This window comes from Antechinus flavipes, chromosome 1 (assembly GCF_016432865.1).
Source record: "Antechinus flavipes isolate AdamAnt ecotype Samford, QLD, Australia chromosome 1, AdamAnt_v2, whole genome shotgun sequence".
NCBI classification, from domain to species: domain Eukaryota; kingdom Metazoa; phylum Chordata; class Mammalia; order Dasyuromorphia; family Dasyuridae; genus Antechinus; species Antechinus flavipes.
This window is the reverse complement of record NC_067398.1, coordinates 261,923,078-261,978,283: the sequence shown is the minus strand read 5'-3', so window position 1 is coordinate 261,978,283 and position 55,206 is coordinate 261,923,078. Positions and strand designations below refer to the sequence as shown.

The 55,206-nt window shown below is 34.9% G+C and overlaps 1 protein-coding gene across 1 annotated transcript; it reads right to left on the bottom strand.

Moving 5' to 3' along the window:
- Positions 1-4,252: 4,252 nt before the first annotated feature.
- Positions 4,253-48,059, bottom strand: RAC1 (Rac family small GTPase 1). Its single transcript, XM_052001085.1, has 6 exons — positions 47,738-48,059; positions 27,912-27,983; positions 23,161-23,278; positions 6,524-6,586; positions 5,550-5,709; positions 4,253-5,363 (listed from the first exon to the last, which is right to left on the bottom strand). Exons 1-6 carry the CDS (start codon positions 47,770-47,772, stop codon positions 5,233-5,235), a joined length of 579 nt encoding a protein of 192 aa, XP_051857045.1. The 5' UTR covers positions 47,773-48,059; the 3' UTR covers positions 4,253-5,232.
- Positions 48,060-55,206: the final 7,147 nt, after the last annotated feature.

Genomic DNA, 55,206 nt, shown 5'->3' with positions numbered 1-55,206 from the left:
TAATTTAGAATGTTTAAAAACATTCTATTTTGGGATAAATCAAATTGTTAAAAAGTTTTTCCTACTATAAATCAACAAGTTCTTATTAAGCACCTATTATGTCCTAGACGTTGCTATGCATAGGAAATGCAAAGACAGAAATGAAAGAATTCATTCCCTCAAAGGAATTTACATTCTAATAGGCCTACTTACCTCTAGATTAATTTGAGTTTGACACTAGGGGTCCAGACAATTTCAAGAAGGGGAATTGAGATCAGGTTATTTATAATCTTTATAAGGCTTTATAAACCAGAGTTTATATTTTATCCATTTAGAGGCCACTTGAATTTTAATGGATAGCTATGTAGAGAATGGGTTACAACTGGAAGAGATTTGAAAAAACCAGTCAGGCTGTTGGAATAATCTAGGAAAGGTGAGCCTGAGCTAGGGTGGTGGCAGCTCTGTGAATAGAAAATGATTACATTTGTGGGATTAATGACATTGAGCAAGAGTTGATATCTTGGGAAGAAGAAATGGTGGAATGGGTACAGATGTGAAGGAATTACCCAAAAAAACAAAAAAAAAACTAATAATGCTAAGGTTTGCTTTACTTTATTGGTGAGACAGTACCATGGGAGTGGGAGAGTATTATTGGGAAGCAAATGATAAAACATAATCTAACTCTCCCCTTTCCCCAAAAAAATAGGAGTTTAGATTCTACACTTGGTTTTACTAGTGTTTTGGTACTAGTATGAACTAGTATCTTGGAAATCTCTTGGCTGAGCCAAAAAAAGAAATAGTTTTTGAGTTTCCTTATCCTTAAACTTCCTTAAAATGTGGCAAACAATACTTCAGATATGGTTTAAACAGTAGTGTTCCTTGCTCTGGATACTGTACTTAAAACATATTTCCAAAATGTCTGAGGCCAGATTTGAAACTCAGATCCTTCACAGACTTCAGGACTGGTGCTCTATCCACAGGAACACCCCGATTTACTGTACTCATTGTATCATAGTGAATAGGTATCAGGCCTGAGTCAGGATGACTCAATGGTGACCAAATCACAACTCTTAATTCCCCTGCAGCACTTTAAAACTTATGGTCTAGAGAATCCTGGGGATCTCTAAAATCCTTTTGGAGGGTCTACAAATTCAAAAATAGTTTTTATTTCCAATATGGTAAATGTCTATAAATATAACCCAGATAAACAAAAACGTTTTGGATCCTCAATAATTTTTTAATAGGATAAAGATACTGAAAACAAAAGTTTGAGAACCACTGATCTATATGTTTACAGAAGTAACAAATGTGTATTGGTGATAGAAGTTTCCCTGCCAGTAGTGACAAACATCTGCTATCTGAGCTGAACAAGTGCTCTACCTGGAAGTTATATTGAATGCTAAGGTTATGAATCCAGGTTGAACTAAGATATTTCCCAATATAAATTGGGTAGTAATGCTATAAACATAGATAACAAATTAAAGTTAAGACGAGATCAGTCCCTTCATTTTGCAAATGAAAAAATTGAGGCCCACATATCTTAAAGTGATTTGTCCTGTCACATGACTAGGATTTGAACTCAACTCTTCCTGACTCCCCGTCCCCAACTCATTACTGCCTTAGTAGATGATAGGGAGATGGAAAGGATGGAATTCTTAAGTTGTATAAGTAAAACCAGTTTGTGGAATTGGGGGCAGCCAGATGATGCAATGGATGGAGAACTGGCCCTAAAGTCAGGACCTGAGTCCAAATGCAACCTCAATCACTACACTTCCTAGAGAGATCTAAGGGCCCATGAAGTACGAGCCCTAAATTTTATAGATGAGGAAATAAGCAGAGGATTGGTGCAGAATTTGAAATCGGAGCTTCTCAGCTTCAAGTCCACTGTCCCAATCATTCATCATTCTGCCTTGGGAGAGACTCAGGTACTTAAGTGGTAGATGCTTAGCTGAGGCTGGTGAAGGGCTGCCAGATAGTATCCTGGAGCAGAGGAGTATCCAGGAATTGGAAGTGAGTGGTGGTGTGAACTCTTCATTAGTTGAAAAGAAAAAAATCAAGGATGGACAGCTAAAAACACCAGCTCTAGTAGCTGGAATTACTGGTCACCTGAGAGAACAATTACAACAGCGGGGAGTTAAAAGGAATCTTCAAGGACAGGGGAAACCCAAGCAGGTTTATAGGAAGGATTTTTTATAGGACTAGAAGATGGAAAAGAGATTTGTCATAGAGAAAATGGACAACAGGCCCAGAGAAAACAGATGGCAAATGATAAGAGTAGCTGTGAGATGGGCAAGAATTGGTTCATCTATATTAAATAAAGACAAAAGCCCACAATACTAAGAATTGGCAGAAATAGAGATTCCATTTAAGCAAAAATATTTAAAATAGTGCTTTATTGTAAAGAGCTAGAAGGAAAGGTAGGTGCTCACTGGGCAATAGTTGCAAATGATGCTATTTGAATGTAATGGAAATTGATGTATGAATGAAACGGAATGTAATGAATTCTAAGAAATTTAAGACTGGACTGATGCAAAATGAAGTACATAGAACCAAGAAAGCAAGTCATGCTCAAGACTTCACAATGCTAATGCAATGCTAATCATGATGAGAACACTGACAAAGAAATCTGCCTCTTATGATACAACAGAGGTGGTATACTACTACAGGATCAACTATGTATTTTCATACATTGTCAGTAGATTCATTTCTCTGACCGTACTTTGCAAAATGTTCTATTGGGGAGAAGAGTGGCAGATCACTGGGATATGAAAATGATACAGTAAAGAGCAGCAGAGCACTGAAATACAACTTTTTGTAGTGGGCCACATTAACACTGTTTCTTGAATTGTGAATTTTTCCAGCAATGTCCAGCTCGGGAGTTAGTCGATGATTGATGAGAACAATCCACAAGTCTGACAGGGTATGAATACGACAGTTACAAATGACTATATTAACAATTGCACATAAGCAACACTTACTGACCCTAACTTAGGCTTCTGTTTCCTTATCTGTAAAATGAGCGTTTAGAAGTCCTTTGTTGCTTCAAATCCAAGTAAATAAGTATTTTCTGTGGCAAGGATTCTAAGACTAGTTGTATGTACATGTAATGTGCACATTACTTTTCCCCATAACCCAACTTGTCAAACCTCTTTTCCTTACTGCTATTAATTACTCAGCCTAAAGTTTAAAAAATTACACCAGGCCAGGAAGAAATAAGACTAAAAAGTCTGGCTCTTTGCAAGTTATTTTTAAGAAAAATATGAATTAGATTCGATAGCTCATGTACAGGCACATTTCTGAGAAAACAGTAAAACCGGAGAAGTGTTTCTTAAAAAATCATTTTAGCTTTAGTCTATAAGACTCTCTATCTACTAAGGAGTGGCTTCTTTGCTGAATAGTTAATAGTAAGAAATGCATTGGATCTTCAATATTAAGATCAGGGCTTGCACTAGTCAAGTGACTTTGTCTCAAATTATCCCATCTATAAAGCAAAGAGAATACATTTATTAGCTACTTCATGAATGGTTAAGTGAAATGATGCATGATAAAAACATTAACTATTTCACATTGATAATACTTAAGCAACAGAAAACTTTACAGTTTATCAAAAAGAATGGCAAATAAGAACATTTATTAGAGACCATTCACAAAATTCTCAAAAATGCAAACATTACCAGTAACGTGATTCAAGGATTTATTAAGTCATACATGCAAACATACTGCTAACTGCATTAGCAAAAGATCAATGTAAAAACACTCCACAATTTTGCAACTTTTGCATCTTCAAAATTTTGTTCTAGTGGTTGAAAGGTTGTAGTTCAATATTGTATATTCTTGCCAGTGTTTAAGATGTACAGAACATTGTTAGCATTAGCACTAAGCTGACAGAACCTCACAGCCCCGGAGGTCATGTTACTAGGAAAAGCAATAGAAAGCATGTGTACATGTAAGTGAGGTCAAGAACAGGATCAACATTAATAGTGTTACAGTGTTGGGTAACCTGGCAATACAGTGATGTTTAAGAAGGTTCATCATATTTTAATAGCTAAAGTATATTTAAAAAAAAAAAAAGATTTTTAAATGCTGCATCACATGATTTTTACACCTAGTTATTAGGAGACTAAAGAAAGCACATAATTTGAACAAAGGTAACATGAAAAGAATGCGCTTTTTCTAAACTACAAAAATGCAAAGTTCTAATACATAATCAGAAAGATTTTAAAATACAAGTAGAGTTATATTGCTCAATAAGAAAGGGTGTGACAAAAAAAGCTTTTTTTTTTTTTTTTTTTTTTACTAAGTTCACAACTGTGGGAATGACCAGTTCAGAGTTAATGAATGCCCTACTTAGGAAGAGGGAAAAAGAAAAAGGAAAAGCTTAGAAATAATACACTTACCTAGAACAACAACCTTTCTTATCTACTGCATTTGACAGATGTTAACTGTTCTGCTTTTTAAAACTTCTTTTTACCCGGGACAAATTTATTCAGTTTTCCACTCTTCAGTATACAATGTAGTGTAAATTAATCCTAGGCTTCAGAATGTCAAAATACTGTCTTTATTCCTTGATGAAACCAAATTATTCTAAATAATCCAACCCAAAACATTGCTCTTAAAGAGAACACTCCAATAACAAAAACGCACACGGGAGTTCTGTTTGAAATCACAGCAAGAGCTTTGATTCTTTAAGAATCTTTACTGTGAAAGCAAAAGATCAATTCAAAGATTATAATTTTGTTATACACATCCCATTCTGATATACAGTACAATGTTATATAATGAACATGGGTTGATAAATTATTCAATGCATTAAACATTTTTACTAAGTATACTGTACTGTTTTACATATCTGAAAAATTAATTAGAAAGTGTTTTTGCATTTCCTACTATCAGAAATTAAACAGTCTTCTTAAAGACAAAGGTCTTTAAAAAACAGTTTAGTGCTTAGTGTTCATAGCACAACAATGCAACTTAGTTCAGTGGATATTTTGGCAACACTTAATCTGAGCAAGAACAGGGCTTTTGAAAAATAAGGCTTTAAGTAGGTTTTTTTTTTTTTTTTAAGAATTTAGTTGTAATAGAATGTGAAAAAAAAAATCATTCTCTAAACCTTTTAAACAAAACCATGAAATTATTGATTGGTTTTTATGGAAAGAAACTAATTTATAACAAAAACTTGGCATTGAGTGAATGCTCCACTGGTTAAGCAAAGCTTACAAAGGTTCAAAGGGGAATAGGGCAGGGCTGTGACATTTACAACAGCAGACATTTTCTCTTCCTCTTCTTGACAGGGGGTGGGCAAAGAACCGCTCTAATAGCTTCATCAAACACTGTCTTGAGGCCTCGCTGTGTAAGAGCTGAACATTCCAGATACTTTACAGCACCTGTAAAGAAACACAAGAAGCTAACGTGAAAAGGAGGACATTATGATGGCATTTGATTTCTACTTCGCAGGTCCCACCATGATTTGGCTACTACATTCAAATTCATATAAATTCTCTAACTTCCATTTACATAATACGACAATATCACAAAGTAGCCAGAAAATGTAAATGGTTTAGATTTCATACCAATCTCCTTTGCCATGGCTAGGCCCTGTGGGTAGGTAATTGGAGTCAGCTTCTTCTCCTTTAGTTTCTCAATCGTGTCTTTATCATCTCTAAGGTCAAGTTTGGTGCCCACTAAAATTATGGGAGTGTTAGGACAGTGGTGTCGTACTTCAGGATACCACTAAATGAAAGAAAGAAATGAAAATTACATAATGCAAAGTTTAATTTCTGTTGTCTTGATATTAACCCAGCATGGCAGCCTAGTGAAACTAGGTTTCCAAAGGCTAACTGTACCACACCCCTCCAATACTCTGCCTCAACTACCCAATGACACTGTTTACATAACAAGGAATAGATGTTCTTTTCCTTTTAAATCACATATTTTTCTTAAGGTACTTTAGAAAAAGTACTCCCCTCTTCCCCAATTTTTCCTAAATCAGGATCACTAAATTTTATTGAATTTAGTTTTTCCTAAAACTTCCAAAATTTAGTGAAATAAAGGATTCTATGGGATTATTAAGCTGGCAGTGGACCTATGACTCTAGCAGTAAAATCATAGAGATGAATTAGGGTGATGAAAATTTATCACTGAACCTAATCTGAGCAGGTAAGCTTCAACTGGAATATTCTAAGAAAGACTGGTTCCTGAGTAATTTTACAGTTAATGTCTTTATAGACACAGTAACAAAGGTATTCCAAGCTCTAAAGAAGGAACCTACATTTCTGCAATGTGAAGTACACTTCTCATCCCACTAATTCCTCTCAATGGGAATTTAATTAAAGCAGGTCATAGTCATCGTTTGATAGTACTTTTAAAATATGTAGGATGTAGTCACAGAGTTTCAAGGTAAAACACAACATTCCCCTTAATGTAATGCAAAGGACAACAAAAAACTTTTTGATAAATTATAAAATTATTCAAAACTTTCTAGTTATTAATAAACAATCCCTAAAGCTACTTAAACACTAAAATAAAAAATTGAATTTTCCCTTACCTTTGCACGAACATTTTCAAATGATGCAGGACTCACAAGGGAAAAGCAAATTAAGAATACATCCTATTAAAGAAACACAAAAAAAACTAAGTTTAGGGGGCGGGGGCAAAGGCTTTTATGGAAAGAATCCTTAGGCAGTTTTCTACCAAACTACCAATCAATAGAGGTGGTATTTGCAGCGTGCATCATTAATTTGTATTATGATAAGAATTTTGTAAACTAGAATGCTGTACATCTTATGAAACTGCTCTTTAACCTAAAAGGGGGAAAGAAAGGATGGAACAAAACTTTAGTAGAAGCCAAGTTGATCAAACACAAATCCCAAAGAAAGGACCTTTTCCTTAGTGTACTTTTTCTGTGTCATATTCATATCCTGGAAGACATGACTAGACATTTAATTCTGTTACACCAAGGTCCTTTCAAGTTAAAGTTATCCATCATTTTTGAAGTCAAACAGCTAAGAATATGAAGGACAAGAGAAAGAAGAATACCATAGGAAGTATTACTGTTCTACTTTTTACAACTTAACAATGTAACAAACTTACAAAGTATAAGAAAATGTGTCTATCCTGATCCAACTTTAAAGGTGTCATATAGTTATCAACTAATAAATAGTATATTAAGCTCCAATGTACACTTGCTAGTAGGTAAATTTAGTTTCTACATTTTGCCCCCAATTAAAAGTTGTTCTGTGCCATCACAGTGTAATGTCAAGAATCTTATACAGAGGTAGCAAAGGGGGAAAGTAGAAGAAATTATAAATCTAAAAAATCATTTTTTTCCCTTTATTGTGTCACAAAATTTTAATTCAAAGCCCATTGATTAGAAAAATTTTAGTTACTTATATAAAATAGGTAGTGACCTGTTAAATGATACCATTTCTAACATCAAATATGAAAAGGTGGGGAGGTGACTGTACTACTTTGTTCATTATATCATGCCATTAAAGTTTAATTGACTAAAGCCAGTTCTCAAAACCATCCAAGTGAAATCTTGCACCTGAAAAAAAGAGGAAAATCCATATTGTTTTTTTTTCCCAAGTCATAAAAAAAAAAAAAAAAAAAATTCCAGGACATGCACAAGCTCTCAAAGAAAGAATCCAAGCAGTATTTCAGCATTCAGGTGGATTGTGCATCATTTCAAAGCAGTTAGGTTAGTTTACCACACCTGCCCGGCTTAAGCAGTCATCACCCATTGTCATTCATAAACAGACCAATATATCACCATAACCAGGACACCAAAAGAGAAGAGGGAGTAAAGCAAGAATGTTAATGAACTATGCTCCAAGCTTTTCACTCTCAAAATCTCCGGTAATCTTGAAGTTTCACAGCTTGTTTAAATTACTTGCCATTCTCTGTACTTCTCCCACATATCCTCAATGGATGGAAGATACAGATTATTCAATAGTTCTTTAAATTTCTTTCATTATGAAGGAATTAAAGCAGTAAGTGCTTTAATTATGATTATTTGGGAAATCATTACCCTTCAAGTGTTTGTTTTTCATTTCAAAAAGCAATAATAACCCTTGAATGAATTAAATATAAAACACTCAAGGGGCTTGAAGCTCAGGAAGCTATCCTACTAAGTGAAGTAAGGGAACAGATAAAGCTTGAAACTAAAAATTTAAAGTTTTACATACAGCGATTGGTTCGTCTTTCACCCTGGAGGTTATATCCTTACTATACGTGCCTCCAACCTAGTAATAGCATGAGAACTTGGTTTAAGTTTAGTAATAAACTAAAGGAAATTTCTTACCTGTTGTTACTTCTCAAAACTTTTTTTTCCTGACCTCAACTCTCCCATACAAGAGCACTGGGTCTTGTGCGAGGAAAACTAGAGCCTGGACTGGCTGACACTAGTAGTTGTGTGACCCTGGGCTAATCACTTCAATATTTTTGGACCTCAAAGAAATGAGGTCAATTTCTTTCATCTGTAAAATGAAGTGGTCAATGATCTGTAAGCTCCTTTTTCAAGTGCTAACATTTTATGGTTCTAAAATTTTAAAGTAGATATTTATCTAAAGCAAACAGAACGCAATATCAATTTGAGGAACTTTATCTAAATCTCCCCAATTTAAGTGGGAGAGGGGGGTTTGAAACCTAAAATTGTGATTCCACGTTAGATTCCACATGTAATAATCCCACCACATGAGTTAGTAACTGTTCTGTGATTCAGTTTGAAAGAAATATCGAAGGTAATGATAATTCAAGAGAATTGTCCAGAATTTACACAGACCATTTATATCAGAAGGAGGGGTCAAAGTTAGGCATATTAGTAATACCACATTGTCTGTCAGTGATATAAGGAGATATAGCATCAATGTGCTGACCACCAAGCTAAATCCTTGCTAGTACCTGCAAGATAAGTACTATTATTATCCCCATTTTAAAGTTGAGGAAACTGAGACAAACAAATTACTTTCCCAGGGTCACACAGCTAGGAAGTGTCTCAAGGCCACATTTGAACTCAGGTTTTCTTGGCACCCAATCCATTACACTACTAGCTGCCTATATGTAATGAGAGGCTTTTTTAAAAAGTAGGTTGTCACAAAAGATTAACAAACAAGGGAAGGACAATATTATGAAGGAGGGAAAAGACTAAGATTACTTCAATGATGTTTTAATTAAGATATGTATCTCTGTCCCAGTCAGGATCTGAGCACAGCCAAAGAGCGATATACATAAAGAAGTAACCAGGCTGCTGCTTGGTAGACTAGACAGGTCAGGTGTACCTCTCTTGGGTGATCGATGGCCACTACTTTATTTGGCCTTACTTTCTTCAAGACTTTATAAAGTCAAGAAAGATTTATGTCAAAACTCTGTGCCAAAATACTCTTGACATAAAGCATAGAGGTAAAGTCTTTTCAGACATTCATTTTCTTAATATGGGTTTTATTTACCTTTTTCAACCATACTCCTTGACTGAATAAAGTTAATATGCTTTAAATTTAATGGGGGAAGGAGGAGAGGAAATGCAATAATGAGAATAAATCATTTTCACAGTATGAACTCAACTTTATTTGCCATATTATTTCTTAGCTATAAATAATCAGATGGTCACCTCCAAGGAGAAGGGGAAAATAAAGAGAATGAACAGTCAGTCCATCCAACTAGTAGATGAGAGGTTAAGGAATATTACCAAATCTTATATTTAAAAGTATTTTCTGTTGCATCATGAAGCTTTCTTTGTACTCCTAAGTATAATGCTAAGCTGTTAAAAACTCAACATTTAACGAACAACTCTCATGTACTAGAACCAAAAAAAAAAAAAAAAAAAAAAGGAAAAAAGGAAAAAAGAAAAAAAAAAAAGTGACTTTATCACAGACTGACACATGCCTGCTCTACATCCTTTATTTTAGCAGAAATATAAGCAGGGAAGTCCCTATCAGTTTGAGCTCTCTTCCTTAAATTGAAACAGACCATTATCCTAAGACATATTCCCAATGACTCTCACAACCAATCCAAATTATTTCCCTAGGACCAAATTATCTTGTTCCAGCAAAAATAGTACCGAGTTTGAAGAGTATTGCTGACCTCTGAAATTCTGGCTAAACTGCTCTCTTTCCTTCCTTCTATTCAAGAATTCTTACAGAACTCTGACTCATTTGTGGAATCCCTTAAAAAGGGAGACAGATAAAAGAAAACAATTCTTTTTGCTTATTATACTCACCCTTCTGTGATACAAATATTCTTTTTAAAAGCCAACTGTACATTTCCCTTCATCTTAGCATTTTAATTTTATTTTGCATTTATTTTTAATATTTGGGGGCTAAGTTAAGTCTTAGAATTCCTGTCCTGGATTAGCCACATTAAATTTATTTTATTTTATACATGAATGTGGTTTGTGTCTTTATAAGGTTTTAAAACAAAACTATTATGTGCTCATCAATAAACTAGTAAGGTAATAAAGGAACAAGCATTTAAGCATATGTATCACATACTGTGCTAAGTAAGCAATTTTCACAAATATTTTCATATGCAGGTAAGGGGCTATTCCTGTCCCCATGTTGTAATTGACGAAATGGAGGTAAACATAGTTTAAGTAACTTGTCCAAGTTCACAGCTTCTAAGTGTCCAAGGCCACATGTAAACTTAGGTTTTCCTGAATGCACTATCCTCTGAGTTACCTCGATCCCTTTGGCAACTGGGACTATTTTGAAAGGTCATAAATCATGCTTTATAACTTTAATTGAGCTTTTCTAAAAAATAGGAAGTACACCAAGACTAACAACAATTCTTCTGAATAGAAGATCACTTACAAAAAAGTATTCTCTTGAGGTGATTATAAAACTTATAAAACCAGAACCTTATATCGTAATCTTAAAATAATAATTCTTTCAGAAAGAGGACCACTATACAAATGCTATACAAATAGGATAAGGAAAAAAAAGTTTTTAAGGAAGATTCCTTGCGTTGTTAAAATTTAAAGTAAATTAACCTTTACATTTCTCACAGTGCTCTATTCAGCAGATTTAATATGAATATACACACAAGACCCTGAAAAGGAAACAACCTAGTTAAACTGAGAACTAGCGAAAAACCAAGCAGAAGACTCAACAAAGAAAATAATAGTGGAAGTTATATGAAGTCATCTAGCTGAGTGCACATCTATCTAGCCCATGACACATTTTTCTGTCACAGACTCCTTTGGTAATCTGGTAAGGCCTAAGGACTACTCAAAATAATATTCTGAATGCATAAATTAACTCTGAAATAATTATTAATATAAAAAACCAGGTTGTAGATTCCAGATCAAGAACTTAATCTGACCTAATCAAACATAGCCTCTGCAATGCCACTATTCCTTTACAACATTCAAGATCACAGTATTTAGAATTAGGAAAAAACTTAGGAGCCATCTAGACCAACCGCCCCATTTTATAGAAGAAAAATGAAGGCTAGACAGGTTAAGTGACTCACCCAAAAGGGGGGAAGAGGGTGTCCATAGGCTCTTTGCTTGGGGTTGGCCACCTAGGGAATCACCTCATGCTGATTGAAGAACACACCTTGTTCCTTCAGCCATCTGAGGTACACACAGGATTCCTGTTCCTATTCTCTTACTGATCCTCACCTCCAAAATCTTTTCAGGCCCACCCTAGCCCCACTTCCCCTGTGCCTCCGATCTACTTTGCCTTCCTTAGCCCTTGTAGAAGCTATGGCCTTTCCCTCTAGACAAAAGCTGATCTCTCTCCCAGTCAAGAGCATCAGCAATTACAAATGTCCTTCCCATCACAGTTCTTATGCTCTGAGGCTTTTTTCACACTGTGGCAACTCATCCCAAAAGAAAGAACTTCAGATCATTCTCTCTTCTAAAATCTAAATGCAGTGTTCTTTACATTATGCCATACATATCTCTATCATGAACAGAACACTGCACTGGAAATAATAAAGTTTAGGTAAAAGATAGTCTTCTTATGTTCTCATTAACTGGCAGCTTATTAAGGTGAGATGAGAGCATCCAATTTATCTTTGTTAGTAGAGCTACCCTCATGCACTGATGATTGAATGATGATTACCATTTTCTCAGTGACTAATAAGCTTTCACTCCCAATCAATTGATGCCCCCCCCATCCCATGTGATAATTTCCAAGTGATAGAGACTTCCCATTTTTACAACTCTCAACTGCCCTCTTTTATATCCATCTGCTTTAATAATGACTATTCCTCCTCCACTTCATTTCCTATCGTCGCACACATACCTTCCACTCAGTCTTACAGAATTTCCTGTTCATAAGTGGCAGACTTTCTTCCTTCCATCCATTTGTCTGTTCTCTCCCTAGCTTCTGGCATTCATTTGAATTTTTATTTTCACCTCTGGATGGCCCTGGCTATTCTTTCCAGTACTGGGTATTCCCTCTTTACAACCCCCAGACTTCAGATTTGTCTTGGAATAGAAATACTCTTTGCTTCCTTTACTCCCTCTACTGCCTGTTATTTTCTTAGTTTAAATCTAAATTGTTTTCTGTAACTGGTAATTCCATTTCATGGCTCCATCATGTCTTATCTTTCCATAGCACCTCCAATACTATTGCCATATTTCCTGGGTATGCATAAAACTTCCTAAACCTGTTTTGACTGGGAACACTATTTTAAAAAATATTGTGATGAGACAGATAACATAAAGCATCCTGAAAAGTTAAGAGCACCATGAAAATGATAGGTATTTATACAAGTAGCAAAGCAAAACAAATGAACAAAACAGGTAACAAAGGAGAGATCTTTACTTGAAGTCAGAGAACCTAGGTTCAGATCTTGATTCTCCAAATTACTACCTATGTGACATTAGGCAAGTCATTATTCCTCATCAGAAATGACGGGCTTGGTCAGATTAACCATTTTTTAATATACTGACAACTATTTCTAGGTAATTGGTTGGTTTCTTTTGTTATCATAGGCACATTATGTTATGCATTAAAAACAGTATTCTAAAACTGGGATATTTCACCAGACTGGGAAAAGGGAACTTCAAAGTCCTTTCCAGCTTTAAATCTATGATTCATTAAACATGGTCTAGTTAAACACATAATGAACTCAGAAGACCTGGGCTTCTCTGTTTGAGGTGTCACCCATGACAAGCCACTTAATTGCTTTTCCCAGTAGTCAACTGGGAATATTATTATTTATTAATGAAATAAAATAAGAGAACTGAAAGAGCTTAAAATTGGAGCAACAAGATGAAGGACTGGATATTTTCTCCAATCCCCATGTCTTTTCACACTTCCCCAATGTAAGAATTATGCACCATTAAATTAAAGCAACTTCAGCTATTTTCAGGGTCTATGATACTTAAAATCCAAAGAACCACACAACCACAAACCCAGAAACTGATGCTCAATGATCCTGAGTTCCCTTAACACTCCTCCTACACTAAAGACAAGCCTCACTAAACACTAGAAGATTCAAAGAAATAAGACATCAAAACTTGAATCCCTAGTCCCTGTCTCCTCCCTCTTTTTCAATGCTATAGAAACACTGGCTATGGAAGTCTATTCAAGTCTGAAGACGAGAAGTTATATATGACTTAATAAGCCAGATAAGCAAAGGTATTTATATTTAACCCTGAGCCACAGCTCTTCAGGATCAAGGTGTGTCAGGAGTTGCAGTCCAGAAGCACTAAAGGCTGTAAAGCTCTGAACAATCTGGTAGATCTGAACTGCTAGTCCCAGGGAAAGCCAGCTATGAACTATCAGTGCTGAGCCTGTGGAACAAGTCATCAGGATGTGACACTGCATGTGGGGAGTGTACAGCACTGCCCCAATCCTGAGGAAAAAGCAGCATTCAGCTGGGGTCACTGGAGCAGAGAAGAAATTGAGAACTAACCTTTAAGGAACCTACAGTCAAGGAAGGAGTCACAAGTAAGCAATAAGGAAAATGGAGGGTGTATTTAAAGAGAGTTAAACAACCGAAACCATTAACCATTTCTTAAAGAAGCAATCTCTAATATCTTGAACATAGATAACTCACGTTAAAAAAAATAAAAAATAAAAATAAAAAAAGAAGGAAATATGGCCTCCAGAACTAGAGTAAATTAATTCAGGCAACTAATAACAGTGCAAAATGAATGACAATAATCCAACACTAAATGACAAGAGACAAAATGTGGCATCTGAGAACATGAAACCACAACATGCTGTTCTTGAGTGGTTTAAAAGGGAAATGAGAATTTGCATCCTGCACAGCAAAAATCATGAGCAAAAAAGAAAATTCTAAACCTGCAATGGTAAACTTCATCAAAGAAACAAATACACAAAAGTAAAAGACAACCTAGAAGAAAAAAGCAAATAAACAAGAACATTAGAAGAAAATATACAAATATTTACAAGCAAAACACAGATCTCAAAGACAAGATGAGGAGAGACAACCTATGGATCATGGGCTCCCCAGAAGAATATGACAGAACAAAAAGCCTTAACACAAATAATGAAGAAAATAAAAGGAAATTATAGAAGTCTGGGGGAAAAATCCAAAGCTGCAAATTCCAATTCACACAGTCATTAAATTAAAAAATTCAATTTCGAAACAAGTTCCTGATGTTTTGAAAAAGCACCCACACTTACACATATACAATACCAAAAAGAGGCCATTTTAATAATGGGAGACTATTCTGCATCCCCTAAAAAAATGGACAGAATTGAATTATGTCATCCTACAAGTTTAGAATGCAACCGAAGTTGACGACTTCAACAAATGTGAGCTTAAGCATACCAGACAAAATATGGATATTCAATAATAAAAAGTGAAACATTTTTAGGAAGAATACAAAAACCAAAATTATTTTCCTCTTCAACATCCCAAACAACAGAAATTCAGGAAACGGGAATAAGTGTAGCAGTAAATAAGTTCAATAAGAGTGACAACTAAATGACCAGTAAGAGACTTTTTTCTAAATTTACACAAGGAAACTTGATAGAGATGACAATGAAGAGACAGGGCATTATAAACAGAATCTGGCAACACTCTACTTACAGAACGCTGCTTTTCTAAGACTATATTACATAACATGGAAGGGTACAAGAGAGGGGAATAGGGGAATAGAGAGAAGTGAGTGATATGTGGGGATCAAATCAAAGGCTATGAGAGGATGACCACCTCTGATCTTGAAAAGAAAGAAGCCTTACAGGTGAATGGCAAAAGCCTCACAGGAGAGAAAAACTGAAAAAGGAAGGAAAGGCAGGAACCTTTTTAGAGGTAAGAGAGTTCTGCTGATGAATGCTTCTATGGATGAAAGGAGATGAAGACCTTAATATTAGATAACACTTGGGAAAGATTTGGTACCCAAAAAGCCTAATTGTGGGGTGAGAGGGAGGGAGAAGAAACACTGGGGGAACCCCTAGGCATAATTAGGCAGTCATATTAGGATCATGACTCAGAATGTAGTCCAAACAGAAAGAGATGATAATGAACAGTGGAAAAAAAAAAAAAAAAAGCTTTTTTTTTTTTTTTTTTGGAAAAAGCTGAAGGGGAGAAAAAGGAGGAATCTGACAAATGCAAAAAGAGGGGGAAGAAATAACCCAGTAAAAATGGGAATTGAACAAAATCCTCAAGGGAAAAGAAGAGGGAATTAGATGAGAGGAAGAACGGGTGGGAAAATTCTTTGAAATATGACAAAGTAATTGAAGGACACGATGCTATGTTTACACCAGAAGAGGGGAAATAAAACTTTAAAAACCCCAAATTTTAGAAATAAATGGAGAAAATACAAAACTAATTCAAATCTTTATATATGAATGGATTAAGCCATCCAATAAAATAAAAAAGAACGACAGACTTGATAAGAAAAACACTCTATAATCCCTCCTCCCCCCACCCTTGCTTTCCAACCCACCCCACCCCAAAATCCAATAATTATTTGTTACATGGAATGGCTCTCCTAAAGAGGATGGATACATGAGAAAACTACAGTGATATGAGAAATAGAAAATAATAAAGCAATTTAAAAAAAATTTAACTTCTACTATGGCCAAAGCACAATCAAAACTGTGCATACCCTTTGTCCCAGCAATTCCATTACTTTATCTGCATCCCCAAGGAAATCATAAAGGAGGGAAAGCAGCTCTTTGTGGTAACAAAGAATTGGAAAAGAAATAGATGCCCATAAACTAAGGAATGGCTGATATGAAGGTAATGGAATATTGTTTTGTTAAAAAAAAAAAAAAAAAGAACTGATTTTAGAAGGGCCTGGAAAGATTTACATGAATTGATGCTGAGTAAAACAAGCAGAACCAGGAATACAGTGTACACAATAACAGCAAGAATGTGCGATGATCAACTATGAAAGGCTTCATTCTTCTCAGTGGTTGGTTCAGTGATCCAAGCAATCCCCATAGATTTTGGAGAGAAAATGCCATCTGCATCCAGAAAGAGAACCTTGTCGATTGAATATACATCAACATATGCTACGTTCACTTCTTTTTTCCTTTTTTTCCCCCTCTCTCCCATGGCTTTTCCCTTTTGCTCTGATTTTTCTCTATCAATGTGACATAAGTCAATGTGTATTAAAAATAAATTAAAAAAAAAAAAGAATTTAAGTTATACCCACATTTCAGGTATTCTCATTAAATCCTGTACTTCGTAATCTTTTTACAAAGTTTATTAAACAATAGAATAACAGGAAGAAATACATAATTTATAGATTAAAAGACCTGTGAGAGGATAAAGGAACTAGAATTAATCTGGAAAGAAAGAAAAGTGCTGCTAATTTAGCCTGTAAGACCTCTTCTGTTATTTAACTAGCTGTGTAACTTTGGGCAAATTTATTTAATCTCTCAGTAAAATAAGGCAACTGAAATAAATCCAATAGATCCAATAGATTGGCTTTTAAAATCCCTGCTATATACTGGATTACCTGTGGTGTAGAGATGGGTATGGGGGGAAAGGGAGAAAAAAATTTGGAACAAGGTTTTGCAAGGGTGAATGTTGAAAACTATTTTTGCATTTATTTGAAAATAAAAAGCTATCAAAAGAATCCCTGCTAGTTCTAAATTTATGGTATGAGACACTGCTTTTTAGGGCCAACCAAATATGTAAAAAACAGATTCTTCTTAGAAAACTACATGAAAATAAAGAGATTTAAATAGAAATATGAAGGAGGTAGGTTGGATTTAAATTAGATATACAAGAGAGATAAACACTATTATGAATGAACATATAAAAGCATACTGTTATTAAGATTTCCAATCATTTACTCTTTCAGACATAGTCCTGACTACAAAAAAAGACTAAAGCAGAGCAAACTTGTGGCCCACTCCCTCCCCAGGCTGAACTGCAATAAAATGTAATTGGGAAATATTTTAACAAAATTTAAGTATACAACGCAACATGGTATGTTAATTTGAGATTTCCTAAGTCAACCTACAGGCCAGGGATCTATTTCTAGTTGAGTTTGACATCACTGAACTAAAGGACCTCAAACTTTCAGTTCTGTTATTCAAACACCAAAAATCATAAATTTGTTGACACATATACAACAAATTAAGGCTCTTAAGTATTTCATTAAAAAAAAAAACAAAAACAAAATAAACCCTTCCTATTTTGAATTTTTTAATCCATGCTATCTTTGGCAGCTTTTGTCTACTTTGGTCACTTAAATGAAGATGGACAAACATTCAGTCTGCTCTTCAGACTTACTAGTATGGTGCTGTTTATCATAACAATGGATTATTTTCTACTATAAACTCTGGAAAATAATCCTCTCTAAAAAGAATTATTTATTTTTTCCAATTAGGACTATTCTATCCTTTCCTATCTTATACACATACATATATGTATATGTGTTTATCTTTTAAGAATCTATATTCACAATTCTTGAAACAACCACAATTCAAATATTACTCATTATAAAATTATCTAGTTCCATAAGAAATTCAGACTTAACTATAATGTCAAGTTATGACATTTCTTATGATCTAACCTTACATAATTTACTTTACTTTTTTGAGCTTCCATTTCTTTATAAAATTCATGACCTCTTTTTACTGCATTGAAAATCTAGTGAAATATATGTAAAGCACCACAAAAATTATTATTCATGAACTGAGAAAAAAAGTAATCCCTGTTAACTTCATAACATAATTCTTCTAAATTTAATTATTTCAGTAGCAACAATATATTAGAAATGTGTGATAAGCTATGCAGCCAATATAATTAGTGACAATGTTCACAGAGAATGTGCATAGAATGTTATCCTTCTATTGTATCTGAATTACAAAGTCGGCAACTAGGAGAGGAAAAATTTTTCCATAGACGAAACCAATGGGTTTACCTCTTCTTTTAAATATTAATTTGCTTTCTAGAATATGAGAGTTCCTCTTTGTCCCAAGTCAGACATGGAATATGGAGAGGGAAAAAAAAAACAATTAAGAAATAAAACATCTGAGAAACAATTATAACAGGATGGCATCAGCTTCCCTTTCCTAATTTTATACATAATTATTTTCTGAACATTTAGAATAGTTGCAAAGACAGTCTAGAAGGGAGAAGATACTGCAATCAAGATTTGCTCCTGATTCATCAAGTATCTACTCTACATGTTGATTACCTATATGTTTTCTGGAAACTAAGTTGAGAGGCTGCCCCTTCATTGTTAACTTAAGACAATGTCTCAGAGGGGGAAAAATAAAGGAGGGGAAGGGGAGGGGAACCCTCACTCCATTCAGTATCTGTGTCATAGAACAATTTTTCTCACTTCCACAAGTGTTATATCATGACAATTCTTTTTTGCACTTTCCCTCTTTTCCTCTTTTTAATAATGTTCTATCAAATCATAGTAGCTTGAAAGCAATATAAACTAAAGCAATAGGATCAAACTCAAATGGAAAGAGGCCACTAAATTCTGAGGATTCCTGCATGTTACATATTGACTTAGTTTTAAAATAACATCTTTATTTTCTTGCATTTTTATTTATTTTGTTAAATACTTCCCAATTACATTTTAATCTGGTTCAGCATATGAGAGCATTGTGGGCCTACATCACCTAGTACCCCATTACTGCAGAACAGATACATTTCACCATAAGTAAAACTATGGCATAATGAGGACCAGGATGAATCCATGCTATACTAAATGCTATACTATAAGTTCAATGATTTTCTAATTCTGGATCTGATCTCCTCTACAATTATTTCCAAGGGAATAATAAATCAAATAGTTTAAAATATGAACAAGATTTTCAGAAATGACATGAGAAGTCAAACAATCCAAAAGAATGAATAATCGCAACTGAACAGAGAGGCATATAGTGAGTTCACAACAGAGAAAGAAATGTGGTCATGAAGTAAAATAAAAATCAAGAATCCAGAGCAAGTCTTTTTGTGGTGGCAGGCAAAGAACTGAAAAGAAATTTTTTAAAAGAGTCTAGGGCAAGATGACAAATGTGGAAATATATAAAGAAGAATTACACATGTTTAACAACATTAGATTACTTGCTGACTAGAGGAGGGAGTAGAGTAAGATAGGGACAAAATTTTGGAACACAAGGTTTTGCAAGAGTAAGTGTTGAAAATTTTCTTTGCATGTATTTGAAAAATTAATTTAAAAAGAAATCTACGGCAGGGTTCAGCATACTAATGCTTACATAATTAAACCTGTTTTTACATTTTAAAATCTTAGGCAATCCTGAGGTTTATTGGACCCCTAGCCTACCTAGTCTAGATGATCCCTAGGGTGTCACATTTTAGACTTGGACTCAGTCTTAGGAATATATCCACTAATTCCTGTTTTACATATTATTTTTCTAATCAATTATTATATTTAAGAAGATGAAGAGACTGGGAGGAAATGATTAAAAGTTTACACAGGTGTGTGAGAAATGATTAAAATTTACATGGGTCTGTATGTGTGAGCTTGTGAGAGAGAGAAAAACCTCTATTATACACACTGTTTACCTGAATGTTTGCTGGTATCTGAATTGAGAGCTTTGCTAAGCTACATTTAGTTATGTGAGTGACTGTCCTAATGGCTCTTATTCCACCCAACATGTTTGAATCATAGTATATATTAATTTTTCTCATTTTCCCAAGTGACATGCCCCCTTTAAGGGTTATGAGCTTTACAAAATTCTTAAGAAACATATGACTACAATAGTATAACAACCTTTTCATTCCTTCTAAAATTAAAGGGTATATGAGATATGTACATGATTAATATTTGAGATTCCCTCAATAGATTATAAAGCCAAGAAGAATCCTTCATAGGGACAGAATGCAGCAAATGAAAAATAAAATATCATCTTCTTTTAACCAGTGGCAACAGATCTGACAAAAAATGGGAATGATTCTTTTGGCTGGTTGAAAAATTCTAAAGCACAGGAATTATAGCCAAGAAAACAGAGCGACTCTGACAGCTATAAAGTAGCAGCTACTATCAAAGAGAAATGGAAGGGTCTTTTTTTCTCTCTAGTTTCCAAAATCAATGTCCTTTTTTTGAGAGTTAGAAAAGGTGACTATTAAGAAATCCTGGCGTGGAGGTGGTATTTTATTTCTTGGCTTTCATATCATATTTCTAGCTCATTAATATGGAGTTTGTACTAACTTCACTAGATGTTCTCTATGCCTTAATTATACCTTCTACAATCCTATACTTGTGTTGTTGATTTTTTGAATCCAAGAATAAGGCATTTGGTTCATTAGAGAAATTTTTAGAATTTTGCCATTGAGAAATTAAAAGTTCATATTATCCCCAAGAATAACTTTTCATTTGAAGGACACTTACAAACATACTTTTCTTCCCATTTTCTACAAGATTTTTCCAACCTCTTTTTCCAACTTTCAAGATATATAGCAACAAATATTTACGTAATTATTTAATAAATACTGAGGTAGTTCCCATCATATGCTTAGCACTTTATAAAAGATTCTGAGGAAATGAGCCATTTCTACAATTAAAATTCTTTTTCAATGCATCAACCAAGGTAGATGTATCAAGGTTGTCAGTGAAAAGGATATTATCTCAGAGGTCCTATGAAATCAGAAATGCTTTGACATGACTGCTCCTAGGATGGCAAACAATTTTTTTTTTTTGGGGGGGTTGCAAATCTCAAAAACCACCCACGTTAAGTTATAGGAGGTTAGGGACTTGGGTCAGTTGAGAAAAAACCTATATTGATTCAATGACAGATTCTTGAAATGTCTTCAAAACCTCTATCTATCTTGAAATATCTTCAAAACCTATTGTCAAAACCTCTTCAACAGGAAACATCAAAAAATTATTATATGAATAACTGTATTCAGAAGTTTAATCTATTGTCTCTAAATAGGAGTTCAAAGACTACAAGGCTTGAGCATATTTTGTTAATTACATATTTATATAATTTACTAGATGTGTTTACTTAAACACTTAATTAAAAACTTAAAAATAATTTGAAATTTGTAATATTTCCAAATAAATGTTGAAAATTATCTTTATATGTATTTGGAAAAATAAAATACTACTGAGAATTTTTTAAAATTATTGTTTGAAGCCTATTTAAAACTTACCCATAAAATTTATTTTGCTCGATTAATATACATGTTTGAAAAAGATATTTTTCTTTGCTTTCTCAACGCAGTTGGGAGGGGAGGAGTAAAGAGAGAATATGGATTTGAATTTTAATAGATTTCTACCCATATCTCAAGGCCCAACAATAAATCTCCTTCTGTTATTAAAGCTTTTAATAATTATCTTAAGACAACATCCTCTAAATTCCTTCAGTCTTTTCTGCCTGACACCAGTCATATCTAATATCGTTAAGTTACTTCTGCCATTTGTTTGTTTGCTTTTTTTAATGAACTACTAGAATAGAAACTCTATCAGAGTTGGATACCAAATTTCTTTGTCTTCCCCAGTGAAATTCGCATAATGGCCATACAACTTTCAGGCAACTGAAATATTTGATTGGTAGAAGATTAAAATATTGTTTTTATAAAAACTAACTTAAATCTATGACCAAGTTTGTTTTATTTAAATACAGTGAACTTGAGAAGAATTTTTTCTTTAAAATTGGAGAAATCACAGGAAAAGAAAATGACTTTCTATAGTTTCATAGTACTTGAGGCAACAGTAAAATAACTCAAATTTTATAATCAGTTCATAACAAGCCATGAGTTATTTTCTCACTTATAATTTTTAACCAATATTAAATTCCAAAGTTAACTCTTACACAGTCCTTAAATTTAAAGACAAATGATTTTTACAAAATGTTGATGTTTAAAAAAATTTCTCAGCAAAAAGGGTTAGTCATTTAAGGACATGCATTCTTTATTAACTAAGAAAATCACAATCTAGTTCTTAATAACAATAGCTTCTGCTACTGTAAATTGTTTTCCTCCTTTGAACTAAAAAAGCAATTGTGAATTTAAATAAAAAGGCAGTAAAGCTATTTATCCCACACAATTTATGAATGATAGGAAGAAAAAGATAAAAGAATGAGTTGGCAATACAATGCAAAATTTTGAGGGTTTTGTGTTTACCTGCTTGACTCTAAATAAATTAAGAAATATGTACTATCTTGCTAATACTTTACCTAATTTTTGTAGAAAAAAAATTAATCAAAGGGATTTAAGTAAAATACACTTTTTATTTTATAGTCAAAATCCAATATTGTGATACAATCTAAATTCAATCAACTAATCCTTGCCTAAACCAGCAACCTCTAACATACAACCAAAGACCAATATATTAAATATCACTGAATTCATAATACTTATTATTACTGAAATTCTCAGGAAGAATTTTAGAAGGAATAGTAGTTCTGAAGGAGCCCTCTGACTTTGTTTTCTTGGGCTGCTCTATTTTCCAGGGATGAAGTACCGGTACCCATCCCTCCTCTCCCCCACAACTAACACAAGTGATCTTTTGCAACTGAATTATTAAACTTGCAATGCCCTTGAAGTAAAAGGGTGAAGCTAGGACCCCTTTCAGATAAGCAGAACATCCTCCCGTTATAATCCCAAAAGCCTTCCTGCTCCAACTTCCCTTCCCCTATTGCTTCCTTTTCCCTCCCATGTTTTTCTCTCACAATAAATCAAGTTACTACCCATGGGGTCATGACTTTTACTTAACACAATATAACCAACTCATAAAAAATGAGCAAACTTTTGGTAACTTCATTTGCTACCAAAAAATTAATATAATTAAAATGTATACATATAGATAATTCTTACTGTTTGCGGATAGGATAAGGGACGTAATCGGTCATAATCTTCTTGGCCTGCTGTATCCCATAAACCCAAATTCACAGGTTTTCCATCTACCATTACATTGGCAGAATAGTTGTCAAAGCTGTTGAATAAAAATAAAATGACAGTTTGTTGACATGAAGACTAAACATGAGAGAATGGATCTGACAATATAAGAGACTTCTATGCACAAAATCATGGAAAAAACAAAAGAGAAAACCCATTAATTCAATCCAAAAATGTCAAGGTAAGAAGGATTTTGCCATTAATAAAGTCTTAAAGCATAGTTTAAAAATTTTGAAATACTTTTTCCTAACAAACGAAAATGAAACTACAAAAATATATTTTTTTCATACTGTACTTCTGTTTGGTTTTCAGTTTTTAAAATAGATTTTTCAACTAGTTATGGAATTATTGTTAGTAATCAGTTTCACTTAAACTGCAATGAATAGCTACTGGAAAGAAAACTATGCAACAAAATCCTGATTATCTGTACTATGAAATGAAGTTGTTTTGCAGGTAAAGGAAAATATGGATAATCGAAAAGCAGTTCATATTTAATTTCAGGATTCTATGTACAATTACAACAAATATTTCTAATTAATTATGCTAATGTGAATTTATTTTGCATTTTCTAAGAGTACATAAATTGCAAAGCTCAAACTTTTAAAAACTGCTGCAGAGAGAATGAAGAAATGAAATATAATTTTTTAAATAACTTTTTATTGACAGAACCCACGCCAGGCTAATTTTTTACAGCATTATCCCTTGCACTCACTTCTATTCCAATTCCCCTCCACCCCCACCCCTTCCCTCAGATAGCAAGCAGTCCTTTACGTAGATACAATATATGTGTGCAGAACCTAACAGTTTTCTTGTTGCACAGGGAGAATTGGATTCAGAAGATATAAATAACCCAGGAAGAAAAACAAAAATGCAAGCAGTTTATATTCATTTCCCAGTGTTCTTTCTCTGGGTGTAGCTGCTTCTGTTCATCCTTGATCAATTGAAACTGAATTAGCTCTCTTTATCAAAGAGATCCACTTCCATCAGAATACATCCTCAAACAGTATTATTGCTGAGGTATACAATGATCTCCTGGTTCTGCTCATTTCACTTAGCATCAGTTCATGTAAGTCTTGCCAGTCCTCTCTGTATTCATCCTGCTGGTCATTCCTTACAGAACAATAATATTCCATAACGTTCATATACCACAATTTACTCAACCATTCTCCAGTTGATGGGCATCCATTCATTTTCCAGCTTCTAGCCACTACAAACAGGGCTGCCACAAACATTTTGGCACATACAGGTCCCTTTCCCTTCTTTAGTATCTCTTTGGGGTATAAGCCCAATAGAAACACTGCTGGATCAAAGGGTATGCACAGTTTGATAACTTTTTGAGCCTAGTTCCAAATTGCTCTCCAGAATGGCTGGATGTGTTCACAATTCCACCAACAATGTATCAGTGTCCCTGTTTTCCCACATCCCCTGCAACATTTCGCATTATCTTTCCCTGTCATTCTAGCCAATCTGACAAAGTGTGTAGTGGTATCTCAGAGTTGTCTTAATTTGCATTTCTCTAATAAATAATGATTTGGAGCATATTTTCATATGTCTATAAATAGTTTCAATTTCTTCATCTGAGAATTGTCTGTTCATATCCTTTGACATTTATCAATTGGAGAATGGTTTGATTTCTTATAGATTTAGAGTCAATTCTCTATATATTTTGGAAATGAGGCCTTTATCAGAACCTTTGACTGTAAAAATGTTTTCCCAGTTTATTGTTTCCCTTCTAATCTTGTCTGCATTTGTTGTGTTTGTACAAAAACTTTTCAATTTGATATAATCAAAATTTTCTATTTTGTGGTCAATAGTGATCTCTAGTTCTTCTTTGGTCATAAATTCCTCCCTATTCCACAGGTCTGAGAGGTAAACTATCCTATGCTCTTCCAATTTATTTATAATCTCATTCTTTATGCCCAGGTCATGAACCCATTTTGATCTTATCTTGGTGTACAGTGTTAAGTGTGGGTCAATGCCTAGTTTCTGCCATACTAATTTCCAATTTTCTCAGCAATTTTTGTCAAATAGTGCATTCTTATCCCAAAAACTGGGATCTTTGGGTTTGTCTAACACTATATTATTAAAGTTATTGGCTGTTTTGTCCTTTGAACCTAACCTATTCCATTGATCAACAGGTCTATTTCTTAGCCAATACCAGATGGTTTTAGTAACTGCTGCTTTATAATATAATTTTAGATCTGGTACAGCTAGGCCACCTTCATTTGATTTTTTTTTCATTAATTCCCTTGAAATTCTTGACCTTTTGTTTTTCCATATGAATTTTGTTGTTATTTTTTCTAGGTCATCAAAATAGTTTTTGGGAGTCTGATTGGTATAGCGCTAAATAAATAAATTAGTTTAGGTAGTATTGTCGTCTTTATTAATATAATGTTAATGGTGTAATGTCAAACAGGAAAAAGGATCAAGTATGAAATACACATTTTAACTTTAAAGAAAAATTCAAGGCTTCTTTTAAACAGAAACAAATTAATCAAACTCTAGTACTTTAGATTTTTTTATGCCAAATGTGCTTTGAATAAGGCTTTGAGGTTTTTGGCTTTTTTTTAACTAGCAAAGTCATCTTGACTTAAAGTCTAAGGCATTACTTCTTAAGGCCTTATCTACTTTTTACAAAAAACTTCTTCAGAACACCTGGAGAGGTAAGGTGGTATAATAACTACTATCCCAGGGCAATAAAAAACAGTCCACAGAGATAAAAAGAGATAAAAGCTTGGGTAGGAAGGTTCAAAGCAATAGGCAAAGAATTTTCCTGGGGTCTTAGAGAGACAAAGTCCTACAAACTATTCTTTTATATTTTTTGCCCAAAAGGGCCACAGTTGGATCCCAGATGAATTTACCTAGAGGCAAAATTTAACACACACTAGGTACTAATACTCCAGCTGTGAATCACCACTTCTGTGCTCAGGTGGAGGGAGGGTGTAGCATCAACTTATGCCTCTTCAGATCTACAAGTACTGTGATGTACAACAGGGAGATTTTTACCAGATTGGTATTAAGCAAAAAAAAAAAAAAAAAAAAAAAGTGGGGCGGTGGAGAGTGGGAATGGAATTTGAATTCAGATCCTCATATTCCAACTCAGTTTTCTTTTCCTTATATACCATTATTTAGTCAGATTGTACTGCTGATGGAAGGTTATTTGCTGAATACTGCTGCATTAAAATACAAAACACAGTAACATAAGCAATGCTTTAGACCTCTTCTCTAAAAGGAAAGGAAATAACTAAGAAAGAAACTGGAAATTCCATCACTTTCTTTACTATGAGGAAATTTTCAGGAAGCAAGTCTATCATAAAATCAGTCAATGAGAGAATTAGAATAGTTTAAGGGATGCATAACCTAACTTTCTTAAAACAGAATTATATATGGATCAGACTAAATTTGAAAGGAATCTTCGAAATCATCTGCTCTAAGAAACATGCAATGATTTGTCTAATATCACAGGTATTAAGTGCAAGTATTTTGTTTTGTTTTGTTTGGGGGGAGAGGGGGAGAAGAAATTTGAAATTGGAATCTTGTGATTACAAGTTCCAATTCTCCTTCTATTATACCAAACTAATTCTAGCACAGTAAGTCAAACATCCTTTTCAGTTAAGACTTCTTTTCCTCATTTTTCTTCTATATCCATTAGATTTTTAAAAATCCCTTTTGAGCTCTTCCGGGAATTCTTTATCAATTTACTTTTTCTTTTTTCTCTTTTTTGGGGAGGTAGGGAGTTTGTGCGCAAGGTGGGGAGAAGGGGAAGTGCCTTCTGAATGGGGCCATTTTGATTTTATTTCCTTCCAAGTTTGGGTTTTGGTCTTCCTCTCACCATAATAACTTTCTGTGGTCAGGTTCTTTTTTCACTGCTTGCTAATTTTTCTCATCTTATTTCTTGAATTTTCACATTATGTTACTGGCTTTGCTCCCAGGAATGGAAGGGTAAAAAGTACCCAAGAGTCAGATTATTCCTGCTGTTGGTTTCAGAGCTGGAGATAATAGAGTGGGTTGTTTGAGTTTTTCCAAGGTGATATGATCTTAGGAGAGGTGTGGTCACTGCTCTCCTGGCCTTTGCTCTGGTCTGTGAGGGAATCACAACACAAATTTTTCTACCTCCAGGATCCCCACTCCAGCTAGTGCTCCAGCTAGCCCTGGATTTGCCACCCAAAACCACATATGGGTAATGTAACAGCTCTGTTCCCCGATGCAAGCAAAGAATGCCCTGGTAATCTCCTTCTGAGCAATTGTTAGACCCCTTTACTATCTGTGGACTGAAAGCTCCAGAAGTTGCTGCAACCAATTTAGTGCCTCCTCTACCAACTTCTCCCCAAACCAAGGACTGGCTTTGCCCTGCACTCCACTGTCAACCCAGTGAAACAGACCTTTCTTGCCAACCTTCTAAGTTATCTTGGGCTGGAAAGTTGTTTTACCCCATATCCTTTTGTTGCTTCTGAATTCATTTTGGAGTACTAACATTTTTTGGAGGGAATTTGGTTAAGTTCAGATGAGTCTTTGCCTTTATTCTGCCATCTCTGCTCCCAACAGTTAAACTTCAATGAAGCTTTGCAGTGAAGGAGTAAAGGAGTTTCCTGATTTGTAGCAAAACTCATGAGTAATATTCTCAATATTACAGAGTAGTTAACTCACAAGTTTTAAGTGAGGATACTTACACAGTAGGGATGTATTCTCCAGGAAAGGCATTGGTTGTATAACTGATCAGTAGGCAAGTTTTACCTACAGCTCTAAGAAGAAAAAGAAAGAAAAATTTAGTTGATTTGAAAAGTGCAAGTTGTCTTTTTATTATGGATTCTTACCATGTAACATCATATATACACAAAGAAAAGTAGAAATTTATTTCTATTAGATACCCTAAAACTTTAAAAAAAAAATCTTTATTTTTAACTACACATGTATACTTCCATCTCAAATTTCAGGGAGAAAAATTATTAGATAGGTAATATTAGATTATCTCACATTTTAAGATTAGTACATTACTTTTGAATAGATATTTAGCAATTCCTTATTGAAAGAACAATCTTGAAAGTGTTACTACATTCAAAAGAAACTAAGAAGGGTAATTTTATGAAAGGAATAAAAACATTAGTCTGTACTCTAGTCTATGAGTGAAAAGAAACTTTTGTCTTTGTAAATAGATGGGCTCTGCATCTAAACATCTAGAGCAGGAATATTACTTGTATGATTTCAATGCTACTTCCAATTTATTTTGATTAATGGCAGTAAATTTTGACACTATATTTCTACAGACCCTTAATCATTATGCTACTTGTATAGCTAAGGATATAATTTTAGGGTCACTAAAGCTTAGCTATAATGTTACCCACCTAAAAGTTTCCTTCTAAGTGATCTATTCTAATAAATGGTATTACCAAATCTCAGATTTGGAAACGGAGTCAGAAGAAAGAATTAAAAATAAATTTTAGTTTTAAGCTACAGGTGTTCAAATATAAGAAAATAAAAATTAAAATGAATAAACTAAAATAGCAATGCACATATCACCCTAAACTTATTTGCTAATTGTTTAAAAATTTTCACAGACTTTAAAAAGGTAGCAACAACAACGAAAAAAATCACTCTGCTAAACTTCATTTGTCTTTAATTTTTACCGTTTTGTTCCTAACCCTCCACATCCAACCCATTTTAACATGCATCTTTTATGTCTCCCTCCCTCCTCCCCTTCATTCTTATGAATCTTCACTACTCTTAATTCAGACCTTCATTAGTACTTGCCAGAATCATCTCTTAATTGATGTCTCCTTTATACAGGCAGCTTTGTCACAACTTTCCTAAGGTATTATCTTTGACTATTATGTCAGTCCTTTGTCTCAAAAGCTTTCATTAATTTCCCAATGTCCTCTGAAATTTAAGATTCTCAACAGTTTGACTTCCACCTTCTTTCTAGCACTTTCTTCTACCTAATGTCTTAACAAACCAAACAGCTATAATCATCTCAAGCTATATATACCCTCTTCTACTTCCAGATTCATAGCTCCCATCTCCTGTGCTTCAAATGAATTCCTTTTCCCATCCACTACTCAAACGCTATTTATTCCTCAAGACTCAGCTCAACTCCCATATCTTACATGAATTAACTTTTTTTTTTTAACTCCAATCCTCAAGGTAGATCTATTTCCTCAGATCTCTCAGTACATCTCCTAGACACTAATTATAATACATATTAGAATTTGTTATATTCCTGTCCTATTTCTACTATTAAATAAGTTGTTCAAAGTTATCAATTGTGTTCATTTTTGTGTTCCCAACACCTAATCCATTAACAGGGAATTAATAAATATGCTTTCACTGAACTCATCAAGCAAAAATATCAAAAGTTATTTCTCCTATAAAAACCTAATCTCCTTCCCCATACCTTCAACCCCAACCAAGAGATTATTATCCTATTTCACTTCTTCCATATGTAATATGTTACATCTAAGTATATTAAAGAAATCTAATCCTTACCAAAAAAAGAAAAATATCAGCAAAGTTAAAGAGGGGATGCTATTCTGAAAAAACCTCAGCACCGTCTGATTAAAACAACCAATCATGACAACAAAAAATTGATGACGAATTTTTTCCTAGTTCTTATTGGAAAGATGATACGCCAAAGCAAGGGCTCTTACTTTTTTGCAGGAGGTTGTATCATGAACCCCCTTTGCCAATCTGATGAACCTAAGAAGAAGAGTTTTAAATATATAAAATACACAGAACTTCAAAGGAAATAATAAATTATATTTAGAGTTGCCAACTATCTTGACTAGAGGTACACAATCAGCCATTTATAGCCATTATGTCATTGTTATGCATAAGTATACATATTTGTTCAAAGGAAATGCTTCTATTTTGAGATAAGGGGGACTGTGGTTTGGTAGGTAGGAATTACCACGGAAAGAAAAATTATATTTTACTCAAGGGCTTAAATGCAAATGGCATTATAAACAAAAACTTCAAAAAGCATTTGAGGGAGAAAAGTCATAGGCTGCCAAATACTGCCTAAAGTTTACAACCTGTTGGAATCTTTACAAACTGTTAAGTCATTAGAGTTGATAGAGACAATAATTATCTAATTTAGCATGGTTCAGTATCCTTGATCTAATCTTACAAGGAGATGTTTTGGGCCAGAACCTGAAACAAGGTACTAAGTAGAACTAATTGATACAATGCTTGTGTTCACACTTTTACTCATTGGAGTTCACAAGTTTGGGAGATTTCAGGGTTTAGTATGAGATATCTAAATTCACATCTCCTTTGAAGCTCTTAGGGTCAGAGAGCACTATGGGAGAAAACCCATAAACCCACTCTCTGATATATAAGAAGAAAGCAGAGGCCCAGTTAAGAGAGTTCAGCTGAATTAGATTGAGAGGGGAGCCAGTCAAGAGAGTTAGCATTCTGGGAGAGGAGCACTCTGGGAGATACAAAAGCCCACAAGCCCTCTCTCGGAGGCAAGAGGGATTCATTTCATTTTCCACCTGACTGGCTGGAGGCTGGAGAAAGCAGAGGCAGAAGCAAAGGACAAACCTTTGGATTTGAAGACATTCGGAGGGAGCTCTTAGAACCAAGAAGAGAGATAGGCCTCAACTAACCGGGCTATTTTGGAAGGTGAAAATAAATGTTTTAACTTTTATCAGCTGGCTGCATTTGGGTGATTATTACCTTTGACTGAAACTAAGGTTGCCTCCAGAAAACCTCCCCAAGAAACTCTCTCCCAGAAAGAACCATTATAATATTTTAAAGAACAAGAACAACACAACAACCTATACTTTACAGAGCAATCTAATACTAATAAAACCTGATAGTGTTACCTCATGAAATCCTGTGTGAATCTGAATGATTTTGATATGGATTCAATAATCTTTTTGTTAATATTTGAAAGAGTCTGTCTTTTTGATCTGTTTTACAGGGATTTCTACTTAATGATTTAGGAATTGCAAGATTTGTTATTGAATTTCAATTGGAGTTCACCATAGAATCATTTTTTATAATTTTGTCCTAATATTATACTCAAAGGAATGAAAATTACCAGCACATGTTAATAAGTCATCATAAGGTTATTTTTTTGAAAGCAAGAAACATTATTCTTACCAGTAACATATTAAAGACCAATAGAATTCTGCCAACTTTTGTTTCCACTTAAGATTCAATAAAAAGCTGGGTATCAATCCAAAAAAACTGAGTCAAACATTACACCATCAGTTTAAAGGTAACACCCAGATCCTCAAAGACTTAACAAAAACGGTAAAGATATTATTAGACATAGCTTGTGTCCAAAATTGTTAGTTTTTCTTACAATTTTTCTTTTCTTTTTATAATGCCCAGCTCCCCCCAAATTTGTTGTTCTATGTCCCTTATCCAGAGGTATGCCTTATTATCTAACGTTCTCAATTCATTCTACTATACTGATCAATTGTTATTTCTCATCCCAAATTCCCCTCCCAACATGCCTTCCCCCACCAGAAACCTACCTGGCTTATCTTGCTATATGTGTTTTTGCCAAAGTTTTCTACCCTTCCTACTCAGTACCCCAATTAAAATCAAATACTTAAATAAATGAAGTCCCAGTAACATATATAAGCAATTAATTTTTTGAGTTATACGTATACTTTTTTAAAAAACACATCTCCATATGAATGTTGAAAAAGAAAAATCAATATAAGGGAAAAACCACAAAAGGGGGAGAAGGAAACATTAGAAAAAGTGGGGGAAAAAAATCAATAACATGTTTTGATTACATTACATTCAGTCTCCATAATTCTCTTTCTGCCTTTGGATAGCATTTTGCATCCAAAGTTTATTAGGACAGCCTTGGATCACTAAGAATGAAGTCTGTCATAGTTGATCATCACATTATCTTGCCGTCTCTGTATATAATATTTTCCTGGTTCTGCTTGATTTATTCAGCATCAATGAACTGTATTTCTTAGGTTCTCTTGTATCTCATCCTCTTTTCTGACTGGCCTACTCTTCAACCTCCAAACTATATAATTCTTATTTTTCATCTCCACTCATTAATTTTAGCTCAATTCAGTTGAAGCTTTCTCCATAAAGTCACCACTTCTTAATATCTGTTTTTTAATCCCCAATCTCTTAACTGATTACATATTAAAAAAGAAAAAAAACCTCACATTCCTCAAAAAAAAAAAACAAAACAAAAAACCACCCTGTGAAATAGGGATAATATCTGAACTGTATTACTATACTGACACTCAGTAAAATAAAGTGACAAGAAGTTAATATCAGTCACGATTTGAACTCAGATCTTTCCCGGCTCCAAGTGAACTATTGGCCCCATTATAGCAGAAGAGACAAATTTTTCCCTTAAAATTTTTTTTAAATCACTTGAGCATGTGGATAAAAAGGACTATGAAGGTTTTTTTTTTTAATTGCTATGTGAGAATTAAATTTGTCCTTAAAAATTCTTTAAAAGACTAAGTCATACTATAGTTATAACCAAAAAGCTCTCAAAGTTCATAAGCTTCAGCATCACACTCCATTTTTTTTTTAGTGAATATCATGCCAGAAACAGTAAGTGTATAACTGCATGCACACACACATTACAAATATTACTATCAAAAGACACCATCCATGGATTTCCTAGAGTTAGCATCCAATGCTTTGGATAACCACTGACCCAAAATAAACACTTCACTTTAGTTACTGATGTACAAAAAAGCTCTAAAAGAAAATTAAATGCAGCGATTTATAATTCTTTGTACTAGCAGACAGATGTAAAAAGAAACAGATTTCTTTCTTTATCTGAAGCTAATTTTTTGAAAGTAAATGTCTTGCTCTGAGGTATGCACCTCAGACTGAGTATGCACCTCTCAGACTGGCTAAGATGACAGAAAATGTTAATGATAAATGTTGTAGGAGATGTGAGGAAACTGCGACACTAATGCATTGTTGGTGGAATTGGAAAATGATCCAATCATTCTGGAGAGCAATTTGGAATTATGCCCAAAAGGCTATCAAACTGTATAATCAATAGTGTCTCTATCAGGTCTATATTCCAAATCATAAAAGAGGAAAAAGAATTCATATGTGCAAAAGTATTTGTAGCAATCCTTTTTGTAGAAACTTGAAATTGAATGGATGCTCATCAGTTGAGCTGAATAAGTTTATGACATGAATGTAATGGGAATATTATTGTTCTATAAGAAAAGCCTAAAAGGACATTAACTGATGCTAAGTGAAGTGAGCACAATCAAGGAACATTGTCCACAGTAACAATAATGTGATGATCAACTGTGAAAGACTTGGCTCTTTTCAACAATGAGAAGATTCAGGCCAATTCCACTTGTGGTGGAGTTACCCACATCCAGAGAGAGACTATGGAAACTGAATGTGGATCACAACATAGTATTTGCACTTTTTATGTTTGCTTGCTTTTTTCCCCCTTTTGTTCTGATTTTTCTCGTGCGGTATGATTAAAGGTGGAAATATGTTTAAGAAGAAATGCACATGTTTAATCTGTATTAGATTGCTTACTGTCTTGGGAAGGGAGCAGGGAGAACAATTTGGAATACAAGGTTTTGCAAAAGTGAATGCTGAAAACTCTCTTCATATGTATTTGGGAAAATGCATATTAAATACAAATTTTAAAATACTATTAAAAATTTTTATAACAAGTTGTTCTAGAATGGCTTGTTCCTCCCTTATAGTTTTCCAGCAAGTTTTCCTCTTCTTATCTCTCATTCAAAAAGTGGCTATCATAACCCCAATGGTCTTTCTTCTAGGAGAATTTTGCCATCCATGCCAACGATTCCTTTCTAGGACTATACTACACACCAATGTGTTCAAGAGAAGAAACAAAAGCTAACTGCCACTACTCCTTTCATCACCTCACTTTGAAAGATAAGGCCTAGGGGCAACTAGCTATCAAAGTGGATAGGACCTTGGCCCTGGAGGGAGAAGGATCTAAGTTCAAATACAGCCTCAGGCACTTAATAGTTACAAACTGTGTGACCTTGGGCAAGTCACTTAACCCCAGTTGCCAAAAGGAAGGAGAGAGGGAAGAAAAAAAAGAAAAGGAAGGGAATAAATAAAGAAGACAAGAAAGATAAGATTTAGACTGATTAAGTGAGCATACTTGTAATAAAGGAACAAACTCAGGTCCTCTTAAAATATCACTTTTTTCTAAAGAAACTGCTTTGGAGTTTCTGCTCTTGATTTCAAGTCTTTATTTGAAGCACATGCCTTTTGACCTTCTAACCCTTACCACAGAAATTAAAAGACTGACATAATCTGATCAAACTACTGTGGTATAGTAGAGTAGGAGTTGGAGTCAAGAAGACCTGTTTGCAAACTTATTAAGTGCTTATTATGTGATTGTCATACTATTTATTTATTTGTTTGTTTTTTTATTGCTGAGGCAATTGGGGTTAAGTGACTTGCCCAGGGTCACACAGCTAGGAAGTGTTACATTGTCTGAGACCAAATTTGAACTCAGATCCACAGAGCCACCTAGCTACCCAGATTGTCATGTAATTTACCATCTATAGAATTCAGTTTACTCCAATAAAATTACGAGTTACTTCCAGCTCTATATGGCTTCTTAATAGTTCTTCTTAAAAAAATTTTCCTTTAAAAAAATTGCTACATCTCTAAATGCTTTATAAAGCCAACAGTCATCCAACATATCCGTATATAGCCCTGAAATATCAAAATATCCAAAGTGATGGTTTGGATTTAAGTTCTATTCTTGTGTTTGCTTACTGCTAGTTCAATAACACTTTAAAAATGTTAAAAGAAAACTGGTCCAATCATTCTGGAAAATAATTTGGAATTATGCTAAAAAAAAAAAAGTGATTAAAATGTCCAAATGTCATTAATAAATAATCCACTGCTAGGCACATAGTTAAGGAGGTCAATTATGGCAACAATGAGTAATAAAGAATTGAAAACAAAGAGAATGGCAATCAAATGGTTCTTGGCTAACAGAGTGGGATATCTGAATGTAATGGAATATTGTTTTCTAAGCAATAAGTTATATATGATTATAGAGAAGTATGCCTATATGAAAATGAACCAAGCAGAATCATAGAAACATTCATAATAACTCATGTAATGTAGAAAGAGCGGATCAACAAAATAATTTAAATTGAATGTTGTTCAAGGGAAGATTTAATCTAATAAGGCACAAAGACACATGAACCAAAAAATACAAACCAAATAAATGCATCCAGGATGAAAAGTAGGCAAAAGGAGGAAAAACTTCATGTCACATTTTTAAAAATTGTAATATTACATGGGTTTGACAATCAAGATAGACAAAAGACAAAAGCCATTTCTTAAAAAATAAATGGTTAAAGGATATGAACAGTTATCATAAGATTTACAAACTGCTCAAGATAAAAAACAGTATTTCTACAGCCCTTTAGGTTTTGCAAAGCACTTTTACAATTATTATCTTTCAATAATCTATGGAATAGATGCTGTTACTATTCACAATTTAAAGCTGAGAAAACAGGGGCAAAGGTAAAATGACTAGCTCAAAGTCTCAAAAAAAAAAGTGGCTAAGATCACATTTGAATTCAGATCTTCCTAATTCCGTGTACACCATTGCTAAAGCCACTGCATCAGATATAAAAGGGAGCCACTAGAGTATACTAAATATTAAGATGATACTATCAGACTTGTGCTTGAAGAAGTTCATTCTGACCGGTTGAATAGAGGAAGAAATGTGATGGACCTGAATCAGGAAGAGAAACAGAAAATTATTCTAACACTGTGGGTGTAAGTTGACAAGAGTCAGCAAGAAGTTAGTAAGTTTGGAGGGGGGAAGGGAAGGGGAGAGAAGAGATGGGGAGTAATTAAGGAATCAAAAAATGACATCTAAGTTTCAAAACCAGAGGATCAGGAGGTTGGGAAAACTCTACTAAAAAGAGTCTTCAAAGGATTAAAACCATTTTGATCAGCTCTCATAGTCTGATCCTTTCCTAACAGTAAAAGTGGTAAAGAAACAGGAGGTGTTATGGTCACACTGGAAACTTAACCTCCCAAAGATTTTTTGAAGGTCTTCCAAACAAAATGGCAGCCTGACTAGAAGGCAGACCACATAGCTCCCCTTCCTGCTTACACTAGCAAAAACCTCAAGTTCCACATTAAAGTGATTACTAAGAAATATAATGAAAAAATATAGAGTCTCAATCTCCAAATCAGTCACAGAAGCCCAAGGGTAAGAGGAAGGGGGGTTGGGAGGACGATCTGCCAATAAAACCAGTGCCAAGCCAGCTTAGCTTCCCAATGTGAAAAGAAGAAGAAAACTATTTTGTAAGACTCTGTGTTCACAGGAGGACAAACTTGAGAAAGCCCAGAGTGAGGACACTGGAAAACTACAAAGAGTGACGGGTCGCAATAAAAGATTATTTGGCAACCCAGATTAAGGAGCCATGACTTCCCCAAAACTCTGGCTGGGCTACCAGGGAAGTCCTTAAAGATTCAGCACTCTGAACCTTAAGGAGGTGGGGGGAAGAGACTGTGGGAGGACATCAAATGTTGGGATAAGTCAATGCAACAACCTTGAGTAAGAGCAACAAAGAATACTTAACCTCAATTCATGAACTACAGCTGGAGAAAGGAATAAATCAAAGAAAATACCAACTAGTATACCAAAAAATTATTTTAAATCTAGATTTCCTCCCCCCAAGTATACCTTTAAGTAGTGATCAAATTCTTAACACCTGCAAAGACTCAAAGGAAAAAAAATGGAATGTTTACAAAGACTCAGAAATACCCAAAATACATCAATTTTTTAAAATGAAATAAAAATTATGGAAGAAAAAAATAGAAGTGGTGTAGAAGAGAAAGAGTTAAACTTTTTTCTCTGAAGAATTGTATGTAGCTATTCTTTGTTGTAAGCTGTATCTTTTGTTATTTGGAATATTATATTACAAGATCTCATTTGTAGTAGAAGCTGCCAAGTCTTGTGTGATGTATGTAGTTCCTTAGTACTTTCTGGATGCTTAAAGTATTTTTCTTTGTCCTGGAACTTAATTATGGAGTTCTTTTCTGATGAATCTTTTTTCACTTTATCACATCACTTTGTTCTGTGGTTCTTAATAGCTCTGGAAAGTTTTCATTGTTCATTTCTTGAAATTATGGCCAGACTTTTTTTTAAAGATGGTTTTCAAGGAATTTTGTGATTCTTTATTTGATATATTTTCTAGGTCAGTTTTTTTATATCCAATATCTTAACTTTTTTCCTTTTTTCAGAGAAAAAAGTGGACCATTAACTGGACAGGACTGTAAAGTTTTATTTATGATGAAAAGATCAGGATAGGAACTCAGAAATATAATCAATCAATAAACATTTATTAAGCACCTACTAGGTGCCACTAATTGTCTTAAGCACAGGAGAATACAAAAAAGAAGCAAAAGACTAAGTTCCTAGCCTAGCCTTGATCCTAGCCTAGAGCTTACAATCCTAAAGGGGGAAGACAAGCAAATAAAGAGGTAGTTTTCACTTTATAGAAATGGAGCATTTGAAAGTCATTTTTTAGGTAATGCAAATTTGCTCAGAAAAAAAAAAGGAGGCAGGAAGGGGCCCATACCCAAGGAGGGAAAGAAACAAATGGTTCAAAGACATAGGAGGCCTTAGATGAGAGAATTGAGAGCAAGAGGAGGAATAGGAATGAGAGCCACTCACAAGGGAGCCTGGTCAGAACAGAAACAAAAAAAGGGCAAAGGGGGACCAAGGTGAGGTGTATGGGATGAAGGGTGGGTCAGAGGTTTCAAGCCAACCAGTGGCAGGCCCAAATACTAGTTCTTCTGCTTTCACTTGGACATTATATTTGGAGTAGGGGGAGGAGAATGAGATGGTTGGGAAATCTGCTGTGGTTAATATAGATTTTTTTTTTGTAATGTGGATTTCTTTCAGAATTTTACCCAAAGAGAAAACTGTTTATGTACAAAGCAAATAATAAACAGTATAAATAGGAAATAATTAAAAGAGGAAAAGCACTGGAAATCAAATAAGTTGCGAAGGCTTGGTGTAGAAGTTGTCACCTTAAAGGAAGTTGGCACTTTCTCTTCAAGTGAGGAGATGACTTTTCCAAATCTTTTCCTTTTAAAATAAGCAGATCCTTTAGGAGTTTTGTTTTTCCTCAGTAAGCAAACTGAGGAGGATGGGGTAGACACCTAATATAAATTCTTCAATATCAGTTCAGCTACCAGAAAATTGGAATGATTAGAACTAAGTTGTATGTTTATTCATTTGATTGGGGGGGGGGGGGGAGAATAAGGAAGTTAACAACATAGGATGAGGTGTGATTTATAACTTGCATTAATAAGAACCAAGATGTCAGAAGTCTGATTTAGCCCTTCAAGTAATGACACTAATGATTCTGTTTCTTATAAGAACTTGTTTCCTTTAACAGGTTACAACATGCTTAGTTCTTTATAGAGATATCTCAGTGCAGACCAATAATTAAAAGTGGACTTAAGCAGTACTTCAATCTGAGGAACCAAATTTTGGATGATGCTAACATTTCAGAAACAGAAACATAGAAAGAGCTGCTTAATATTTGCTTAGCAAAGATTGGTAATCAAGGAAACTGCCAGATATCTCTCTTCCATAAAAGTCACTGTCAAACCTAGATAAATCAACAAAAGTGAATTTGACTTTTAAAAGAAGACTTAAAGGCAAAGTGTGCATTTTATGAAACTTGTACAGATGTTTAAAAAAATGTTCTTTTTGATTTTAAAAGCAGTACAAAGGATAGTTAACTTTATTTTGAATAGTTTACCTGGTCCAATTCAGCACAAGAGGAGCCTGGGGGTGGGGAGAGGCTAGTATATCACAATGGTGACTCCCTTTGTACTTAAAACCCCAGAAAACCCTAAACAAACTATCTAGCCATGTCCCAATAGTCAGGGATTTTTGAAGTTTATTATTATGTCTTTATGTGTAGAACTTGGTATTTATATTTATCCCTATCCAATTTCATCTGAAGAAACAAGATAGCCATTAGCCAAATCATTTAATCTTGGTGCTTTCTCCAATCAATAGGCAAATAAAATAATCTGATTTTAAACAGTCGATTTCTCCCAGAGAATTCTTAACATCAATAAAATAACCTATTCAGTATAAAACACAAAATAAAATCTATTTTTATATTTTAGCCATTAAGATCTTCTGAATCCTAGCATCAAATATTAGCTAATCTCAGTTGCATGCCAACTGATGAGCATGACATCTATATACTTTCATTTAAGTCAATGATTTTTTTAAAGTGTACAACATTATAGTGTCAAATGTTAAATCCAAGGATTACACACTTCACTGGTTGACACTGAGCCACTGAAAACTGATTACTCCTTGAATTTATTCTTCTAACCAGCTCTCAAATCAATGTATACATACCGTACATCCCTCTACCTTCTCCATAAGTGTGAGAAATTCTGTCAAATGCACTCTTAAAATTTAGGTATAATTTCAACAACAATATGATTAATTCTGATGGACGTGGCTCTCTTCAATAATGAGAGGATCCACATAAGTTCCAATTGATCTGTATGTAATGAACAGAACCAGCTACACACAGAGAAAGAACATTGGGAAATGAGTATGGACCACAACATAACATTTCCATTCTTTCTGTTGTTTGCTTGCATTTTTGTTTTTTCTTCTCAAGTTATTTTTATCTTCTAAATCCGATCTTTCTTGTGCAACAAGATAACTATAAATATGTATACACATGTTGTATTTAACATATACTTTAACATATGTAATATGTATGGGACTACCTGCCATCTAGGGGAGGGAGTGGAGGGAAGGAGGGGAAAAGTTGAAACAGAAGTTTTTGCAAGGGTCAATGTTGAAAAATTACCCATGCATGTTTTATATACAAAAAGCTATAATAAAAAAATTCTTTTAAGTATAAAATATTTAGGCATTCCCTTTGGTTACCAATCAAGTCACTACGAAAAAAGGAAGTTAGGTTAAGTTGGTATTAGCGGTTCTTGATAGTCTTACTGGCTATAACTAATCACTGTTCTTCCTTTGGTTGGCAACAGTTAAGAAACAAATTTCAATAGTCTTGCCAAAGTATTCTAATGATAGCTGCCAGGTGAGCTGGAGTCAGCAAAGATGTTTACATATTCAATTAGAATACTAATCCCCGTGAGTTTATTATCAAAACTTCTAATTCTACATTTCTGTTATTAATTATTGTTGAAAAGCCTGGAAGGGCTTCAGAAAGAGACATACTAATACACTGTTGGTAAAGCAGTAAAATACTGACTGTTTTGGAAAGAAATGTGAAATTTCACCTATCCTTCCTAAATGACTAAATTGTTCATATTCATTTACCCAGTCATCTCATTTTGGGGGCATATATACCAAGGACATCAATGATAGAAGCAAAATATAGATATAAATAGATATAGGCACTTTTTTGTGATGGTAAAGAACAATAGAACAGGTACCTATTGACTAGAGATTGGCTAAATAATCTATCCTACTATCTAGGAAGAAATGGGAGAACTTATATGAAGAGTGAAGCAGAATATACTCATTACCATAATGTAAATGAAAAGAACAGTAAACAAAAAGCTGAGTAATCGTAATAATCTTGTTTCCAGAAAATAGATTAAGTCCCTCCTCTAGAGACAGGGACTACAGCAGGAAAATGTAGTCATAGGCATATTTAGAAATTTCTGATTTAAAAAAAAAAAAAAAAAGGAGCCAATAAAACATTTACAAATATTTAAATCCTGTCCAAATATTAAATGTTAATAATGCAATAATCTACTAGCTGAGGCCATAGTAACTTCATCACTCTGGACTCTTAACATTTCATCTGTAAAATGGGGAGAATACCAGCCTTATCTATCTTACAGGGTTGTGAGAAAAATACTTTATAATCTTAAAATTGCTATATAAATGTGAACACCTTTCTATTACACCACAAATAGCTAAATTAGAGAGGTATTTCATTTATAGTGAAATGTGAAGAACCTTATAAGTGATATACATCGACTATTCAGTTCTGTACAACTATAAAGGAGCATAGAACAGAATCAGAAAGAATTGAAATTTACTACCAAGTGACCTTAGTCACACCATAGTCCATATTTCAATACATAAAAAGCTAATAATTACTTTCACTGTTTGCCTCATAGGGAGGTTATTAAAATGAGACAACACCTGTTTAAAGTCCAAATTGTACTAAAACTTTAAAATATTTCCAATATCTTATACTCAAAGCTTACCTGTGCAAATGTAACACTCTTAATAATAAAATAAACACAATGCTAAAAACACTTGCATTACTATTCTGTACTGTAATATACCTTTCATGCAACTTACAGTTTTTACATTTCTTACCATATTTGTGCTATCTACTACCTCAGAGGAGTGTACATTTGTGTACTTTAAGGTGCTGTAGAAATGAGATCTATGTAAAACACAGACTAACGAATGTTTAAAAAATTATCTAGGGGCAGCTAGGTGGTACAGTAGATAGAGCACCAGCCCTGAAATCAGGAGAACTCGAGTTCAAATTTGATCTCAGACACTTAATACGTCCTAGCTGTGTGACCCTGGCCAAATCATTTAACCTCAATTTCCTCAGGGGGAAAAAATTTATTTAACTAATTAAGATATATTTTATTTTCCAGATATGATCACATAACACCAAACACTTTATTAAATAGCATTTTATCTTTTCAATTTAGAAGGTGCAACAAGGCTTTTCTTTGCCATAATGACATTCTAAGGTGTCAGTAAAATGTTTTTTTACTTTTAAGCAATCATAAAATTTTGGAATAAATCATACCCTAATGGCAAAGTCCCAGATTCTATACCAATATTGTTATGATTATACAAAATATTGTCTCACTTAACAACTTAGTAATCTAGCATGATGTGAAACATTTATTTTAACACAGTAAAAGCTTTAAAAGGCAGCTAGGAAAAATTAAGTTTAAAAAGGGCAGTTGATAGAGCATTGAACTGTAATCGGGAAGAAAAGAGTTCAAAGTTGGCCTCAGACACTACTAGCTATGTGACCCTACTGACTTGTTCATCTGTAAAATGGGACACAGTGAAAAAGGAAATGTCAAAGCATGTTAATATCTTTGCTAAGAAAATTCCATGATCTATAAAACCACATAGAATTGGCTCCACCTGAAAAATAAGTTTTGAACTAAATACACCAAATTCATAAAATCTTCCAAAGTTTCTAATTTTAAATTCAACTCATACTCATGGGTAAGAACATCAAAATATTTTTTGCAGAAAATCATTTAGAAGTTGTAAATTTCACATAAAACATGACAAATTAATCACTGGCTGAGCGGTTTTTGGCTTTTCAAACCAACTTAACAATATTTACTGAGTAATATTGAGGTACTAGAGAAAGTACCCAAGGTTCAATGTCTGGGGTTTTTTGGAAGGGCAGAGGAGAAACTATGATTACAATGTAATGAACTTTCAGGAATCTTTTATTATTCTATAGTCTCAGAAAGCTACCTATGGGCAATGAAAAACAAAGTGACTTTTTGATCCCACAGCTAGAGACTTTATTTCAGATCTTCCTGAAATTTATTTCAGGTCAATTCCTCTCAATACCTTATGACAAGTCCATAAAATCAAGTATTTATAAATTAACTGTCCAACAATCATTGTACTTCATTTTCGATTCCAAGATTTCCTCCTTAAATTTCCCTTCCTGACATTTCACTTACTTGGAAAGTATCCTAGAAGTAGGTCTACTACATTATGACATCTCCCTTCCAAAAGAATTACATGGTAGATGGGATTTGCTGATACAGAAGCAGAAAGCTAAAAATTGCTAACAAAGTAAACAGCAAATTTTAAAGATAAGACCTTTTAAAAAGTATAGTACATAGCCATTCTAAGAAAGAACCAAAAATACCCCTTGACTTTTCAACACAATCCCCAACATCCCCCTTAAGAGGCAACAAATGTTTCACTTGTACAAAATTTTATTGTGATACAGAGCTCAAAGAGACTTTAGAGATCTTCTATTCCAATGAAAAAATACCATTCAAATCCAGAGAGAGAACTATGGAGAATGAATGTGACTTGAAGCATAGTATTTTCATACACACACACCCTCATTTTATTGTTTGCTTTTTCTTTCTCGTTATTTTTTCCCTTTTGGTCTGATTTTTCTTATAAAGCATGACAAATGTGGAAATATGTTTAAAAGGACTGCACATTATTTAACCTATATCTGATTGCTTGCTGCCTTGGTAAAAGCGAGAGGGAAGGAGAATTTGGTCTTACAAAAATGTTTAAAACTACCCTTACATGTATCTGAAAAAATAAAATACTATTGAGAAAAAAAGAGACTATCTAGTCCAAATACATTTAACTGATAAACAAACTCAATATAACAGAAAGATTAAAGGACTTGCCCCAGGGAGTTAGTATAAAAAATGGTAGAAGCAGCATTTGAATCCAAGTCTTTGGATTCCAAAATCAAGAACACTAATCAAAATAATACATCTAAGAGAGTGCTTTACACAAAATTAAAAGGAAGCTAAGGACATTTGGGGATCATCCTTTTGAGTATGACTTCATGAAAGGCAAAGCCTACAGTCAGTTGACATCCATATTAAAAACAGACACTTCTAGCAAGAACTACAAGCATGGCTAGATATGCTATTTTTTAAGCTATCAAAATGTTCCAATTTATACATGGGGTCCCCTCCAGTCATCACAAATAAAAAACAATGAAAATCAGCTTTGCTGAGATACTGGTACATTACACTCTTAAGTAACGATTACTAAAATGAGACCTCAGACCTCATTGGATGTGTTGTGCAGCTAAGCAAAACTTTACAATATTATAGGAGTTCACCAAATCAAAGTGATGGACAAGATTACTGAAGAAAAAAGATTAAAAACTTAATTTTATTATGGCTAATCAGATCAAGCTTGACTGATTTTAATACAAAGAGTGTGTGTTATAGCTTTTAAATCTTCTGAAAAATTAATATTGCTTTGTTTTTTTAAAACTAAGAGATAACATCTCTTCCCTACATAGTTTTTATGTTTGTATCCATTTTTTCCAAAGACATGTTGTTTTTGGAAAAATATGCCTCAGGGTTGTGGACATGCACTATTTTATAGCCACTGTTCTTATTATACTATCTTAATAAATGCCTCTGTCAAGGGAGGGGGAAAAAAACTAAGAAATACTGCTTATTACAAAGCATACAACAGGAGTCTTTTGCTTCATTACTCCAACTGCTGACACATTTCAGAGCACAAATACTCTTTCAACAAAATAGGAAAGCCAGCAGGTTTTTTGTGGTTTGGTTTTGTTTTTTTAGTGCTGAATTAGCCATTAAATTTTTTCTATAAAGCTTAAAGATTCCATAATATTAAATCGTGTTCTTATATTGATAAGATTTCCCCATGTAATTAATAGAATATTCTTTGAAAAGTGTCAACAATTAAACAGTTCTAATAGCCTTATAGCACATAGAATTTAATATTTGTTGAACTGAAAAGTACTGTTTTTTAGCTGAACGATGGACTAGTTTTTCAAAGTAATATTTACTGCATTACTTGTTCTTTAAAGTAGTAAAAGTTATTTGAATGGGAAAATTACCAAGATAACATTTCTAAAAAACATTCCTAGTTTTTTTCTATGCCACCTCGCTCTAATAAAATCAAGATTACAAAAAATAAATTATTTCTAAGTTACGTGAGAGGAATACAAATTCCTAAAATCTATGTAGTACTATTCATGTACATATATATTTTATTTAATTTAAACCTTAGCAACAATACTGTGAAACACACTATTATTTTCCTTTTTAGATATATAAATTGAAGCTGAAGAGGGAGTGGGTGAGTTAAATGAACTCCCAAAGACATGGTATAGGTTAGGAACTAAATTCAGATCTTTCTGCCTCTTCAGATCAACAATGTCAGAATTCAGTCTTTTACCTTGTATCTCCCGGGTTTAGTAGTATGTTGTATGTAACTGGCATTCAATATTTTATTACACAAATAAAATCAATAAAAAGCATTAAAGCCTCATTTAATATTAAGTTTAAATAAAGCAAACCAATCCAAAACCTCTAGTTTTAATTTTTAAGTATCTTAAATTACTTCCTCCTGTAGTAAACTGCTACCCTGATGCCTAATCTTGGCATGGAAAAGTAATGCTGGGTTTTCAAGGGCTATGCCAGGGAAGGCAAGCTCTGGCAAGCTAAGTTTCAAATAAAGGCCTATTGAGGAACCATGAGTTGTATAAGAATTTTTCCAATTTTTATAGAGGGTGAAGGCTCATGATCAGAAAGCTGATTGAATTTTTTTGGCCTCAATCAACTTTATGAAGACTTTTAAAGTATGAAAGAATTGCAAACTCTTTCAGTTGGAAGGAATACATATACCACTGAAATTACAAATCTCTCGAAGTCAAATTACTCATTATGACTAAATGTGGAACTGACCACAACCAATTGGTTTTTAAAAAAACAACTCATGTGTATTAATTTGTCACAAGAAAATTAACAGTAAAGAAAAATGAAATTAGTTGGCTAAAAAAACCTCGAAAGATTAGTGCACACTTAATTGTTTGTTTAATCACAAGACCCCAACAAATTCATGATTAAAATAAAATTAAAAACATCCACTCACTTAACATTAGTTTTCCAAACCAATTGGGGTTTTTTGAAAAAGTTAAAGTATTTTATCTATATGCAAGTTCTAAGTTCTACCTATTTTAATATTTAATCAGGAAAATATTCCTCCAATCTTCTGAATACTGCTTTAAAATTTGATTACCATAAAAATTAGCTAGCCTGTTGCTTTTTATATTTCAATTAGAAATCTCAAGCAATTCCAAGAGTTTAAATTATTTTCATATGGGAAATGAGATATTAATAAAATATCATTAACGACCAGATGCACAAAGTCAAATACTGACTTCAAGTAAGCCAGCAGTAATAAATTATTGGAGTATTATTAAGCAACAAAAATATCGAAACATACTGTAAAACATTCATTTGTGACAAAAAATTTCATGAGGCTAATAGTAATTTTTCAGGCAACCTGATCAACTCTAAATTACACAAGCAATACTATGATATACAATTTTGTTGCGATTACACTGGGATATTTGTTTCTGGGGGGTTGGAGAAGGGGTGTCGGGAGGGAATGAACTGCATAAGGCAAGTCTTGTTTTCCAATAAACCCAGCAACAAGACTACACAGTAATGAAATGAGATGCCTTGAGTCACAGGGAGCAATTTTTTCCTCAGGAAGTCTGTTCTACTGCATCCCATATCAAAATGTATCATATAAGGGCAAAAAAAATCCCCCATTTTTTGGACATACTACTGTATTCAAGAGAAATTCGTTCTCACCTTTACACCATAAGAATATTAAATTTCCCAAAAGGGCAAAAATCAAGGTTTTTTGTTTTTTGTTTTTTTTACTGAAAGCAAATACTACTTAATTATAGGAACTAAGAGTATATATATACCTTGTAAATAAAATTTTTGACCACCTAGCCAGCCCCGATAAATCACCTTCACTCGTTTAAATTTTAAGATTATAAAACATTATCAATCCCAGTGACAGTTATACTCACTATAGCTCTCAGTAAGGCACTCCGACTTACTATATTAACTATTATATTAGAGTTAATATAAAGGCCAAGAAAAATACTTTAAAAAAATCAACCAAATTCCTACCTAAGCTATAAGCAAGCACATTACTATCTGAATAATAATGCACTCAGAGGTCCATTACGTTAATTTCAAGTTCTGCTTAAATCCAAACTGGGCTTTTGAACTGAGCAAAAGGGTGGAGTCCACTTTTTTTTCCTTTGGGCTGGGTTAAATAAATCCCCCACTTTAAAAAAAAAAAAAAAAAAAAAAAAAAAAGGGAGGGGGACAGATAGAGCACAAACTAACACCATCCCAGGGAAAAAAGTGGGAGAGGCTGGTAGATTCACCCACCCACCCCTCTGGGAAGGTAATGAGGGGAAAAGGATCGGTAGCAGGGTGGAGGTGGGGGGAAGAGGAAGAGGAGAGGAAGAGAAGGGGGTGGAGATGGTGAAGGAGAGGAACAAGAGAACCTCTCCACACACACTTGAGAACGGGATTCTCAAAGAGAAAAAGCAACACCTAAATCCAAGGGCTAGTAAACGCTACAATCCAGGCCTCAAACCCCATTACAAGTCCAATCCCCGTCCCATCTACACGAACCCCACCCCGGCTACCTCCAATGCTAGTCCAGCCTAAGCCACTCGGGGACCTCCCCACCCTACAGGAAACCTCTCCACGACCCGCAAGACAGCCTCAATCTCGGCTCCCAAAGCGGGGCCCCGCCGTTCTGCCCCACCCCAGGGACCCGCCAGACCCCGCCCCCGCACGCCCACCAGAGTTCCCCCACCATCACCTCCGGCAGAAGCGAGCCCAGGTCCCCCGAAAGCAAGAAGACGCGCGGGAGGAATAGGGAAAGGCTAGGGACAGTGGGAAGGGGACTTACCCGTCTCCTACCACCACACACTTGATGGCCTGCATCGGGGCGGCTTGCGGGGCTGCCGCGGAGGCGGCAGCGGAGGAGGTGGAGGCGGCGGCTGCCGAGGATACCCGGGAGCAGAAAGGGTGGACCGACGGGGACTCCGAGCGGGATGGGCTACTGACAAGGAGGGGAAGGCCCCGGGAACAGCGGTACGTGTATAGAGGGGAGGGGGGACGGGGACCGCAGTCCACGCCGCCTCGCCCCTTAGCCGACTAGAAGCCGATCCCAAGCAGCAGCCACCACCCAAAGCTGGAGGAAAACTGCAGAGAAACAGGAAATGGCCGCTCCACTCACATCCGGCCTCCCCTCCCCCTGCTCCTTACCCGCCGCCGCGGCAGCCGCGACGGCCGCTCCCTTCGCCCTCCCCATCTGGGCGGGACCAGCTCCTCTCTACTTTCCTTCTCCCTCTCTCTTCCTCTCTTCCTGGTCCGGGCCCCGCCTCTAACTCCAGGTCCCGCTTCGGAAGTCTTCGGAAATGCTCGCCTCCCGCGCGACTCGAGATTTGCGCGCGGCCTCGTCTGGGCGCGGGCAGGGGCGCGCGGCTGACGAGAAGGAGCCTGGGGGTGGGGATAGGGATGGAGGTGGGGGGGGGAGAGGGAAGACAGAGACGCCATATTTGTACTACTGACCTAGTCAGAACTTGCGCCCCGGCAGGACCTCAGTATTGGAGTAAAAAAAGAGCTTTTGCTTTCCCCCCCTTCCCAATGAACTTCATTGATTTCCACGCCCCTGATTCCCGTAAGCCTCCGGTCTTCCCTGTTTGGTTTTTTGTTTTTTGTCGTTCTCCTCCCTCTACCCCACTCCTCCCGCCTGCCCCAGGTCTGCTAAGGACTGGGGGCTGAAGCCGAATGAGTTTGTTACCATCGTTCGTTCCTTTGGGCAGGCGTTAATTAATTAACTAATTAATAGTGTTAATTAACAACCGTGGCTTTGGAGAAGCTGCCTCTGCCCACCAGGTTGACCTTGTACAAGTCACTTGAAAAACCTTCCCAGCCTCAGTTTCCCCATCTGTAAAAGGAGGAGATTGAGCTAGATAAGCTCTAAGGAACCTTTCCAGCTCCAGAGCTGTGGTCCTAGAAGCATGGTTTCCACCCCAATTCCTTCCCTCATGTGATGGGACTTTAACATACCCAAACACTGGAACTTCCCAGTTCCTCAGTCTTATTTGTTTCTCATGACTTAATTCCTCCATTTCTCAGCTACACACATTGATGGGAATACCTTTGATTTTGCTATCACCCACAAATGTTCCTGAATTCTGACATTCTTTTATCTGATGGTAATCTTTTTTTAATCATTCTATATTTTCTTCTGACTTGTCTAAACCTTTCCATTGGCTTCACTATGACTTCTCATCCCTTGACCATTCAGGTATTTCCTAGGCCATCATTTTTGAAGATGTTCAACTCTTAAACCATTCTCTTTGTTCAACTCTTTTGCCCCTTTAGCCTGTCATTGTTAATCATCTGGCCAAGACTCAACTTCTGACCTATCCCATTGCCTGCTATTTCTACTCTTTTTTAAGTATTAAAAAAAAAAAAAAAAACTGGACAAAATCACAATGCTAACTGGGTATACTACAAATATTGTTGTATTTTTTAAAAGAAGACCCTAACATCAGGGAAGTGATACCATGACATGTGAGTTGGAATTAAATGAGGAACAGCTGTGCAAAATCACCAGCCTCTTCTAGAGCCATATGGGTCTAGTGGCAAGATATAGATCAGTGGTTCTCAAACTTTTGTTTTCAGTATCTTTATCCTATTAAAAATTATTGAGGATCTCTCCAAAGTGGTTTTGTTTATCTGGATTATATTTATAGACATTTACCATATTGGAAATAAAAACTATTTTTGAATTTGGAATTTGGAAATGATTATCTGAATTTAGTAACCCTAACTCACCATTTAAAAGTGGTTGGCTAAAGTGGGATTGTTACTACATGATTAGTTATCATCTGTGCCCTCAAAGATTAATTTTGATGCTATTATAATCATGCCTCTTTACTCTTATAACAAATTTCTATAATCAGAGCAAGTGGCCAATAGAAATCATAAGCACAGTTCAAGTATGTAATATTTTGCTGTTTTCAGTCTGAACATATGTAGTATATTTTATATGCAGCCAGTATATTTTATAATTAGGTAAATGAGTATTTGACTTCATCATCTATCTGTTGCTAGATATGTATGTCTATATGAAATAAAGTCTTTTAATGTAAAAGCAGTTGATAAAATTGTCTGTGAGATCTGTTATTTTACTGATTATTGAAACTGAAACAAATATCAGTATTGAAACTGAAACAAAAACTATTTTAAAAAAGAGAATTTTAGTATACTCAAGTTTTCTTAGAGGGATGTAACTCATGGAATATTTTATTACATCAATGGGAAAACCACTTTTATTTAAGTTTTCTTTTGAATACTTGATATTGAAAAGCTGCTGGCCAATCTATTTTAATATTCTGCTTTTTATGGGTAAATGAGACCTTTTTGTTGAGGAATTTTGTTATTCTGATGGGATTCCCCCTTTTCTCAAAACTGCTTTTAGGTTATATTGTAATCCCTATTAAAAGAGATGATGCTTAACTAGCTATTTGCAGAATTTTCAGGAAAATATAAGCATACCTCCCAAGAATGAGAGTTCTCCTCTTTGTACTTGCTCTCTCTCTCTAGTTATCTTAGATTTGTTTTCCTCTAGGCTTTGAGCAATTCACCTTCAAATGATCACAGCTGTATGGACCAGCTTTCAAGGATCTGACTCAACTCAGCCCAAGCCCTTCCAAATGGAATACTGTAGAATGACCCAACTGAATGCACATTCTTAGCAGGAAGTCATTTTAGAAGATGAGATCATCACTCCCTACCCTAAAGGATTTTGGGCCCCATTTGTTTGGGAAGGAACTGGAACTGTGAATGGACCCCAAACTACCGAGTGTCTGAGTGGATTCCCTGTAAGGAGTCCATCGATCCTGTGAAGAGGTGAAGTTATTAATGCTACTTCCCTGCTACAGTAGCATTTGGGGCGTAGGTTGGGGACATCAAGTTAAGATTTGGGTTAGTATTACTGGGAAAGATAACGCACAAACAATTCAGTTTGATGTTTGTCAAATTATAGAATTATAGTGGCTTGACTAGTCAAGTATGTGTGGATCAGAAGACCACTGACTCAAATTCAGAGGTTTCTCAAGGTAGATACCAGGAATGGTAAATTCAAAATACAGTGGGAGAGCATAGAAAAGAGTTTTAATAATTAATGATGAAAAAGCCAAGTTCTTTAGTGAAACTTGCCATTTGCCAGGAGAAAGGAAACACCCCATGAGGTTGGTGCATGCCCTTAGGTAGCAGGTTAAATCCTGACAAGGACTTAGAACCCTAAAAGAGTTAGCTATAAGAAAGAGAAGTGGAGTTGGGAAGCATAGTGGAGTTAGGAGAAATTCTACATAGCATTGGGGTAGAGGAAAGGGAAAAATACTACAGGATCTGGAGTACCTTGTCAGACTGATCCAAAGGAAGGCATCAGCCATGAGATGGCCAATGGGTAGGTTTTGTGGGGAAGTTTAACCTCAGGGATATGACTGGGATTCCTCACCAGGCATGGTAAGGTGAAATTTTTTAGACCTCTACAGAGAAGTTTGATATAACTTGGATTTCAGATTAGACCACATCCCCAAAGAATGGGATCATGGAGCTGAATTATATCTATGCCTTCTCCCTTCCTCCTTCTGGGATTCTAAGGTGAGGTGGGACAAAGGTGGGGAGGAAGACTTCAGCTCCTGCTGGGATCCATTCCCCTGATTTGTAAACTTGCCAGGTTTAGAAAAAGCTTGGTTCTGAGCCTAGAGTTCCAATCTCTTCACTTTTAGGTTACTGAAGGCTTTAAATTAGGATTTTGGGTAGTTAATCCAAAATTTAGGATTGAAAACTGTATACTTATTTGCAAGATCTGTTGGTTTGGAAAGGTGAAGGCTTAATTCACCCTTCTCTCACTGGGTGTGGCTGCTCCTTAGAAGTGAGAAAATAAACCCACTCACTGGAGCTCAAACCTTCCCCTCCCTCCCCCCAACTTCTGTCACTCCCCCTAGTTAAATGAAATTACTTTAAAATAAATTGCTTCTATTGTTTAAAGGAATAGCTTACTAAATGTAAGCTTGGTGTTAATAAGTGAATAATTATTTTTATTGTTCAAGACTGGTTGTTTTAAGGCAAAGTCACTTGTGATGCTATATCAAAGATTCTACTACTTAGCAATGCAAGGAGTTTCTAAGAGAAGTTTGTTAGATTTTTGGTTAACTGCAAATTCTCTGAAAATGATTATTTCAAAACTCATTCAGCAAATTATCTAATTTATTAAGTGCATCATAGTCTCATTGTTTAATGAATATGATAGCAAACAGTGCTTTCTTGAAGTACCTAAAGCAGTATTTCAACTTGACAATCCAAGCATCTAGTTTTGACTGTTGTTCTACAGACACATGGAATTAGGATTGAAAACCTCTGATTAGTGAAACTTGCTATTGAGATGAAATCTCTTGGATTATAACTAATACTATTTTGAATTTGGAATTTGGAAATGATTATCTGAATTTAGTAACCCTAACTCACCATTTAAAAGTGGTTGGCTAAAGTGGGATTGTTACTACATGATTAGTTATCATCTGTGCCCTCAAAGATTAATTTTGATGCTATTATAATCATGCCTCTTTACTCTTATAACAAATTTCTATAATCAGAGCAAGTGGTCAATAGAAATCATAAGCACAGTTCAAGTATGTAATATTTTGCTGTTTTCAGTCTGAACATATGTAGTATATTTTATATGCAGCCAGTATATTTTATAATTAGGTAAATGAGTATTTGACTTCGTCATCTATCTGTTGCTAGATATGTATGTCTATATGAAATAAAGTCTTTTAATGTAAAAGCAGTTGATAAAATTGTCTGTGAGATCTGTTATTTTACTGATTATTGAAACTGAAACAAATATCAGTATTGAAACTGAAACAAAAACTATTTTAAAAAAGAGAATTTTAGTATGCTCAAGTTTTCTTAGAGGGATGTAACTCATGGAATATTTTATTACATCAATGGGAAAACCACTTTTATTTAAGTTTTCTTTTGAATACTTGATATTGAAAAGCTGCTGGCCAATCTATTTTAATATTCTGCTTTTTATGGGTAAATGAGACCTTTTGTTGAGGAATTTTGTTATTCTGATGGGATTCCCCCTTTTCTCAAAACTGCTTTTAGGTTATATTGTAATCCCTATTAAAAGAGATGATGCTTAACTAGCTATTTGCAGAATTTTCAGGAAAATATAAGCATACCTCCCAAGAATGAGAGTTCTCCTCTTTGTACTTGCTCTCTCTCTCTAGTTATCTTAGATTTGTTTTCCTCTAGGCTTTGAGCAATTCACCTTCAAATGATCACCATTAGACAGCTGTATGGACCAGCTTTCAAGGATCTGACTCAACTCAGCCCAAGCCCTTCCAAATGGAATACTGTAGAATGACCCAATTGAATGCACATTCTTAGCAGGAAGTCATTTTAGAAGATGAGATCATCACTCCCTACCCTAAAGGATTTTGGGCCCCATTTGTTTGGGAAGGAACTGGAACTGTGAATGGACCCCAAACTACCGAGTGTCTGAGTGGATTCCCTGTAAGGAGTCCATCGATCCTGTGAAGAGGTGAAGTTATTAATGCTACTTCCCTGCTACAGTAGCATTTGGGGCGTAGGTTGGGGACATCAAGTTAAGATTTGGGTTAGTATTACTGGGAAAGATAACGCACAAACAATTCAGTTTGATGTTTGTCAAATTATAGAATTATAGTGGCTTGACTAGTCAAGTATGTGTGGATCAGAAGACCACTGACTCAAATTCAGAGGTTTCTCAAGGTAGAAAGCAGAAACTTTTATTTGATCAAATCTCACAAGAATTAGGCGTCTCCCACCACCTGGGAAGACTGGCAGTGATCAAACAGGAGTTTATATACCCTAGCATAAACAAGTCTTAAAAACACCCCAAGAGCTAGACCTCTGCTCTGATTGGTCTGAGTAGGGTGGCCTCACATTCTAGCCATGAACAAGGAAACATCTCTTACCCAAACCTAACACAGAAAGCAAAGAGTCACCTGATATGAGAATTCTAGTGTTAAGGTGGCTGTTAGCAGAACAAGCGAGAGGGGGTTACTACCTGATTTCTCTAGATCATATGATTTACAGAAATATGAAACTTAGGCCTGTCTGCTAAGGCTCGGGTTGGCCTAGCTACATTCTGGAGGACTGTCTTCATTTTATGCACTATCTAAACCAGATTATGAGTGGAAAAGCTTTCACGATTTCCTCATTCCACCCAAGTAGGTACAATAAGTGTTTGTGTCCTGATACAGAAAAAGAGGATTATGGAACTGATTATCCAATTTGGAATAATGTTTGGTTTGCTACAAGGACTGGACATTTAGAAAATGCAGATCAAATATGCTGCAACATATTTAACATATATAGGACTGCTTGCCATCTTGGGGGGGGGGGGAGGGAGGGAAAAAACGAAACATAAGTGATTGCAAGGGATAATGATGTGTAAAAATTATCCTGGCATGGATTCTGTCAATACAAAGTTATTATTAAATAAAATTAAATTAAAAAAAAAAAAAAAGAAAATGCAGATCAAAGAGTAATTTGGTAATAGGTATAGATCTCTTAGGAAGATTTGCAATCAAGTTAAGGACTTAGGGCAAGTGATAGACACCAATGCTTGGTTAGAAGTGGTAAAAATACTCAGTAAAGAGTCTGAACAAAAAGCAGTATTTGTGCTACAATTGCCCCATGCCCAGATAGCACCATTTCTTTTGGGTATAGAAAAACATGAGAGTGAATTCCTCTTGTTCCAAAGATAGCATTCCTGGGGAGAATTGCAATCCTTTATACTAATCCCTTACCTCTAGAGATCAATCAGTTTGCCTCTCATGGCGGGGTGAAAGATTCCAAAGTCTAGGGACTGTAGTGCCATATATCCAAGTTTGGAGTATAATTGAGGGGTAGCTCTGGTAATCTCTCAGGGATGAACATACCCCAAGTAAACCTTGGGTGGTACTGAGGAAGCAGCCCTCTCAAACCTGCTTTGCCCAGGAACTCAGTGGGCACCTGTGCACTGCCCAATTGGCTATTCCTTTTACCTTGACATTCACTGAAAAAAATAAGACTGAATCAGGAAAAATTAAGTCAAAGACAGTAACTGATGAATTCAAGGATAGAAATCTAGTTCTGGATTTGGTCATTTCTACCACACCAGAAAAGCAGTGAAAGGAATAGCAGAATAGTTAGATGCCACTAGCAGAATGGCATGGGGAAATAGAATAACTAGAAAAGTTATTGTCAGGAAGAGGAGGAACATGTGTTACAACTGGAAGTTTCATTCCTAGTACAGACTGT

Bases quoted from the DNA above. Each gene is read 5' to 3' on its own strand.
- RAC1 (XM_052001085.1), bottom strand. From the start codon at position 47,772: ATGCAGGCCATCAAGTGTGTGGTGGTAGGAGACGG. The intron at 27,984-47,737 runs GTAAGTCCCCTT...TTTTCTTCTTAG, and splicing joins TGTGTGGTGGTAGGAGACGG to AGCTGTAGGTAAAACTTGCC. The intron at 23,279-27,911 runs GTAAGTATCCTC...TTTATTCAACAG, and splicing joins GGAGAATACATCCCTACTGT to CTTTGACAACTATTCTGCCA.